Source organism: Numida meleagris, chromosome 10 (assembly GCF_002078875.1).
Source record: "Numida meleagris isolate 19003 breed g44 Domestic line chromosome 10, NumMel1.0, whole genome shotgun sequence".
In the NCBI taxonomy this organism is placed as follows: domain Eukaryota; kingdom Metazoa; phylum Chordata; class Aves; order Galliformes; family Numididae; genus Numida; species Numida meleagris.
In genome coordinates this window covers 11,100,458-11,172,546 of record NC_034418.1, presented here as the reverse complement: position 1 = coordinate 11,172,546, position 72,089 = coordinate 11,100,458, and the positions used below count along the sequence as shown (strand labels likewise).

Below are 72,089 nucleotides of genomic sequence, written 5' to 3'. Positions count from 1 at the left end.
AACACTATTGTGTTTTTTCCGAATAATATGCCCTGTTATATGTAAGGCACTTATTTAAGTATTTTCATTTTTCTTCAGCCTCCAGAAAATAAAATCCGAAAAGTATTCTTCTCCTTAACAGTTCTCTTTGGTGTTTTATATTACACATAAAGTCTGAATTTCTTCTACAATTATTCAGATAATTTATCTAAAAAATGTAAAACAGATAATTTCCCAGCTATGAAAATACCAGTATTCTGCTTCAATACGTGCTGTTATTTCCTTACCTACAAAAAAGCAAATTAAATCATTATCTGCCTGTTACAAAGACTTCAACTTCCTAAAAAGCTGAGATAAGTAAAATTGCCATTCTCAAAGGTCTACTTTAAAGCAACCAAGTTACATTTTATATTTAAAGGTGAAGTTTCTTCTTTCACCTTAAGGGCTTTACATTCTCATCTTGATGCATTAATTAAAAGCACATTTATGGTGAATTTTTAATTATCTCCCTAATAAATGGCATCACAAGGAATAAAATGGTCTCTTCACAAGTCTCTCCCGCCTCCCCCGTGTCTTGGAAGCAGCACTAATTCCACAGCAAAATAAGAACGCAGATTGCTGGGAGGATTGTGAATGCTGATGGGCAGAGACCAGATGGCTGTCTTACACTCTCTCTAGATCAAGGCGTGCTGCAAAATTCTGCATCCAGAACTGGCCACACAAAAAGAGGAGACTGCTACATTTCCTTCCTGTCACTGAAACTCGGAGGGAAAGGAGCATTCTTGTGAAGTCAGTTTCTATGTTCTTCTTAAGGACAGCTCATGCTCCTTTGTAACAGAAACTGGAGATGCTTCCACTCTGCAGCACTGCTGCCATTTATGTGTACAGCATACAAAGCAAATCCTCACCAGGGAAGCATGGGTCTGTGTGTGCGTGACAGCAGCAATGTGCACGGCCTGTGCAGGGAAGCAACAACTCAGCACCTCCCGAGCTGGAACGAGCAGCATTAGCAGCACCACAGGGGCTATGGCTACTAAATACATGGCCATCAGGGTAAGCACCATGACAGCTCTGAAATACCAGCCAAGATCAACTTGCCTCATCTCAAGCAAAAAAAAAAAGAATAATTAATATGCAAAAAAGTCATACTGCCAAACAAGAAGAGAAAAGGTGTGCTATTGTACGATTTAACTTAGGCATTCAGATAGTGAACGTACATGACTCTACTTGTCAAATGTCAAATGATGACAGCACACACAACATGGGAAATGGGACTTTACTATCCAAACAGTAGATATTGTAGACTTTTTACTCACATTTCTTTATGCATACACAAAAAATGCAGAAGATGCCCTCTAATCTTAAGATTTGATTCTTGGATCACTTTTTAAGATCTGCTACACAAGACACTCCAGGCTCCGTCACACAAAGTTTATTAGACCCATGTTTATGAAACTCCAAGCGCTAGAATCCCCTCTGCACCAAGCTGTAGTCCACCCCTGGAAGAGGTGGCAAATGAAGCCCTCTGGGAGAGGAGGCTGACTGCTCAGCTTTTCATCACCCACCTATCCCACTGATGATCAGATCAACCCAATACTTCATACTTCTACCTAGCTTTTACTGTATTAAATGAGGAGAGATAAGTATTACTAATTCACTCATAGCTGCAGCTCCAGATCCCTTTTTTTTAAAAAAAAAAAAAAAGCTTGAAGCCAATTGGTATCATGCAGCTAAAATCCTGTTCACTGTTTGCAAAACAGACTGCGCCCCATAGCCTCAATGCCTTTGGCTTGGTGCCAGTCCCTTTAAATACAGAAAAATATCGGAATACATTACTGCTACGTGGAATGCTTCATTGATTAACAGAGAACTTATGACTATTTCTTTTAACCACAGCCTAGTTCTTCTAATCAATTTTCTCCACTTTTAGTTAATAAAGTTACTTCAACTATGCAAAATAACAAGCAGCAGCAGCGTTTTTGAATACTTTCCAAATCCAAGGTCAAACTCTAACATTAACTGACAACTAGACATTAGCTTTTTTGTGAAATTGAGCTTCTTGTGTCTATAGTCAAGCTGTGGACAATTGAGAACTGCTGTCTCCCAACTTGTACTCAGAGGTGTCTGATGACCAAATTGATGAGTAGGTGTGTAAATAATTATTTTAACATACTCAGTGATAAGCATCATGGTAGTATTTTCCTAAAATGGAATGTTTGCTATTAATTATGGTATTTCCAAACCACCTTCTCTCAGCTGCAAAGACTTCAGAAGTTTTGAAAGACTTCTGCACTCACTAGTTCAAAAGCTATTATTTGTTCAAGGTGTTAAACAGCAAAAAGTCAATAGTATACATTATGTATTGTCATTACACGCTGGCATGATTCCCCTGCATAAAAGATTAGTCTACATTTCCAACATGTTGATTTCCTAATAAAGCATATTAATTTGTCTATGACAGTTATTGCCTTAAACCACCACAAATGAAGGTGGAAATAAAGTATTTTATTTTGAATGTTTTCATTTATATGCTCATCTGTTGATGTACAGACATTATTTTCATCCAAGTTATGCTGCGCATGAATCAGATTCACTTGCTTGTAAACTCTTAGCAGCTTGTAATTAAATAGCTTATTTTATATGCAATGCAGAGTAGAGATTTACTGCATGTGCACTGCCCTGGCATGTGTGCAACCTCCCTTGCAGACCTGCACAGTATAGGCACTACAGACCTCTATTTTTATATTTAATGTTCACAGTCATGTAGCCTACAGAAGGAGACCAGGCAGAAACTCAGGCATCTGACTGACCTAGGTCTACTGAAGGACACTCCACTTAGGTCTGAGAGTCCTCAACACATAAAAAAGACACAAAAAGTCAAGCAGTCTTTTTTTTTTTTTTGGTCCTGCCTGGCCATGGTTAACTTACAGCCGCTCACAGGAGCAGTGTGCGCCAGCAGCACGAGTAACCAGACCAGGGAACCATGCAGGGCAGCTGCTGGCTGAGTCAGTACCACCATAAAACATCCCCATCATAAATTGTGGCCCTAAATTGCAAGAACTCCCCCACAGCACTGAAGCCAGCGCAAAGCCCTTCAGTGTGAGCACTCACCAGCAGAATTTCTATCCTCTCTAACGCATGCTTTATTACCCCTCAGAGCAGGCAGTGCACCAACTGCTGCAGAGCAGAGACTGAGTCCTCAGAGCTGCACTCTGCTCCCAGCTCCTGCAGTAACACAGTGCCAGAGCACAGGTCCTCGTTTTCACATTCCTATCTCATTTGTGTCACAGGTCCAAACTGGAATGAGACTATTATCATGGCAGGTAGTGGAGGGAGGTCCCAGACGCACATGGCTAACTGAAGCACTCACTGCCAAAGGAAGCCATTGGTTGCCACAGAGCCGTAGCACGAGGCATTGCAGCACACCTTTCAGCAGGGCAGAGTGGTGTGAAAGCAGGGCACGAGTGACTTCATACAGACTGAGCTTCCATTTACAAGGCAGTACACAGTAATAAGGATACATTTAAATATGTTTTTAAAAGACACTGATCTCAAAGAAGTTAAAATTTAGCTCTTAAGCATTGACATTACCAATCTGATGAGAATCGCATCAGAAATCGTGTAACTAATAATCTCTTGCACTCATCACTTGCCTTTCCTGCAGCTGTATGAAGATGGTTGGCCTGTGTCAGCCCAGAGCTGCTGCTCCGTCCTGGCCTCCGTCAGCAGCCCGGCTGCACATGCTCCGCACCACAAGAAGCCCATGCTCTGTGCTTCCAACCTATCTAAAATATTTAATGAATATTTGAAATGGGTACCAATGGTTAGTTTGCCTCCTGGAAAACAAGGGGGAAAACATATGGGTAGTATGCAGCTTGTTTTGCAAAACAATAACAGAGCATCTGGTAACTTCTCCGGGAAAAGAAATGAAAGCTGAGGGATATTTTACAGAACTTGGAAGCACACATGGAATGGTGCGCTGTTATCCAGCATGTGTCTAAACACACACAGTCTCCTAGCACAGCTTGAGGAAAGCTATTTGCTATACTCATTGTAAATCTCTGGCAGGCACACACGCAGCCGTTTAGTGTGAGCAGCACGGGATCCAGGCCCCCGCTCCTCTGGCACTGCACAGGAGCCTGTGATGAGCTGCAGGCAGACACACCTTCCTTGGGCACCAGCCGTCAGGGAGCAAACATCTCAGCTGTTAGGGGCAACAGGCCTCGCCTACAATTTGGACTCTTTTTCCCCCAACATTTAAAAAAAACCTACCTGTGTTCACTGTTTATCATCAAGTCTAATTCTCTATCTTGCTGCAGGGAATAAGCAAATTCAAACTGTATGACTGAAACCTAAGGCACCAAAACAAGTTATCCAGATATCCCTTTAACTGTATTAGTGCACTACTTCTACCCCTTTATAAAAGTGCCAGACTTAACAGGCACTGCACATTGCACACTGCATACTGCTCATGCACACACACCAACAGTATGGTGAGCCACACCATCAGCTGGTACAACAGACCTAGGATTTGCCTTAGGACTGTTAGAAAGGAATACTAATTAGAGAACTGTAAGACAATTCATATCTCAGTTGTTATAAAATACTATAAAAAGGATGGATGCTGATAGAGGGAAGGGCATGCAACTAGAACACAGTCAGCAAGGACATGATCAAAGCCAGGACAAATAGACTGCAAATACCGTATAATGTGCAAACACCTCTAAGGTATGCATAAGAATCTGTGAAGCATCCTCACAGCAGGAGGCTGAAAGCACATTTGGCGCGGCCTAATTTGCCAACATATCACAGCCAACTAATAAAAGCATTTCTCAAAGACAAGCAAGTTCTGCCGGGCTGGCCTAGCACCATGTAGTAAAATTAAAAAGCTGTTCTTCATACAGCACACAGCATCCATCCAAATCTCTGTTACACTTTCAGCCGTGCATGTAATACATTGCTAGGGCACTCCTGTCTTTCGCAGAAGCCACCAGCACAAGGGCAGCCATGGGAAGGCAGCCAGCCCCACACCAGCAAGGGCAGCTCTGGCTGCAGCCTGGAGGCCGGCGTGCACCCAGCACAGGAGGGGTCAAGGTGGGCTCGCTGCCCCACCTCCCTTCCTGTTTGTGCAAAGGAAACACGTTCCCCTGAGATGCAGCTCATTTCCCAGAACCATGCAAGAACGCCTACTCCCTGCATGTCCCAACACAAGAGCCAAAGAGCCCCTGCTGGCTAAGGAGGACATGGTACCTGCTCCAGCTGCACTTACAGCCTCCCCCAAACTTGGCTCAGCTCTACACTCACCACTGCATACGGAACCTTGGGCTCCCGAATATCCAAGTTCTTCTGAAAGTGAAAACAAAGGGGAAGGGAGCACTGACAAAAAACTCTGCCTCATTCCAAACCAGTCTTCTGTACAAGCATGTGAAGCACCTTAGCTTGCCGATTTCCAAGGAAGAATTAATTATTAATAACTTAATGCAATGAGAGCTGCTGTCTTCATTCTCCTCACAGCTGTCAGGGAGGCACAGATGCACCACCACCTTCTGTAATTGGAATCTTTATTTTACAAACAGTGCAATAGACTCTGCTTTATCTCCTTTGATCCCTGTGTAATACAAACAAGGCTCACTAATCAAGGCTCCTTCCCCTTTGTTCGCCCTTCAAATGCTGCAGAGAGCCTCTTCTTGCTGGATATTGTCATTATGTACATTGCACAGTGAAAACGTGTGTGATACAGCAGACACTGCAGACGGTTTTTGTCCTCACTTTAAGGTATCTCCATGGTGCCAACTGGCAGCGCACACCGGCTTGGCCAGGTGCTGTTCTGCTGAAGATACCGTTATGTACCAATGATTAACAAATCTATCAACAGATTTCCTTTATGGTTCTTGGTGTTACCAAATTTAAATACACTGCAGAAGAATAATAGTGCCTGGATGGTATACAAAAACATATCTAGCTGGCAGACCTGAAGCACAAATAAAGCGAAGCAGCTCAGCTAAACCACAGCATGGATGGAAGCACAAGCAAATCCTAACCCTGTGGAAAGTCCTTCAGGCAAAGCCAGAAGCAGTGATTATTGCTGGGGCTGCAGAACCCCAGCCTCAGTTGGTAATTTGTCACTTTCTAACCATCTGGGGCATTTGCCACAGGGCTGAATTTTCTGTGAGCATTTCAGCCACAACATTTCTGCCATTTCTGAGAAGGGCCCCTGAGGAAGAACAACCTACTGTTGCCAAGGTTAACTGTAAATTTTTACAAGCTTTTCTTCCTTAAGAGCAGAAGTATCCCTGTGCTGTAGAGCAAGGAAATAAAATATAATAAAAAGCTTTAGTTTTCATGATAACCTGCCTGTTTTCCACCAAGCTTCATAGGTGAAGTTTCCAGCCAATGAACATATATTTCCTTCAATAGCGTTTAGCTAAAACACTTCAAGGAAAGAGTTTTTCTTTCATGCCTTTTTTGCCTCTTTAGTCTAGATAGTCCTAGGAAGCATGAAAGATAAAGCTTAGAATTAGTGAAGATAAACATCAAATAATCAGGGACAGGAGGAAAGAGCAAGAGGTAGAGGTAGCTGGGACTGGCTAGAGGAAAAAAAATCAAAGAAAAATAGGAAAAGGGATGAAAAGTCAAGCAAGAAGTTTGGACTACAAGCAGTACAAAAAGAAATGCAGAAGAATAGATGAGGAAACAATATACCAAGGAAAAAAACACTCTCTTGACGAAAAGCAGCGTCAATGAGAAGTCAGAAAGACGGGAAAATAAAGACAGATTGGTTGAAGAGACAGGATATTGGTGTGGATGACATGAGGAGTCAAGACAGTTATTGAACAGTCAGAGGCTCTGTATCAAGGTTTGCTGGTGAGCAGAGTACCCGCAGTAGGGAAATCAGTGCTACCTGGCAGTGATTTGGATTTGGCAGGCAAGGAACAAAGGTTATGCTTGAACACAGCCCACCCAGAGAATGGGCTTTTTTTGAAAGGGCAGGAAAAAACCACAGAGTCTCAGATAAGTAAGTGGTAGAACGTATGTCCAAAGAACACATCCTCAGCATAGCCTTCAGCATTGCATGGATATAGAGATCTTCATTATTTTAGGAATGGTGAAAAACTATTTAGGCATAATTAGAAAGCTAATTAAAACAGTTATTACATTACACTGTTAATTTAGCTTGTGCAATCTGCTGGTAACCAGCAACCCAAGATTAGAGCAGCTTTAGATGGTCTTTTTTTCCTCAGAGTGCGAGCAACTCTCAGCTGAGGCCAGAACGGATGGCTCCGCTGTAGTAAACTGTGGCCACTTTTTTCCACTAGTGAGCATTGAAACAGGATTTCTCTTTTCTTACATGGGAAATCTGTAAAGAAGGTCAAATATTACCTGCACCCCAACCTTACTTTTCTCTTAGAGCCCCAGGGAAGGGAGAGGCCCTGCAGGGCACCATGGCCAGGCCTACCCCACTGCCCAGTCCTGGCTAAGCCTCTGGTGCCTGCAGGGCTCTCTGCCCTCTCTTCTCTTGAGGGAGAGAGAAACTTGGTAGCAAGGAGATGAGGAGAGTTTGGAGCAGATTCTGCATTCCCTACCTAAATCCCAAGGGCTCAAAAGCTTTCAGCTGCATCCTATTCACATCTTCTCCTTGTCAGACATCCCTTGATGAGAACAGAACCTGACAGGAGGAGAGGAAGAAGGAAATTACATAAGCAAAACAAAAGTGTAATTAAATTCCCTCTGCAGATTAGCTGATCAGGTCTAGGCTGTTACTTTACTTCATTCTGTCACATTCTGGACTCTTTTTTAAGGGACTCACAGCTAAGTGAAATTAAGAGGGCAGCTTAATGTTTCTTTTTTCCAGGGAATGCCAGATGTCTGGTCTCTCCTCTCACTCCTGCTGTTTTATGCTGTTCCTACTAACGTGAGCACTGACTGGATGAAGCAGAAAGCTTATTTTTTCACGGTACTGAAATAAAACCACCAAAACCACAGCTGAATTATGCAGGAAGAAAGCATGCTTCCAAGTGCTAGCCTCCGTGGGTACAGCCCTGAGCTGCCTTAGCCATTGCTTGCAGCAGTAACAAAATGCCACTTGACTGACACTGTTAGCGTTTCTAAGGCATCTCATCAATCACAGCCTAAGCCTTTCCCAGTGAGCAACTTAGGAAAATAAGGCCATTCCTCCTGCTTGTCCGGCTCTGATGATTTTCAGTGGCTCCATTATTCCAAGTTACTGATGGAAGCTTTGTTACTCCGCTTGCACAACTTTGAGGTACAAATGACTTTCAATCCAGCACACAGACTGAGCCCTTTTCCCATTCACCTTTCTAATTCGAAAAAGGCTTGAGGCAAATTTGAAAAAAATGGTTGATGCTTCTTTCTTTCAAAATAAAGCATTTTATGTTAAATAATAATAAAAAAAAGCACACAGGATGTTTTAAGTTTTTGACACTGCCCAGAGAGGAAAGAACATGAGGTCCTAATAAGAACACTAGGTATTATTATATTAAATTCCTATAGTTTTGTTTCAAGGCTATGCAGAAAAACACAAAGATATGCCTTACAGTAGGGAAACAAGATAATTCTGGGTATTTTATCTGCAAATAGATTATCATTCTGATATGCTTAGGGGGCTAAAAGAGACCATGACAAACTGCTAAAGCCAAATATTCTTATTTACATTGTGTCTCTTGTAACTGTGATGTAAATGAAACAAACTAGAGCAATGATTGAGTGCTATTGACTCCACGTTATACTGGTTACAGCGTAACAGTTCATAAGGAGGTCAGTACATTGCACACCATCACTTCTGTATCAGCCTCTACACTAGCAAATTACATGAAGAAGTATCATTGCATTTCAATCTGAGCATCAGCACCTCTATTGTACAGTAGGATTTGCTACTGATGTGTTAGACATGCCTACATGGTACCTTCAGTTCTGAATAGGCCAGAAACTGATTTTTAAAGAGGCAAAGTTCATTTAAGAAAAAAAAGTTTAGGTAAACCAGATCTTCTAAGAAACAAAATACAAATCACTAAATGTAACACTGTAATGCAATGGAAAGTGCTGCAATGATAGTAGAGCAGCAAGGTCCTAGGCCCTGCAGCAAGTGAGGACTTGAGCAAACACAACAGCCATCGGCACAAAAACAAAGGAAAGAATCTGCTTGCTTTCAGAAGGCCTCAGGTACACAGGGATCTGCAGTGAGAGTCCCTCACCTCCACTGCCAACCCTTAAATGAGGTCTGGGAAGGGGTTGATCCTGGCTCCACCCCTTCTGGTTACTCAGGTGCATTGCATGCACTGAGCTCCCCTGGGTTGGCCCTGCCTTCCCATCAGGTGCTCAACCAGTGCTTCAAGCCATGACTTAGCATTTCTGCACACTGAACCACAACAGACCTCTGCATCTTAAGTCCAACGAGAAGGCTTCTACACAAATATATTTTTGCTTGAAAACTTATTTGCAGCATGTGCAACTTGAGACATTACAAGGCTACTACGAAAAGAGATGAAAGAATAGTTTGAACTGGTAATCTCATTGGTTAAATGGAAATTTCACCTTCCTTCTCAGATACTTAGAGTAGCTAGCCATGAAATTATGGCAGGCAATCTGTCTAAAAATTCCTCAAGCAGAAGTCCAGTTTATTATAAAAATTATGTCTAATTTGCTTCTCAGTATTCTGATCAGCTGAGAGCCACATCTAATTTTTGAGGTGCAAAATAAGGGAAAGAGGAAGTTTTAAAGTTAGGAATAGCAAGCATGAACTTTCAAGGAGACTGGAGGGAAAAGGAAGTGAATCTTTCAACTCAGAAATGCAAAGTAGGCAGCATACTCTCAGTATTTAAATCAGCAAAGACTATAGCACAGTGAAATCAGGCTTCTTGCATTGTCAGTTTTACTTCTCAACTTTTAACTTGACAAGATTTTTTTTAAGCTACCAGGAGAATGTCAGTGAGTTTAAAAAAAAGCAACAACAACCACATTCCATAATAGAGCTATCTCTGAAATTCAGATGTGAATCGATTTAGTGCATTAGATAGATTTCCATGCATTTAAATTCATTACTTAGAATACCAGCAAATGTGTTCATACAAAATTAGCATTTGCCTACATTCACTCATCAGAATTTAAGTGACCTTTATTAGGAGCTACCAGTGCTTTCCTGGGGTTGAGGAAATGATTTATATAAAGGATCCTCAAAGGGGGAACAACAGTTCCAACTCCTGATTCCTCAGCCTACTTTAAAATCTCATCAAAAGACAACTTCTAAGGGATCAGTTCCTCATCCCTGAAGTATGTTCGAGACTGCAAGCAGTCACACTGCCTTACACCAGTGATGGACTATATGGGAACGTGGCTCTCATCAGTTCAATATAACAGTAGGTTTGGTTCAATTTCATGACCATAAAATGGCCTCTAATTATAGTAGACACAGAGTTGATTGGTCTTATCTTGGAAGGCACTGAATATGCAATAGAATGGCTTTACAAATACTGCAGTATCCTTAATGATACAGATTTTGAGAGAGTATTGTAACATATACTTTGGAGAGGATTTTGTACATGCAGTTAGACAGATGGCTGGCTGGCTGCCTATCTGTATACTTTATTAACTGTAGGAGTTACTAATGATCATATTTCCAGCCAGTTTTACCCGGAGCTTCTAGCTTTTATTCTCGTGCAGTGGCTTAGTCCGTGCGCTCTCCCCTAGCCTTGAACAGCCAGGCTCCCCATGCAGCCAGTCCGTGCTGTCCTATTGAACACAGCCATGTGAGGCACGCAGAAAGCTGTGCAGAAGCTGGCTGTGCACCTCGCCCTCTGTGCCTGCAGAGCCCAGCCACAGTTACAGGGGGCAGCTGTCCAAAGTCTGTCTTCCAGGCTTGGGTGTTATTTAAACAGCAATCATTCCAGGAAAAAAAATACGAAGCATTAAAGCATTGCCGCACTATTTAAGAAGGTCTAAGTAATGAAATGGAACAAGATGGTCTTTAAGGCCCCTTCTAACCCAAACCATTTTATGTTTCTATGAAGTAGGATTGCTAAATGAGTTAAGGCTCGCAGTAAAACTTGTCACTTCAAGGAACCCACTGCTCTGCAGTTCCTGAGTATTTGGCCTTAGGGCTCACACAGCTGAACTACTTAATGAGCCCATACTCACATCAGAAAGAAACAAATGTCTGCTCTGGTTAGCATGTACTTAAACAGCCCATGCAACTCTAGTGAGGCAGAGAAACATCAGAGAATGCAGAAGCAGCCTGTAGAAACCAGAAGAATGTGCTGAAAATTCAAACGGAGAAGCTGTTGGGATAGCGGTTTTTGAAGAAAGACTTGGAGGCTTATAGGATTGGGGATTTTTTGTGGTTTGTTTCTGTTTTACCTTTATATGTCTGTCTAAAAGCAATGTTATACTTGCACTCTGATGTAAAACAAAATACTTCCTTGGAGAGCCTGACTAACAGCAGTGTACTTCTGTAAGATACAATTCACAGACTGAAGACCAAATCATAGCACAATGTTATTCCTTCCATCAAATCTAGACAATAATTTCACTGTAAATAGAAGCTGCAAAGGATATACAGCTTATATGATCCAAACAACTGTAATATGTACAGAAGGAAGGGAAAAACATTATCCAGATTATTAAAGTGGCAGCCTGCTGTAATGTGCCTATATAGTATAACTTGTAGAAATATTCATTTATCTATTTGCCTAATACAATGTCCAACAAGTGAAAATTATACTTTGCACCATCTTATTCACAACAGAGAAGGTTAATGCAGGACAACGTTTTAAAGGTCACTTTCATTCCTGGAAATAATTAAGTGTAGCACTTACAGAATCCTTTTGAGGGGATTTGCCAGAGTGCTTTTAAATAACTCCACAGGTAACTGCATTAAAATAAGTCCTCAGGCAGTGAAGATCTAACAAAACACAGAACAAAACAGCAGACCCCCTTTGAGCAAGGGCAGCACTTTCTTGTCCCAGGTTTTTCAAGTTCTCAAACCAGCAGTGTCCATTGCACACCATTTTGTTTTTTGGCTTGTGTAAAGCACAATAAGAAAATTTAGTTTTCTTCTACTTATAAAGTGCTTAATACCAGATTTTCTCATTGGAACAAACCTTTAATGGGCTGGAAATAGAATACAGCCTGCACTGTCCTCTCACCAAAATCTCTCAGCATCACCAGCATGGCTGGAGCCATCACAAAACTACAATGGGAAGCTAAGGAGATGACAACAGGTATTAAACTGAAATCACAACAGTGCCCGCAATCCTGCAGGCAGCTGTTGTGCTGGACCCAGAAACTGTCTCAGCATGCAAGAGAGGTTACGTTGGCTCAGGGTACTGTCATGATCCACAAGACAGCAATGGAGAAATGGGGTTTGCAGCCACAGTGAGGAAACCCAAGAAAACTTCATGATTACTGACATCTACGACAGAACAACATTTCCTGCCATGGCTTGGGTTGTGGCATTCTTATTAGGTGGGGCACTTTTAAGAAATTATTCTTAATAACTACTAGCTCAGTGTTGTCCTCTTTCGAGGATAAAAAATAAGGAAGAAACAAGATATACAAAGCTGATGATAATGAGATATATGCACAGAAAAGAGAAGTACTCCATATTTTAATCAGCAGTTATAGTTTATATGGCAGCATCATGGTATGGTCATACCAACTGTAGGAGTGCGGTAGTAGCAAGCATTTTTCCCCTGATTGACATAATAAAGGTAGCAATGGGATGTATCAAAATTATTTGGTGCAGAGACTCCCACTTTGTGCATCTTGGTGGTCTTTGTTCATGCTGACAGCTACAGAGACACTGCTTTGCTTGAACCACACTGGGTAATTTCTCAAAGCAGTGACAAACTGATAAACACAGCCTCACCTTGCCAAGGTCTTCCCCACAACGTTATGCCAGGCTCAGGCTGCACCACCAAGGCAAAGCAGCTCATACTGGGGCTTGCTGGGCAGCAGCGCAGGACAGCTACCAACAACAAACCTGGCTTCCTGCAGCAACCACAGGCTTTGTTCAACTCTGTAGACTTTACCGTTTTGACAATACATAAGTTTCCAGACTGAATAATAATTAGTGTCCTGTAACAGTGCCGTTTATTTCTGCGTGGTTACTGCTTGCAACCACTTCATTTGTTTCTGTACAGAAGTAATGAAAACCTGAATGGAAAAACCAAGGGATGGGAGCTCCCACAGCATTCTTTACCCATCCATACAGTGAGAGCTGACAATAGCAGTGCTACCCACCAGAGAATCCTCATGCCCACCCCTCTGACTGGGGGCAGCAGGCAGTCCCCAGCATGGGAAACAAGATGCTGAGGAAGGAAAAGCTTCTTCTCCCACACAAATCGCTGCAGCACAAACATCTGACATTTTTCTGCTGAACTCTGCTGTCATTTTCATGGCTGTATTTTTTACCCTTAGACATGTTACATGCATAATAGAGAATGCATAAATGAATGCACAATCATTACAAATATTTATATGCATCCTGCTAGTGAGAGATCAGACCATAATTCATGTGTGGCAAAGCCACAAAATTAAGAAGGTCTTCTTACCACTGCCATTTATAACTCGATGGGAATCATTACATTTTTATTTCTCATGTTACACGAGGCAATTTATGATTGCCTGTATATCACATCATGTTTTAAAGGTGATGATAATATAAAAGCAGCCTGACCTCAAAATGGAATAACTGATTCAAGCAAAATGCTATTTCACAAAAAGTATATTTGGTTTCTTAGAGTAATAAGTAACTATATGCGATACTTTATATATTTCAGTTCTGACATTAATTTTGGAAAATCATTTTCATCAAAATAATCTCTTCCTTAACTCAATTTGCTTAATTTTCATTTTAGCTGAAGAGGTGTGGTTTTTTGGTGTGTTTTTTAAATTAATTTATTTATTTAATCACAACCAAACGTTCAATTTCAGCCTATTTCAGAAGCTCTAAAGTAGCACATTCTCTAAACTTTTTCACTGTGGTCATTCCCAAGCCATTCTGTGATCCCAGCCAAATGGAGTTCAAGACTGTTGCAGTCTAACCAGCTCCTAATTGTGCTGTGAGGCGTAAGTATTCGGTGCACTCAGCCACACTCAGAGTTACTATGATGACATCAGTAAAAGAGGCCAGGATTTCATGTCAGATAGTTGTAACGTTTAGCCATGCAGGATTGGATCTGATAAAGTCATGCATACTATATTCTACTGAGAAATGAAGTAGCATTTTTCTTAGCAACTATCCTATGTCCTCTACAGAAGCTGCAAAAGCAACCAGATATTCCATTAGGGACATCATGGCACTCCCAAATACAATGCACAATTTGGATGTTCCTTTATTACTATTAGTATTGATGATGTTACTAAGGATAAGAGTTCTATGACATCTGTTCATACCTTTGCAAACCTACCACGTTTTAAGTTTCAGATTCTCAAGTTTGCAATATTAAGGAAAGGAAAATCATATTCTGGTTACTTACTTTTTTTATGTCTGTGAATTCTGTTCTCTGTTGAAGAGCTGCCTTTCTATGGACATAAGTATTTCAGAACAGATTTTAAAAATTGACATAAAGCTAAATTTATTGACATTTATTGACATAAAGTTAAACTTTATGCTTCTTGACCTCTGTAAGAGCTCAGTTTCACCTGCAGTTGAGGTGTTTATATTGGCATAATGAGTTATGCAAGTATAGCTGAAGTCAAATTACACTTAATAAGCTAGACTGTAATCTAAAAAGAAGATGAAATAATGGCTATAATATTTAATGTGCCACTTAACTGTCACATTAATAGTAAATTTATCAGTAAAGATGATGGAGCTGCAATGATTTAGCAGTTGCAGTCCAGACCACTCGGGCTTTATAAGGAATAGACACAAACAGCATGGTGGGAATGATGCATACTTTTTCTCATACAGGAAGTTAGTCTCTTGAACTTCCTGAATCATCCCAGCTGAGACTGCTTACGAGGCTATCCAGAGTCAGTCAGTGCTACAGAAAGAGGATCTTGCTGTTTTCCAGGCATATCTTTATGGAGTTTTATGCAACACCAGAGCGATCCACTGGTGGGTGCCTGAAAACAGACAGCTCTTCTTCATCACCAGACAGGAATTCCTTCCCGTACTCACCTGCGCTAGCAGAAAGGAACCACTTCCAGCCAGACCTGTCCCTGAACCAACCCATGATGTCTCATCTGTGTGCCAGAGATCAGAGGGGACACAATGCAGGACCAAGGCAAAAAAAAAAAAAAAAAAAAAAAGCCAAGAAATGAAAATTCAAAAAAATCAAGCTATAAATGAAGAATAGCAAAATACTTGAACATTTGGGTCAGAAGAAATCTGTTAATTTCTTATCCCTTTAGAAAACAATCTTGATTCTCAAGCTTACCCATGCTTTGTTTACCAAGTTTTGTTTGTGGGCAGCTTAAGAAGAATCTTCTTTTGTTGTCAGCATTTGAGGTATAATTAAGAGTTGCGTGATATCTGAAGCAAAGAAATATTACTTTGAGCCTTTTGAAGCAGTTCTGCAACAACAGCCATATGCCGGATGCATTCAGTTTTTAAATTTCTTTGCTAACGAAGGATAATCTACAAATACTAAACCTTGTAATTCATTTCTTTTTTCCATGATGTGATTAAGAGACCAGTCCCAGTACAAATTGGAATAAATTATATCCATGTGCCTCCCTGAATGTGAAGCACTTTTCACTGCTGCAACAGAAAGATATAACTTCCATAAAGGAATGATGGACTGCTAAGCAAAGCAGATAAGGAAGAAATTTTCATCAATTCTTCAAAAATTTCAAAAGATGGAAAGACACCAGTTTAAGTGCTTTGATTCTGTAAACATTTTGCCATTTCACATAGATGTCTCTGGTAGTAGAAGTGGGAGAAAATGCTGTAATTACTTGCTTTTCAGTTATGCATTTCAGGCCTTCTCAATCTATCGAGAGACTATTTTCAGTTTTTTCAGATCATCCTGACTACACTGTTCTTTATACTGAAGGAATAGCTTCTTTTCATATCAAGCAAGCTTAATGTTGGACAAAGGTGCAAATTCATCTCCTGCAGTCTAATGCTTGAACTTTGACTGAACTCTTCACTCATCAAGGAAAACTGCAGTTGTCCAAACAGCCTCCTCCTTAAGTAGAGACAACAGCTTGAGTTCCACCACTCATTGAAATGGCTGCCAATATAGGTTTAGCAGATGCTACACAGCCCACATACTTGAAACCGTTTTTCCTTGGGCACTGAGTATTGCCCAAGGCACTGAACATTGCTCTTCAGACACATGCTAGAACCAGTGGAAAGCTCCACGGTCCATTACAAACATCCTGAGCTATCTGATCATTGAGATTAGAAAGCCTCTGTGAATGATACACAAAAACATGCTGGTTTACAATTAGCTGCTCTAGGCTGTATGCTGTATAAATTTGTGCTTGGTGCGCTCTGTGAAAAGCTTTCTCAACAGAAGCTGAAAGTCATGCTTCTATCTTTAGTACCGACCTCCCCCAGAATTAAGTGGTACAGCTGCAGATAACCATCCACTAGGTAATCTTAAATATTATGTTCTCAAGGTTAAAAAAATGTGGTTAAGATTACTCTGGCTTTCAGCTCACATTCTTGCATCCTTCCTGAACTCCAGCTTCCCAGGAGATTCTGCCCAGTGATTGATACAATGTGTTTTTCCTCTCATTCTCAGAAGTTGATTAATTCACCACATTAGGTGGGGTGCATTCTTTAAGCACTGAAATGAGAGCTGATCAGCACAAAGCAGCAGGAAAGGAACACAAAACTGGTGACAACAGACCTGGTCTAGCTGCAAGCCATGGGAAGTGCACAGAACCCTCCCCTACCAGGCAGGGGAGCTGGTACTGAGCAGCTCAGTGCAGCCCCCTCTCAGTTTGTAAGTCTCAACTCGTGTTCTGCTAATTAGGAAACATTAACAATTATTAATATTAACTTGGAATATATGTAAATCAAAATTTTCCCTCATTTTGAGGCCTACTCAGGAAGACATCAAGAAAGAAGGCTGCTCAGCATATTGTCTAGATTAATATTGTCTACATAATGAGCCTGACTTTATAGACAAAAATTATTCCAAGTATTTTCCACGTAGCATTTTAAAAGACAGTGACTTTTATCTTCTCCATTTATATTTTCCCCTACACTCATCCTCTCAACTCACCCATATAAATGCCAAAGAAGATCTTTTAGAAAATACAGTCCAGCTTTCACTACAACTGAAGTCTTACATTTCATTATATGTCTCATCATTTACTTTCTACATTATAAATGGAATTAGGATGTAATTAACACACATCAAATAATAAAAACACTCATAAGATTACTGCAAAACATTCCTTTTAAAATCATAGAGATTAGTAACAGTGTAGAAGGTTTGCCTTTGTACAGTACAGATACTCACACTTACGAGAAAGTTCTCAGCTGTGGCAGATTTGACTTTTTTAAGTACGGCTATTAAATTTGGACAGGTAGCAAAGCAGAAGGAATGGAATTTCATCTACAGTGGTTGTTCTTATTGGTACTAATGATTTTTTTTTTTTTAAATCCAGAAGAAAGACAGACAGATGTCACTGCCACTGAAGAGCACCAGGATGTTTACCTGCTGAAGCTGTATTTACATGCAAGGTGATTATCATATCTTGGGTCACTACGGGAGAGAATCTCAGATGTAGGCAAGGTAATACAACCCTTGCCTAGTGTAGAAAGTGAATGCATATAGCAAAGGGAGCACATTTTATTTTTACGAGACTCTTCTTTTTCCTTCCTATAAGGTCTCCTATTTCTAAAAGCAATTAGCATTAAAACTCTATTCCAACGGAGAAAAACATTTTTCTCATTTACTTTATATTCTGTTTTGTTTCCTTGATAGCCACTTCCTAAAGTGTAAAAACAAACTAACTAAAAAACAATTCATATACGGAAAACCCTAATTTAAAGGTACAAGTTTGCCATTTTACAGAGGCATACTACTTATTTCAGCAAAAGTCCAAGTACAATGTACTTCCTGCCCCAAGCTTTGTCACACTATTTAAATCCATTGCACAGATGGGTGAAAACAAACTGGAATTACAGTATTCAGAATGAAAAGGGGAAAGTTCCTATTCTCACACATAATTACATCCAAAGCGCATTTGACAGCATTAACAGGAGTGCTGCAGTCACTAAATGACACAGAAATCCAACAAATTTAATCATGGAAGACTTGCTTAATAGGAAATAAGAATGGATAGGAGAGATGTAGCAGCCAAAGTAGATGATCCTCATCTACACACCTAGCTCAGCAGCAGCTCCATCTTCCGTTGTACCTACTCCCTGCTAGGGCTGAATCTTCTCCTCACTCTGAAGCCCACAGCTTTGAGGTAACCCTGTGACTTACCTCTAAAATAATCTTTCTGCTTAAGATGAGTTCTTCAGGAATAGATTGGAGTATGCTGCTTCATCTACATGTTCTTCAGACCTACAATTCTGTTCATCCTGCTATGCATGCCAAGCAATTGTTTGGATTGTGTTACTACTCTTCTAAAACTAGAGCTCCTACCTTGGGCTCTTGGCTGTACCTTCTAAGTGCTCCATCCCTGGAGGCGTTCAAGGCCAGGTGAGATGGGGCACTGGGCAACCTGAGCTAGTGGTTGGCAATTCTGCCCATGGCAGGGGTTAGAAAAAGATAACCTTTAAGGTTCCTTCCAACCCAAGCCATTCCGTGGTTCTACGATTCTATGAATACAGGTAGCATACTAACACACTTCCCTGCTGATGGGCACACCATCTGCAGGAGCAGGAAAGTCACTGCCCTCCAGCAATAAGCAGAATGAAGTGAAGACTGTTCCATCACTGAATTCTTCTGGTTATCAACACCTTAAGATTTACGCTGCAAACTACATTTTTTCATACTTATTAACAGAGGTATGTGGTACAACCATCTCATTTTCACTATGCTAGTTGGTTTCTTGCTCTGTAAAACCAAATCAAAACCTGGAATTTCTCATTTTCCTGATTTGTGATGTGCTAAGCCCTTACTGAACAGTTAAATTCCATGACTACAGTTGCTCTTCATTTTCTTCTCCATCTCCACTTTCAAAGTAAAGCACAGCATTTTTTCAAACATGACCCAAGACACCTGAACAGGTCAATCACTGTTACAGAAGTAAATCTACAGTTTCAGCTATTCGAGTTATTGTGAAAAGCAGGAGTTTAAAAAGCAGCCACAGTAGAAGCCCTTTGTATTGACACCTGTATAACTGGCAGAGATCTGTTCCAGCAGTGTAAACTGACTCATAAAAAATTCTTATTTTGTTACAGGTTTTCATGTAGTACATTAAATATCTCATCCTGCCCATCAGTGCAGCTCCACTGTCAAATCATGGACTGAAGCACCCATCACTTCAGTCCTATTTTGACCCATGTCTTAAAGGAGATCTCCTTTATGTAATGACAGCAGTAATGCTTATTTTTTTCCCTTCTGGCTAAGATAGGACAGAAAATCTTTGCTGTGATGGTCAGAGAGTGTTTACATGAAACAAACATGCTGGATCACAGACGAGTTTGGCTGTTCCCGTGCTGGCGAAGCTTCCTGTGTGGGGCTGCCTCCCAGAGCCGAGCTTCTTGCCCCAGGGTCATCTGACACCTTAGAAGCCACCAAAGAGAAGCCACCAGCAGCCAGAGCACCTTCAGGTTTGTTGGCTCACTGCATTTCAGTGCAATTTGTATGGGTGGCTTCTCATTTCTGAAGACCTCCATTTTAAAAATGGGCTCAGATGTGGTGTTACATTTCGGAGCACTTCTGAGCTCATTTCCTGCGTGGCTGCCCGGCAGTGACAGCGCTTGGCTGGCTGGAAATGGCACGTACCTCATCCAGGCTCCACGGGAGCAACCTCTGCCGCTCTGAAGGAAGCACATGACAGCATTGCTCATTGTGCTGCTGCGCACCTGCAGGCTCTGGCCAAGCTCAGGAGCGGAAACAACAAAATTCTTTAAGAAAGCCAGTTCCTTTGTCATCTGAAGCCAGGCAGGAAGCACTGGAAGTGTCACAAGAAAGTTTCCCTAATGAGATCTCAACCCAGTTTTGCAGAAGCCAAACAAGGCTTTGAAGAATAAATGCACTAACATCTGGCTCTTGCAATCAAACACTGTAACAGGGCAAGTTCTCACCTTCCTGGAGGTTTCTGTGCCCCAGCCCAGGAGCACCAAGCAGCCACTGAACTCTCCCCACCCGAAGGTGCTGCTAGCCATCCCTAACACAAATGGCACTGGTCACCAGACATTCCACTTCAAAGTCACTTGAAAGATATTTGAAAGTATTGCATTGAGTGTGCACATAAAAGGTGTTTTCTGAAAACCAAGCATTTTAAAATTATGCTTTCTTTTCTAAACAAATGTTTAAAGTTAAATAAGCATAATTTTCTGCTGCATTAAACCAGTGACAAGTCAAAATAGCTGCAAATCTACCTGCAGTAATTCATTAGCATTTATCATTCCTGTTGTTTACTGTAAATATATCTCTACACAACAAGTTGATTTAGCAGTATGTTTTCAGGAATGCTCTCAGGCAGATAGATCCTAGTATCAGTGCTCACGCACAAACTTTACAAATTGCAAAATCATCCATTTTCTGTTTCTCTGAATTTCCAAAATTAATGTAAATCCTGATAAGTCCAAGCATGGATTTAAATCTCTTAAATTTTCCATTTTGCTCTTAAATATACATGTCCTTTCATTTGAGATTCTGTTTAGATGTTATAGCCAGCTCTTACTCTTTTTAATCTCTGTTAAAGTGCACAGGGATGGGCATGGCCCAACCATTTGTACATTCAGGATGAAATATCAGCAAAAGAAAATTGTCCAGGGCAGATATATTTCAGCATGAATCATTAATCCCCAAAGCTCGAGCTTCTTCATTATTCATTATGCATTTCTCATCCTGCATTATTCCCTCAGTTAGCAGAGCTGCAGTGAGATACGTACAGAGCACAAGTGCTAGCACATGGCTGGGGTCCCACCCCACGCCTCCGTACCAGCAGACCGAGCAATCCACAGATAACCTGAAGGCTGAAAATGCATTTTTCACTGCACTGCAATGACAGCCACGGAAATTTGGTGTTTTATAGACCAGGCCCTTCAGCTCTGTGACTTGTTTCCCTAGACTGTTTGCAGGGCACCTCATTCCGCCAAAAGCACTCAAGCCTAAACCCTTGGATTTCCAACAGATTTGTGCTCCCTTCCTAGTTGGAAGCTAGGAAGTTATTTAGGCTGTTATAAATATATTCTCTCGGTTAAGAATTAAATGTTATTTTATCCGTTCCAGCAGAAGACTGAGGTGATACATTTTACGTCTCACTGCAGTGGCTAAATTCAAGCTGGTGCAAATAGAGCTCCTTCAGTGCAGAGAGCAGCATCGTAGCCCAGAATGGCCTCCAGTGTTTAACTAAAGGGAAATACTGGCTGCTGATGCCACCACACGGATGGATCTGTTTCAACAGGATGAGGGAAAAAATCCATACTGACTGATTTCCAAGCCATTAGGAGTTCTTACACATCCACTCAGTGGCTAAAAGAGGCACAGCGCAGACTGCAGAACAGGAACAATACATAGGGGATCGCCAGTGATACACTTAAACCATCTGCATTTGCACAGCGTTTGGCAGCAATGCCAAAAATAAGGCAGCCTAGGTCTGGGGGTGTAATAAAGGGAGTGCATATAAATGAGTAAAAGTCACTGAACCAATTTACAAGGCATTAGTGCATTGGCTCCCAACTTAAACCCCTGAGCAAGAATTCTTTCAGAGCAGCTCCCTCCACCCTCCTTTTGGCTCACGCTCAGCCCGGCGGCAGATTCATGAGCAGCTTGTACACAAACCACATGGAGCTGCTTCCCTTCTTCCAAGTGCTGTTTGAACACAGCACATCCCAAGCCTGAAAACCCTTGCCCTTGGGAAGTGGGTGTGAGCCAGTGGAGACGTGGGTCCATCTGATATGTGCTGCAGGGGGCCGAGATGTCTCGCAGGCAGGCTGTGCTGCAGCAGGACCTTGACTCCACACCTCACACCTCTCCATCCCAGCACCTTGCCTGCAGGCTGCCGCAGCCCCTCTCCCTCCCAGGAACGCATATGGCAGGGAGAGCCAGCCCCGGAGTGATCTGCCACAGCACTGTGTGTGTCTGTGTGGATGCAGGAGATGCTAACATCAGAGGCGTGACTTCATGCCCGGAGAACAGATCATAGGAAAGCCAGAAGATCAGTGGAACGAGATGAAAGGAAAATCCAGAGACTCCAAGGAGAATCAAGGAAAGAGTTTAAGATATGGGTCATCTCGTGTCCTGTAGACACACAGTGTAGCTTCCCTTCCAGGAACTCATGAGTTCACAAAGAATCATCTGGAAGTGAGCAAAGCACCATGTGACATGCTCCATCTCTGGCAAGGTTACACGTGGGTATAGTGAGCCAAGAATGACACTGAGGCATAGTGGCACCCCAAAGGCATTCTGAAAGCAACTCCAAGCCTTGCAGCTATCCTCCTTAGAATGCTGCTATTTTCACCCCAGTACTTTAAAATCTTCCCTTCCAGATCAAACTCCTGCACTTGATTACCCTCATATGTCCCAGCATTACAGACCTATTTGTGAGATGTAGCTTGTGGGATGACATCTCTCCAAATTCCGGAATTGCTCTTTGGCACATAGCTTGCAGATCAAGTACTAATCTGACTTTCTATCTCCTCCAAGGGTGTCACAGAACAATGAAAGGCAGAAAAGTTTAAGTCTTTTTGAAAGGAAAATCAGCATTTTTTCAACCTTTTTTTAAATGTATTTGAAACCTTTTGGTCTCGAGTTTCCCAGCAGACACTCAGCCCCAGAGCTTGCAACACAGCTGGCACCACCAGGCCAGAAGCTGGGATCCACGTCCCTCCACCACCCCACACCAAAAGCAGCAGCTTACAGGGAAGCGTTCCAGCGGGCAGCATTTGACCATTACTGGGGAGAATACCACAGATCACAGTGTCAGGATGGGCAGATCAGTTACATAAATAATGCAGGAAGGAAGAGAAGAGGCCATATCCCTCTCCAGCTCCCTTTTCCTGATACGCTGCATCCTTTCCTGAGAGAGGAATCACAGCACGCAGCCAGCCATGAGCAGCACGTGCAGGAACACCTAAAGGGGCTGAAGCAAAGAGCCCTGCACGCAGCTTCCCCCAGTCCAGCAGCCCCCCAGCACTGCCTCTCCATCCCACTTTGCAGCTCTGCCATGGGCATTCACTTCGTTCATTCGCACTGCAGACTTCACAGAAATGAAGAAGGACGTTACCCCTTCGACGCCAGAGCAGGCATAACAGAGAGAAGCTTCGACCCCAGACACGAGCTTCCTATCTGCATTACCAGTCAGAGACAAAAGCTTCTATAAACAATCACAGTGATAATGAATGCAAGGTAGCTATTTTTATCGGTTTTGTTTAGGTGGGAAAAGTTTGTGTATTTTTTGTTTGATTGTTTTAAAAGAACATTTCTAATAAAAGCAGGAATGTTCTTTGGCCTAAAAAGTTTTACTGAAACCAAGATCATCAGAACCACGCCTGGGAAGCTTCTGACTGGCGTCACACCTCTGCATCAGCCCTGCTGCTGAAACCCAACTCTCCCACCAAGGTCAGTGGGCCTCAGCTGGCCTGCAGGCTCCTTGCTAAATCCCTGTGGATTGTGTTTGCAATGAACAATCAGAGGGATTTATTGTTCCTTTCTTCAGTTTGATGGGAAGGCAGTTTCATTTTACAGCTCCTGCCCAGAGTGCTACTAAGACTCTTCGTAAAATTTGGATGCATTTTTTTCCATCTTTATTTTCCTTGTGTTTCCAAGGAAGAAAACAAGACAGTTAGGGATCATTCCCCACCAAACATTGTAAATTGAAGTCCTGCTGTTTTTAGCCTTGCTGTAGCCACGAGCCCCTTGTTTGATGAGAGATTTGCCTGATTGAGGAGTGCGGGATTTGACCTTCCAGGATAGATCTGCCTTAATGAAATGCATATGGTACAGCCACAGCGGCACTCTGGAAAGCATTACAGAGAAGTGCTATTGCGTGTCCCCAGCAAACATCCAATTCCACCAGCTTGAGCTAAGATTCCTCAGCAGCTTTTTAAAATGCACCTTGCAAAAAAAATAAAATGAAATTGAGAGCTACATTCTTTTGTTTTAACAAATCTGACAAAAGGAAGCTGAGTCAGACTCACTGCAGGATGCAGACCTCGATCAGTGACAAAGGGACAATGGTTCCCAGTGGAAATGACTGAGAGCACTGCACTGGTCTGATTAAAGGCCCCAGAAATAATAACCAACTTTCTGCAGAGATTAAGCTTTCCATGTGGAGCAGTAATTGTTATTTTTTAAACTTTAAGCAGCGTTACTTTCAGAGAGGCTCCAGACAGCTGTTAGATACGATTGCATATTTCAAATGGGAGGGGATTTTACAATTATTATCTAAGCTGTTCGAAATTAGCATTTAAGGTTTATTTTTGTAGCTGAAGGAAAGAGCGTGCTCTCTCGCAGTTGTTAGCTGGCCAGAAAATACTGACACAAGTCTTATTATTGTGACTAAACTTCAAGTCTTGGCAGTCCTTTGCACAGTGCTTGCACAGTACCTGCAACACGCTGCTTCTGGGAAGATGGACTATGAAATCTAACCTTCATCAGCTCTTACAAACATCATCAGTTACACCTGTGTCAATAGCTCTCTTTGGTTTTGAAGACAACTTACTAAGGGTTTATTTCTCATGTGCATTTTCACTGTAACTAGAAGTACTGGCAAGGAAAAAAAAAATGCATGCTTACTCAGTGAAAGACATGGGCTATTCTAACAAGCTGGCTGGAATTTTTGCTGCCTATGAAAGCAAAGAACTTGTTCCTACAGCTACAGTTCCCACTCGTTGAGAACTTCACAGCCCATTAATCACACTGGGCAGCAAACAAGCACTACAGGGAAAAACTGAAACAAGATGTAACCAAAAGCTCCTATCATAAAAGTCATACTGCTTTGCTGGCTACAGAGAAAATAATGAAATCTGAGCTTTAGATCACCTGAACAATCTCCTCAGCAACATATAAAATGTAATTCAGAAAAAAAGGTGCAAACTTTAATCTCACATTTATTATCAATTCCATTAATTTATACAAACCTTCTCCCAGGTATCTGTGTATAGTGAGAACAGTCACATTTACCAGATTTAGCATAGAAAAATTTGGGCTCTGCTTCTGCTCATTATAACACATTACTCCTTACAGCAGTTACAAGATGACAATTACTAGTTTAGATTCACAGAAAAGTCAAATTCAAACTATGCACAAGCACCTTCAAAGCAAACTTGAGATTTACCCCAGCCAATAAAGGAAAGACTATTTTAAACACTGATAGCACGAGTAGTCTGGAAGGCTGTTCAGACACCAGCAAGGAAGTAACCATGTAAACGTTCTTAGGAAGAGAAGCTGATCTGAGCCACGCACAGCTAACGCAGGTGCCACAGACTCAAAAAACAGCAGCTAATAGACATCCGTGGGAAAACCTCTGGGAAAAAAAAGTGAGTGAGCCATGAGGAATAGCTGGAGTCAGAAAACTCGGACAGCCGTGCTGAATAGACCAAGGTAAAAGACTTGGTGTCATGTGGAACAAGAACTTGACAGCAGCAAAGTTGTGAAATGCAAGTACATAATTAGCACTTCTTTTGCTCATGCCACCAGCTCTGTCCCTAAAATGAGTCACACTGAGTAGTAGGAAATTCCTACGTGCTAAGGATGCTCTTCATTTTTTACCTTTCATTTCCAGAAGTTTTGCTATTGGGTAAGATTTCATACATAAAATGAGGCATCCAGAGGGCAAGTACACTTGTTGGTGTTGCCTGATCACACGCAGGATGTTTCCCATTAGCAAAACTTGGTACAAATTACTGATATTTTGTTTAAAACATTATCACATTGTTTGCAAAAGCAGACAACCATCAAGGGTTTCTTTCCAAACTCTTATCATTTGGCACTGATGATAAAAAGTCTGGAACCCCAAAGTCTACAGGAAAACTGGCTTGGTAGCATTTTGAGTCAGCAGCTTTGAAAATCTGATGGAATTCACTACTTAGAAAGTGTGATAGTGAAAATATCTGGGATTAAGTAGAGGAAATGAGGTGCTGTGAACCATTAGGAGCTCTGTTTCTATTGAGAGGGATACAATTTCAAATTCAATAAAATTTCAGTGCACATTTTCTCATAGCCAGAAAGAAACTCTAAATAATCAGTTCAGTAGATATTAAATCTGTAAAACAGAATATGAAAGGTTTAGAGATTTTAATAAGGTTTTTTAAATTTAAATGAAATTATCTTCCTAATAGCCTATAGAATGGTTTTCAGTTATTCTGCTGAGCTCTGACACGGAGCATGCTGAAAACGCCTTTAGAAACATTCTCTTGTCTTTCCTTGAGCTTTCCAGTAGAGATCAAACAAGTCACCTAAAACAAAGCTTATTTAGTAGGCATCAAAACAGGCCTTGGAAAACTAGGCCTGATGCCTCAGGGCAGGCACAGAAAACCTAGGGCTATTCTCGTTCCTTTCTTTGGGTAACAGACATGAAGGGCTCTCTTATCCTCATCCTTTGTTTAGATTAGCTAAATAGCATGCTTACTCTCAGGTCCACAGATATGAACATCAAAGGCAATGCAACGGTCATAAACACAGTTGAAGTCATTTGCAAAAGTAAATCATATCTGGGACTGCTGTCTGCTGTGGGTACCACTTTATCACTGAGCTACATCCTGACCTGATAGCTGCAGTTCCCTGGAAAACTCTTTATCAGCATCCTCCCTGCTCTTCTCTCAGCAATGAAATGGGAACAGCTTATTTTCTTGGAAGGGATCTTAATTCTCATTGGTCTCCCTAAGTAAGACTTTGAAAAATGCCTCCTCATTAATCGCTTAACTTTCTGAATAACAAATGTATCGAAATTTTTACATCATCCATCTCTGCTGCTGTACATCATAAAAATGTGAAATAATACAACCACCTTCAGCCTTCAAGAAAGGCAGAAAACCAATCCCATCACCTGTGCTGAGTTGTGATGACAAATAGGAGTAAGAGAATATTTAGCAATGGATCATAATTATTTAAAGTCCTACTTAAGATATGCTGAACATTTGCCTACTTTTATTAAAACTGTTCTTTAAAAAACTGGGTTTTGAGCTAATTTTCACATTTCTCAGATTTCTTTCTGCATTATTTAGTAAAAACAAATTTCTCTTTCATTTGTACTGTTCAATATCAGAGCTACACCTTCACCTTTGATTTATAAGATGCACATGGGGGTCAGCCAACAACAGGTGCAAGAGGAGGAGTCATCCCAGTCCTACAGAAGGTTTGGGCACTCAGGCTAGGCTGTAAGAAAGCCCACAGGTTGGCCTCACTGAACAATCTCCTGATGCAAGGTTCAGGCAGGTGACAATATTAGAAGCACCAACTTCTGCACAGCCAGCCTCAGTAACATCGCACCCCGGAACACCTCAGTAACAACCCACCCTGCTGGCTGACATGAGTGGCTTAGAGGCATAATGCTGAATCTAATCAAAATGCTTCAAACATGTTCTTGTTCTGGAAGCCCCATCCACACTGTCTTCCATCTGGGGTCATAACTTTACCTGTGAAAAATACTGTTAAATTCCATTTAACATCCAGACATCTCAGCCATATGAGGGCTTCAGCTTTCCAGATTGCAAGTATAAAAACCCTTACAGACACCTCTCCAAACTGCTTTGAAATACCCTGTTTATGCAAAACAGTCATAGCCTGTGCTGATCAAATATCAGACACTATTTAAAGTATCATTTTTTATAATCTCTCAAACTCTTTATAAAATGACACCAAATAACCAACTTTTGTCCCAACTTTTGCCTTTCTCTCAGAGCTGATTTCCTTTTATTCAGCTGCCCCATTAGAGGCAGTAACAAGTCACCAGAGCAATAATAAGGCTAAGTTTATCTTGTTTCCTCCACTCCCTTTTCTCACTGTATTACTAAGACTTGGAACAATAACAGGATGCCGGGATGCAGGATGGGAAAAGGCGGATTCCAGCTGGAAAACCTTGGAGATTGGATTGCTGAACACTCCCAGTATTGCTTAACGAAAAGTGAAGTGGATTTTTCTGTTTGTTCTTCTTTTTCTATGTACTGCTTAATGTTTTGGGACACCGCTGAATTTAGTGTGCCTCATTTGGGAACAAACTGAAGCTCTACCAACTCTGACACAGGTAAGGAATAAATGGTATTTGCCGTCCTTCAGCTGTGAAGGTAATTGCAATAATTTTTTATCTGCACCAAAAATGTCTTCTACTGCTTTAAATAATTTAAGATATACCAGTGGTTAGGCTATGAATTTTATACATATCTACAGCATCCTTTAGGCCTAATATTGATAGGGGTTAAACGAAAGTAAGGGCAGACAACTGCAGAGCTGTTCACAGTGTACACTGGAAGAGGAAAATCTCTAGATGTAACAGAAGAGACGTTAAGATTTTGTGTAGTTCTGCTTGCAATATTTAGATTATGTTGCCAATGTTCATTCACAACAGAAAAAAGACTGAAATGATATTGCAAATGCCACCTGTAAGTCCTTTATGAAACAATTCCACTTGCAATGTGGAGGTTACAGGCTTAGTACAGCTTGTAGTGAGATAGTGAACGCTATGCCATGGTCAGTGTCCTCCAGCAAAGGGAGGGCTGTCCTTGGTGTTTGAAAAGGTGCTCTGGCTTTAAGTGACGAACCCAAAGGAGACAGGAAGCCTCCTCACATACCTGCCATCCCTGGCTTATTGTATTTGCTGAGGTTGCTGATGGTTGGAGGGAGAGTTTAAGTAAACACTTCAATGCCTTGGTCTTCAAAGTCCCAACTCTGGGCTATCAGCTTTTACAGCTCCTGTTCTAGAACACCAACAATTCTTACTTGAGAAGTTTCTTGATCTCAGAGGTCCAAAACAAACCATTTTTTTTTTTCTGACAAGGTACTTTACAAACAGTGGCTTGGTGCAAAAAGTTGGTTGAAAAGGCTTATCTTTTCCTAAAGACAGTGCAGCAAGCCCCCGAGCCAACAAGCGTGCTGTACAGCTTGCAAAGATGAAGCATTTATGCATAAGAGATGAATTGATACCTCTTTTTGCAGAAGAATTTTATTCTGCAGCAGTGGAACTGCCAGTGCACACAGTACCTTCCTGTCCTGATTGTCATGCTGTAATAAAGAAAAAAAGAAGGAAAGAAATGCAAGGAAAAAAGATATGGGAGAAGATTAATTTCTGTGAGAAAATCTGTTCTATTCTCAGCTACTGAAAACACTGAAAGTTGGTTGCTACTGCAGTTAACAAAGGTGTAGTTAATCAGTGTGCTCCTGCCCCCACTGATTACAAATCATCATATCAGCATTTGTAAAAGCGTGCAGTAATATAAATGTTCATGCAGGAAAAAGTACAGGACAAAAGCAGGGTTGCTCCAATGATTTACAAAAGCTTCTCATCTCCAGTTAATTTGTGCCTTGTAACAACACCCAGTGTACCAGAAACATACAGCAGAAATGGTGACTTGTAATTTATCTCAGATATCTCAAGGAGTTACTTTCTGTCCTTAAATAGAGTGACCATCAGGAGAAAAAGACACCGTTTTAATTTAGCATATGAAAGCCTCAGAATAGCACAGTGCACTGCAGAGCTGCATGTGAAGTTACAGCAATGCAACAAATGAAATGGAAAGCAAAAGATAAACTCAGTTAACAGATCGTTCCTTTTTTATTCACAAAACTGGGGTTATTTTTCAGAGTGGCACAGCCACACCATGCTAACTACTTCCCAACAGTCTACTCTATAACATAAGATCATAAAACTGTTACTTAGACATTATAAAGCAAATGCTAACATTGAAAGTGTGTCGTGGGACAGCTGTGTATCTTTCAGAACCTGCAGCTTGCACAGAGCTGGGCTCAGGGCTACCAAGAGAGCTCAGGTGGAGAAGGTTCCACCGAAAGAGTTAACAGGTTTGTTGCCGAAAGAAAACAGGTTTGTTTCACATCCTGCCTCTGCTGGATGAAACAGCTGAAAACAGGATATAGGTAAAAATCCCTGGTTTAAAGGCTCCCCTGGTTTATAGCTGTTAAGGAACAAAGGATTGCACTGTGCATCCACAAGTCAATATTTAAATTAATTTTTCAAATGAAAAATAGACAATCTTTTCAAAAAATCTTTTTCTTCTGGTCAGGTTACATTTCTGCAGAAGTACAGGCTTGCAATATGCTAGCTAATACTTTATATTTTCTAAAAAAGCGGAGGTTCACAGAACAGAGGTAACCGATTATTTCTAGCAGCTGAGCTGGCTGTAAGGAATCTCCACGGTTGTATGTGTTCATAATTCCGGATCTGACCCAGGTTCTAGAATTTTAATTCAGAGGTTCAAATGTTAGTGCCAAGAAGAAAATGGGATTCCTCTGCCTGTGAGAAATGTGTTGAAAATGCTGAAAATGAAAATGTTTCAGCGTGTTTTTTTAAAACAAATGTCTTTCTTCTTGCTGTCTTTGGGGCTTTACAAATCAAAAATCCCAGCCAGTGTAGCCTTTCTACTTTAGACCAAATCAGAGAGTGACTATTTGTGTGAACTGGAGACTCGCTAGAACAGAGAGACAGCCAACTCACAGTCAGTAAGGTGAAAGTTGTGGGCAGGTAGATGGGCACTCTGGCAGACTTATCTCCAGACAAGAATTGCGTGTGAGACAGACAGCTGAACCATCCTATACAAGATTAGGAGCTGCATGTGAAAGAGTTATCAAGCAGCGTCCATGAAAGGATGGAGAGTTCATCCTGAGAAATGGCTGATTTTTCAGAAGAAGGACAGGCACAGTCACCTGGTACACACTGCAGAAATCGTAGACACCTTTCCAAAGGATGAGTGGAAGGGAAGTATTCTTCTGCTCCAGCATTGCTATCTGAAATGCCAGGAGTTACAGAGCACCACCATAGCCAGAGGCAGGCCAAAAGCAGAAACTTTTTAAATTCAGCAGGTTTTTTATTTTTTGTTTCAAAATACAGAAAGGCCAATGCTCCTGTCCCAGTCTAGTTGTCATCAAAACCCTCCTGTTCCTGTGGGATCTTGCAACCATACTGTGTCAAAGCCTAAGGAGAAAAGGCCCTCTGTTTCTGTAACACACTATTTTAGGAAGCCCACTATCGGCCTTCACAAATCAGCAGCAATCCACCCAGCTCTGCCCTCTCTGCAGGCACCCCCTGCCGTGCTCCCTGCACCTCCTTTGCTCCCATGCCCACCCACACCATCTGGCACCACCTCCTGACTCCTCATGACACTCACAGGGTGCAAAGTGGATTATCTGCTGCAGGCACAGACCCCTGTCCTTCCTGCGTAGGACAGTATAAAGGGAAATCCCACTTTGACGTTATGCCTGGAGGATACAGCCAAATTCCTTCTTTGTCCACATTTCTGAGCAATGCCTTGGCAGGAGCAGTCTTTCCCTTTCCTTTTATGATGGTATCTGTTATGAATTTGTGTTCTGGAAATCCTCTCCAGGAGTTCAAACTGTACCTTGAAACACGCTGCTTGAGGAGACTAAGGGCCTAATGCTGGTGGCGTGCAAATGGCAGGAAATCCTGCCATTGATGGGAAACGTTCCTGCGCTGAGTTCAGCTTTATAGTCAGAGCCTCCACAGGCACAGAGCCCTAGGTTAGCTTCCCCCTTCCCTTTGTAGGACCTCTAGTTCTGCACCTGAATTCAGAGATTTGCAGTATCTTACTGGATTTTATTGTCACTATCTTTCAGATAAATACAAAATGTCTGAATGAGAACTAGTTTGGTCATGTTAGGGCTACACTATGTATATACTATACTACTAATACACTGCTACCATACACTATATATACACCATACTACTAATAAGATATTGGATTTTTTTTCACCACCTTATCTATGAATCCATATCAAAATAGTGCATGGTGCCTGTTTATTCAGTTCTGTTAGTGCTTTCATTAAAACATAAGCAAATATTGCTACACTATGCATATCGTAGTATCATCTAAATTACCAATGCCCTCCAGTGTGTAAGAAACATATCCAAGCGGAAATTGAGAAGCAAAGCATAAAGCAGAGGGTAAATTCCTTTTAGAAAGACAGCAATGGCAACAAACAGACTTGCTTTGCACACCAGATTTCCAGTGCCAGCAGCAGCACTGGTAAGTTTAGGATTACTATAGCTGCATCGTCCAGCAATTGTACTTGGAGATGACTCAAGATTCTAACAGGCAGAAAGTGATACACTTGTCTTTGGAATATATTGCTCCACTTTCCTTCTGTGAAATAGAGAGCTTTATTACCTGCCTTATATGGACTGATTTTCAGCTTCATTAAATGAACATTCCAATAAACAGCTACTAACTAAGGAGAGTAAAAATTTCCACCTTGGCTTAGGAAGTACCTCCAGCTGTACTTCAGATTCAGGCAGCAGAGCCACGAAGTGCAGCTCTGCTGAGAATGGGAGCTTCCCAAGCAGCCAGGCTGCCCAGCACCAGCACTGCAGGTGTTCCCGTGCCAAGCCCCAGCAGGGCAGCAGTGCCAGGCTCCATCTCGGGGCTCACTGCCACCACCTGTGAACAGAACTCTCCCTAGTTCACTCTGATGAAAGCCCTCAGCTCTCACTTTTAACGCTTCCACAAAGACTTTTACAATGTGTAAACAACAGCACTGCCTGCACGTACCATAGTTGTAGCCTGCTTCAAGCTCCAAGGTCTGCTTAGGTGGGCATTTCCTCATTGCCTCTAGACTGGGCTTCCAAAATTCATTAGATTAATGACCTGCTTAAGCCAGTGCACAGAAAATTGAGCAAAACTGCATTAAGTCACTGTCATCTCCACATGGAAACAAACAGAGAGCAGTCTAGCTCTAAAAAATGTCATTAAAACGTAGGACAGCCTTCCTTAATTTTTTAAACTTCCCTACATCTGTGGAATGAATTTCCTAGCTTTGCTTTTTCAGCACTGTAAGCTGGAAATTTGCTTCCCTAGTTTTGATTTGAAGCTGAGATTTCCCTGACTCTGAGAGCTAAACTGTAAGTAAAAACATTGAAAGGCTCATTGTAAATTCATAAGGGCAGTAATAACATCATTTGTATCATCTCACAACACATGGGGATTTTAACAATGGAAATGTTCCAGGAAAAGACTGTAACTGTAGGGGTTGGCAGAAAAGGTCTTGAAGTTAATTAAGCCTGGTCTGGAAGTCTACTTGAATAAGGGCAGGAAACAGAGAAGAATGAACTGACATTTGAATTAGACATTTAAAAAGGGAGAAAAATACTGAATACTAATAACCAAACAAAACAGATCCAGACACACCCTGTTGTTTTAGCCTTTTGCTCAGCCAGAAAATAAGAGATTTATGTGTGTGTTTGTGCTTTCTTTATCTGCCACAAAATTAATTTTCAGAAGAAATATCAACGCATCGAGTTACTGAGTAGAATAATCTGGTCAAAGGAATCAGCACACACATACAGCTAACATGTTTTCTCTGCTTCAGATTACTGCTAGCACGATAAGTATCAGTTACAGAGACCTGCACATGATGCTCACGTTAGAGACAGATACTTTCGCTCCTGAGCTTTTGTTGAGAAAGACGTAAGGAACAAAATTTTATCTTCTGCAAACACAGCTACATTGTACTTTAAATATATATGTTTTTACATATGCAGTTCCTCAAACCATGGGGACTTTTCCTTAATCAAAACAACTCAGTCAGAGCTCTGTGCCAGGAAGCCTCTCTGATATGAATGTTTTACTTGGAAACAAAAGGGAAGTAGAAAAGGCTCTATAATGTCTTATTCTCAGAGTCATCTTATTTTGTTCTAGCTTGGACAAACTCCTAAGCATTCAGTGACAGCTCCAGCTAATCTCTGTGTACAGCTGAGCTGACCAGGGGCAGAATCAAAGCAGATTGATTCTGAAATGTGCACACAATTTATTGTAGCAAACAAAGCCTCTGGTTGGAGATGCTTGAGGAATGTTTTTAGCAATCACAAACACCTCCAATACATCAGAACTGTTCCATTTCTGCAAGGGGATGAGCGTAGTAATTATTGGAAGGTTCTCCTGCCCCTTCACACCCAAGCTCCTGCTCCCAAAATCAGACAATGCAGTCTAAGGGAGCTGCTGCCAACACCCACATCTCTGCCTCTCCTACCAGAGCCACCGCAGCTTGGGGTACACAATCATTAACTGGCTGCAACAAAGCAAGAAGGGGAAGCATCCACAGCCACTTCAGGTAGTGTCAACAAGACTGATTGAGACTCCATCCTGCAGCATCAGTGAGACCCTTCTCAAGAGACAAGTACACCAAACAGCAAGATCATCATTGAAACTATGTACTTTCTAGATGTGTGGAAGAGAACAGGTTATTTGCCTTTCTATAATATTGGTACTTCATCACCACTTTCAACATTTGTCCATATCAGTAATTATCTGAATGGGAAATGTATTCCTCTTAATTTTCTATTTTGGACAAATAATTTCTTGGTGGAAAAAATGCTTGCTCTTCCATACTCTGCACACAGGGTTTATTCCACTCATCTTATTAGCTCATTCCAAAACAGAAGGGATATGTTTAATGCAAAGTAAAACCCTCAAAATAGATCAGATTTCAACAGCATTTGGCAACTGTCATCAAAAGACATGTCCAAGAACAAATCTTCTGTCATTTAATTGTTAGCTTCACTCCTGCAACATCTGGGGAGCAAAGAAATCATATTACTCATAGATCCTACGAGCTTGCAGGTGTAAGGAAATGGAACACTTCAAATGAACAAAGCACAGAGATCTATGTGACGTGTGGCATGATTACATGAGGTGGTAATATTCTGTACCAAAAAACGCAAACTCCACTTAGGAGCTTGAACATGCTCACTAGATCAGGAATACTTCTCCCTAGGTGTCATTTGACCCTCATAGCTGTGATCCCAAGGCTCAGGAGCTGTACAGAGATATAGGAGAGTTGCGTATGGCCTTAAACTCAATGTTCTCCATGCTGTCAACTTCAAAGAGAAAGCCAATATCTTCTGTTTATGATACTATATTTATTTGTTATAGAAGTGTCACAAACTGGTTTAATAATTTCCTTGTAAATCGCAAACAAGCTTCAAAAGATTACTGTACTTACTTCACTTACTGCATATTTAAAACACTCTAATTCAATTTGGGGTCACTTCAGTGAAAGCATCTGTAATAAAGCATTATATGACTACAGTACCATGCCCATCGTAAGAACTGTTAAGCAGCACCAAACAGAAGCATTTCAGTGATCCAAGTACCATCTCAGTTTCAAATTTTCTGTTCTCAAGTCTCTCTACAGCCTCCATGATGACAAATAACATTATTGTGAAAAATGAGTAGAGACACTGATTCTGCACCTGGCATGATACATGATCTGCATGCTGACAGTGTGAAATGAGGAAGATAAGCTCACCTAATGATTCAGTGTGGTGTAACAGACCTTTATGAGTATTTGTCTCCCGGGAGGGGTGAAGGCCAACATTTTCACTAAGGCTGCTGGATTACTTTCTAGACATACCTGGATGCTTTTATAAAAGGAGAACAGTCATCCATTAAAGCAACAATTACACTGCAAAAGTGATCTGGATAGAATAGCAGAAACCAGTCAGTGCCCATTTTGCTCATTTTAATGCTATTGTAGTATCTTTTTGCGTCCATCACAAATGTCATCCTCACCACAGCAAACAGCTTTTCCTAAATAATGCACCTAAATGATGCACCACTGTCATGTCAACAGAAACAACTCAAGAATTATTAATTTACTACAAAAATAACGCTTTCTCAAAGTCCATGAAGAGACCAGCCCACAAACAAAAACATGTATTTAATTTGCTTCTCAGTTATCAGCTTTGCAAGTAAGAAACGCAGATAAAAAACATATTACCACAGATCAACAGAAAAATGATTTACTTCAAGACTGGAATAGGAATCACAGCATGTGCACTTGCATCACAGAAGTAGTCCTTCTTGGGTTGATAACTTTACTATGTAAGACTTCTGACATACCCCATTAAAAAAAAATAATAACCTACCCCTGGCCAATGTGCAACTTGCAGAATTTCATATATACTGCACAGATATACAGAAATACAGTCACATGTTTTAATAGATCATGTACAGCATTCACTTCCACAAGCAGAAACATTTCAGATCCCTGGGGGTATCTAAAATGACACTATCCACAAAGGCTGTCATTCCCTGAAGAACACAGAACAACCAGGCACAAACCATCAGCCCAGGGGACAGACTCTGGAGCAGGGTCTGTTGTGATAAGACAGGGGAAATGGTTTTATATAAAACAGGGGAGATTTAGATCAGATATAAGAAAAATGTTTTTTGTGATAAGAGTAGTGAAGAACTCGCACAGGTTGCCTGGAGAGGTGGTGGGTGCCCCATCCCTGGAGACATTCACAGTCAGACTGGACCAGGCTCTGAGCACCTGATGGAGCTGCAGGTGTCCCTGTTCATTGCAGGGGAGTTGGACTAGAGATGGCCTTTAAGGGTCCCTTCCAACTCAAATGATTCTATCATTCTATGATCTCTTCCAAACTGTTCCAGAAAAGGGTACTGTTTTCTAGAAGCCAAAATCAGAGCTGATTCACAGTGTATGTGTGGAATGTAGATAGATAAATCAAGATCTAAGCCAAACAAGTGTCTGTCTGTGAATAGGAAATCAAGTCCAAACCTACACTAGCAACACACAGTCAATAGTTTTACAACTAATCTATTCTTTCTCAGGTGGGAGTATACAAGAATGTAGACAGCACTCTCCAAACCACAAACAAGTTTTTGTATGTTTTTCAAAAATATGCTAGAAACTGAGAGAAATGAACAGAAATGCCCTCCTGCTCTTGTGGGCCTTGATGCCTGAGCATTCCACAGGCTTGACTCTGAGCTCTCTCAAAAAAATCACTATCTGTGAAGGATTTCTGTGAGTTTGTGATTCTGTCTTGCTAACAGGCTGTATATGTTACTGACAGTTACAGATCCCTGTAACAGGTAGTTCTGTAAGGAACACTATTTGAGTTGAAGTAGTACCTCCAACAAAATTGTTTCTTTTTGTCCTGGATGTTATGCCTGTATACAAGGGGTCAGATTTAGAGCAATGCAAGCAATTTTTGAAGCTCCCATCCTAAAGCTTTGAGATTTCAATTAAAAAAAAAATCATCTCTGGGCTCAGAAACTGCACTAATTACGGCCCAAGTATCTCAAGGAGATAACTTGTAAAGATTCCCTTAAGATTTGCTGTTCTTTGTTGATACTGAAGACAAAAAGCACTTAACCTCAGTATCTGCTATCAGTTGTTTGTCCACAGTGACAATTCCTCCCTCGTTACAGTCAAGAACCACTTGCAAAACCAAATGAGTTGCAACCCCACTCAGGAGCAGGTCTTTGCCCCTTCAGTACAGTTGCTGGGCTGTGACCAGCTGGCAGAGACAGGCATGAACTCTTCCAAAAGACTCATCTGTGCCTAAAGAAAAGTCTAATCAAGACAGACGAGCATGAAACACAGTGTTTCCTGCCTGCTGTAATGGGTGACTGTATCCATAACACTGCACTGTTGTCCACAGATCACAAGCAGAGCCTCCTCCAGGCTATTCTCCCACTCACGCTGACAGTCTTGGTTTTGTTAATCTACCTAGCTAACTTTTTCAGGCACGTCACTGATGTAAAACAGACTCCAGTGAAGTCAGGAGAATTTACAGATGCAAGATCAGATGTTCACCTGACACATCTTGCTTCTCCTTCAGGTTTGTGATGAGGTGACTACTAGCAAACAAAATGCAAATCTATGTACTCAACAAAGGATCAAAGGAGATCATTGTGACCTCTTATAACTTTCTTCTGCAACATTTCTCAAAACTTTACAGGAAATGTCCTCTTCAACCATGCATTTGATATTTTCAGTTCATAGCCTCCCTCAGTGCTTCCCACAGCTCTTAAACCCCAAAGTCAGCAGGTCGCTTGCTGAAATGCAAGCAAAGCAGTCAGGAAGCTCTGGGACAGCATTAGTGTAGGTTTCATTCTTGCTTTTCACCATCCTTAGTGCATGGATATTCACTCATCAGGGTGAAGGTATCTTTGTTTCTTAAAATATACACATACGTATTTTTTTAAAGGCCAAACCATTGCTTGCCTGCCCCATTTTTATCCAGTTCCATGCCAGAAACAACAGAAAGATTGGGAGCCCTGTCTTGCTGCCTGCTGTCAGTCTGGTGTCCTTTGCCTGCTGCTGTCCATTCAGGAGCATTGTATTGGGCCACCTAATCAAAAGAAATGGATCTTCAACATGCACACCATATTTATGGTATTTATAGTCCCTTAAAACAATAATAAACAATAAATAAACAATTTTTTTCATTTCTGAAAGAGGTATCTGTCCGGGCCGAGGACTCCATCCAACCATCAGATGCAGCTGTATTTTCTGCCATCTAAGAGAGAATTTTTTGGTGGGCTGAAAAGACAGGGAAAAAATCATTGATATGTTTTCCCCAGAGTTACCAGAAACTTAGAGCTCAAATCAAAAAGAACGTACAGGACCAAAAATTTCTTTTTATTCAGAAAAAATATGAGGAGACAAACCGGGAACCATAATCAGACACAGAATGATCTCCTCAGGTCCACTGAGGAGCTCCAATACCAAGAACTGAGCTGCATCCAGTGCACACAGCAGTGCTCTCACAATATGGAGTGATGTGGGGTTTTTTTGAAGTTGCACTTTTAGTTAAAATACTGCTGAAGCAGCTGTTCATTCAAAGGTACTATCACAAGTATAAAATGCCATTTAATAATCAGCTTTCAGGCAGGCATTTACACTCCGGATTGTTTAGTCATCAAAGTGGCTATTCACTCAAAGGTACTATCATGCATATAAAAAGTCATTTTATAATCAGTTTTCAGGTAGGCATTTGTGCTCCCGGCTGTTTAGTCATCAGTGGAAGCCACTTCTCAGGTGTATAAAGCCGACATAAGGACAATCAACACCATAATACTAGGCAGCCAGGCACCAGGCACATTTAAATCAGCTCAATAAGCTGGAAACCAAAAAGCAGCACAATGTTCTCAGGAAAGACCCATTTTAGAATGAATTATTGCACATTGTTGAGAGTATGTGACAAGACAGCTTTAATCAGGAATATGAGAAACACAGAGGAATCATTTATAAAAAGAAAGAGCAACAAGAAACGCTTGCTCCACGTTAAATGTTGTGCAATTTTCCAATGTGTCACTGAAGGTCGAAGATCTGGTTCCCATTCTCACTGAACTCACTGTGTGCCCTCAACTATTCTCACACTGTAAACTCATGGGAGCAAAGGAGGACTGCATTTTTGTAATTTAGAAGCCAATCAGAACGTGCAGTGCAGGTAACAATTCTATCTGTGTGATTACTTTGCTGCCTTGTCTCTCCGGGTTTGTCAGAGCAGGTTAGAGCAATGTTGTCTAATTAGGAGATCAAAAAAATTGGGAGAAAAAAATCCAAGACTGCTGTTAGTGCTGACCTCAGTCCATCGACAGGAGATGGCAAAGAAATTTAAGTCCTTTGTGCTTCAAAGGTACCTTTTGAAAGGGATACAGCTTTTCATCTAGCAGCAGTACTTTTCACAGAGATCTGAGAAGGCTTTATCAATTCATGTTAGCACAGCCATTTGAGATCCCTGAAATGTAGCAGTAAGTACTGCTTGGGCTACTTTCTTCTAATCATGTTTTGTCTGCCTACCAAACATGCTCCTTCTGCAAAGCAAGCTAAGCATGCGCAAAGCTACAGGCATTGCAAAGAAAAAGATAATTTATCCTCCTGGCATTTGGTGCTTACCTTTCTATTTCTCACTGCTTACTGTATTCACACATTTACCTTTGGTCTTAAACACTGTATAAATGAGAAAGTAACAGTAAAACTGGATTCTGTACAGCAGAGTTGTTTTTCCTAGTTGACACGGAGTCAGTCTGCCCTCATTAAATTTGATGTGACTTCATTAGGCATAGGAAGTGTCCAGATCTTGAATCAAAGTAAAATTGTTTCACCTGAACAACATCTAAGTTTGAAGAGTTGTCTACTCTGCATTGTTGGGTGCAATCCAGTGCAAATTCAACAGAATTTTTCACACAGAGCTACCTAGGGAGGGGGCAGCAGAAAGGACAGGGAAAGGCTTGACAGTACTTGTGACAATACAGACCCCTGTGGGACCAGACGCAGAGGAACAACACCTAAAATCCCCACAACATTCACCTGAACAGGAGATGGAGGCTGGGGCTGCACCCCCAGCCAGAGCAACTGCAGCTGAGCCAAACGCTCTCCTTCAAGCTCAGCATTAATTACAACTGACTGAATGCAGAACTGCAGACACTTAGTGTTGCATACATTTACACTGCTGCAGGTGGGACAGCTGGGATTTGACTGACAACCAGCAAGCAGCAAAATTTCCAGTACTGCGGAACAGAATATAACCTATCTTGTATTATTCACTTATTCATTTTATTATTTTTTTCCACCCTGATGAAACTCTCAATTTTGTGAGGGATTTTTCATTTTCATTTACATTGTTCAGATTCCAACCAAGATACTATAAGCAAAAATAATCATTAAGTTTCCACCTCGATAATCGATATTCATTTAGTTTCCAGCTTTTCTAACAATCAGGTATGCAAATTATGTGAACAATATAGACAAAAACATTTAAAGAGGTATTACAGGGGATCAAGAGGTGCCCATTTCTTCTCTGGTGTATAGTAGTGACTTCTAAGCAAATTCCTTTTTTAGGATATTCCTTATCACTACTTCTACTTTGCCTGGAATCCACTTCAAATGCCACTAAACAGAAACTCTCTAAGATTAGTACAAAACCTTAATCTGATCATCACATCAGTTTAGCTACAGATGTCTGCATATTTATCAAAGTCTTCATGTAGAAACTTGGTTTAACTTCTACTTAACATGCAAGCATAGAAGATTTGTTACTAATTAACCTAACCTCACATAAGCATAAGTAGATAATTTTAGAGCAAGAATTAAGCCAAGTAAGAGGGAAATAAAAAGAAAAAAAAACATTCATTCGAATATTCCATCAAATGTATGTTCATTGAATGGACACTATTTTTGCTGCTCATCACACTTGTTTGATTACTTACTAAAATAACTTGTAAAATGCAAACTTTTAATCAATACAGTATTGTCTGCATCTTCACCTGATTTTTTTTTAATAATTACTCCCAATCTGCAAGAAGAAACTATATGAATCACGTGTCTTATAAATCAGTTTGAATACGAAAATTTCTCAGTTAAATGTCTGTAGTACCCTGCAGACTAAGAGTTATTTGCTGAAATAACTCAACACATAAAATGAATAATGTTGGTGGAAAAAACCATCATTTGCTGAAAGAAAATTTAAGAGCATAGCGAGAAGCTTAACTATTTGAATATGCCATTCCCCTGCTAACTTTAAGGAACATTTACAGTCCTTGGTTAAATTAAAAAAAAAAAAAGTTTGAATGATTGGTCAGAGTGTGGCAGGGCCCTGCTTCCAAAGTGTCTGTACATGCTGCCAAAGAAAGGCATTCTGAAATACTGTGATGAACTAAGCCACAGGTCTGAGAGCAATAGAGACTTCCCGCTGCCGAATGGAGAACTCACACAGTATCACAGAGGGACAGACTGCCCTATGGAGTCCTGCACATCAAATACCCCTCAGAAGGACAGCGCACAGTGCTCAGCATGCAGTGTTACTTCTACTGAAATAAGAAATTCTGAGAGGTGCCACAGATGAAGCAGAAGCCATGCTGTGCAAGAGGCTCTTTGTCTCAGCCTGACACGAGGAGGGCAGATAGGGCAGCTCCAACCTCCACCAAGCTGCTCATAAAGGAACCTTTACCTCACCATGGAGGCTAGACAAGTATTAACAGGCAATCCACTAATAAGGGATTAAAGGAAGGGAAGCCACCTCAAAACCTGATAACGTGAAGACAGGTCTGCCAAGTGGAAGGGTTGGCTCAAGCTTCAGCTGTAACATGCATCCATTTAAAAGACCAAGTTTAGTGCAAAGAGGTATTATTAAAAATATGCCCAACGGACATCTCAGTCTTCTCACAAGTGCTTTCTGTCAAGCTTGCAAACAAGGCCTGAACTGTGAAACAAGAAGAGAGCGGCCACCTACTTCAAGGGAGAGTTTGCAGAATGGATCTTCAGGAACAGCCACACCATCAGTGCTGCCCCTAAGCTCCTAGACCCATCCCAGTACCATCAATACAGATTCAAGCATTCAGCGCCCAATGAGCAGTGCCCCTGCCCACACTGGTGTTACCGGTGACATCCTTGGCACAGGCTAGCAGCACCCTGAGGGGTCAGGCCTGGGGCGCGGCAGGCCCCGAACTGCACGTGACTGAAAACAGGGCCATTGCTAGGAAAGAGGGATAGAGTTAACAGGAAGTTACAGCAGAGCTCTTTACAAAGAAGATCCATTTTGAGATCAGTATGCTTTAATCGAGACTTGACATTTGAGCTGAAAATGCTCTCTGCAGAAGGTCTGTAAATATATCAGCTGCAGTGAAACGAATGACAGCTCAAGTGGGCAGTGTTGTCCTCAGTTTCCCCAGCTAACCTCATCACAGCAGCAATCCATGAGATCCCACAGGACCTCAGCAATGAGAGGAAATGGCAGCTGAAACACTACCATCTGTTTTTACTGAAGTACAGACTGTACTAGCTAACTTTAGCCAAATGGTTTTCCTTTGGTTACCATGTTTTGTAACTTTATGAATGAAAGACAGAGCACAGCAGCATCAAACTCAGTGTCTGATAGTTCCAGTTGTAGAATATTTGGGGTATACAAATAAAACAATGCAAAACAACTAAATCTTACCCATTTTTCTAAAAAAAAATAAAGCCGAAGCAAATACAAAGAATAGAAAGAAGCAGCCAATTCAAAAACTTTTGTATAAATCCGTAAAACTGTACAAACCACAGCTCAGCTATTAAATAGCAGCTTCAAAGGCAGCCTATTCAGTCATTTCCTACACATTCATAAAAGAAGGAACATTCTGCAGGTCATGCACAACTGTAAAGAGACCAAAGTACAGGAAAGCAAAATTTCATGGTAAATAAAATCTCCTTACTGATAATGATGCTGCACCACAGGATAACATTGATTACCTAATTACCAAAGTGTAATTTTGAAAATCCCAACAAATCATGCCCAAAATATTAATTTAATCTCATATGTAGCAGCATGCGTGATTTCAACTTCTTTATCATAATTAACTTTTACTTTTGATGTATGTACTGACAGCTCCTAAAAGCTAATGGAAAGTCATTTATGTGTAATTTAATGTCTGATTATTGGAGTGATTATTGGAAGTTCACTGACAGTGCTTTACTTTGCAAAAGGAAAATTTAGTGGAAAAATGAATCAGTTTTTCTACATGAAATGAACTCAATCTGATTTAAAAAAATCAGGCCTAAAGTCTGCTAATATTAATGTATGATGTAAAAAAAGAGTTTTGCCTGAAAGTAATTTTATGAATGACCTTTTTGCATGTGGTAAAATCTAAGAATAAGGGATAAATGAGCTTTGTATGTGCCTTCACGCATTTTAAGAGACAAGGAATTGATTCAATAAACAAGCTCTCTGAGCAAGATAATTTGCTATATTGTACTTCGAATTGATTGGAAATTTCATATGAATCATTTTTTCCATCAACAAAAAAAAAGTGTTTCATTTTAAATCAATAGTTTCTATATGAAGATATTGACTACAGCATATTTTGTGTCAGGTCAAGTCAAAACATTGCATTTCAGTTTGTCAAACTCTAACGTTTCATTTCAAGTTGAGTTAACATAAACTTTGATCTGGCTCAGCCTTGGCATTGCTTCCCAGGGCAGCTCTCTCCCACGAGCTATGAGCGGTAGCCGAACTAAATTTTCTGAAATGCACCAAGAGTCATCTTTGCTACTGAATGTTCTCTTCAGATGAACTATGGTAGCTCAAGAGGATGCTGAGTTTTATCATAGCTTTCAAAACTTGCATTTTTTATTTATTAACATTTTAAAGTGCTTTTTTCAGCTGCCGTATCATCTGGTTGAAACTGTTTTGTGTTGTGAAAGGTTTTGTGCCTGATATTTCAATTGTTTATTCTAAGGCAGATGTAAAGAAAAACAGAAAATAACCAAACTTTCCTCTAGAAGGAAATTCAATTTGCACTTCTATGCATGCTTTCGCTGATCAATCTGATTCTGTTGTTATTTACACGGTTCTCATGCTTTGTATTACTTCCTAGGCTCAGAAGAAGATGAAGAAGCTTATTCTGCTTTTCTCATTGTTATTGGCTCCAGCATTCTCTTATAAAGAAAATCAGAAAACAAAACAAAACTTTTCTTCAAACAATACCAGTCATAAACGACTTAAGAGACACTGGATATGGAACCGAATGCATATCAGAGAAGAGATTGATTCACCATTACCACATCACGTTGGCAAGGTAAACAGCAGTCTCTTAGCAATGAATAATTGGAAATGCAGACAACAAATGAGTATCCTGAGAAATATTACTTGTTTGCAGCTTAGCAGAATTAACAGGGAAAAAACAGAAAATAGAAATGGGATTAATGTACTAACATTACAATCCTAAAATGGGTTCAGAGTGAATCAAGAACAGCATCAAAGGAATTATAATTCTTTTGAAGAATAGAGATAAGTTTTAGAGAACGGCAAGCATGGAGCATCTGCAGTGAAGAAACAATTGCATTGCATGCAGGTGCACAGTTAGGAAGAAGGTCTGGCAGCTGATGTATGTCAGTGTTTTTCTGGTAGCTCTTTCAGAAACCTGAGAGATCAGCTAATAAAAACACATGTATTAAAGAACAGATAGCTTACATCCCTCAGCATGGACACAAAAGTAAAGTGCTGTTTAGGAGTACTGTTACACAATCAAAAAATTTGTTTCACAAAGTGAAGGAAAACAATTTTTGAAAGTAATAACAAGCATTGACCTGACCGCAAACTCATTTTCTTCAGGGCAGTGCTCATAAAATCCTGTGATTAACTGCACATCACCCAGACAAAGTTCTCCCAGTCTAGTCTTTCAAATTGAACTACTTTGACACTTCTCAGATAAATGCAGTTCTACATTTTCCTCCCATGTACAACAATCAGCATCTGTCAAGGCTGTTATGGTAAAGTGAAACAGACCTTTCTGGATCAGTGCTGCTCACTGGCAGAAAGCACACGAGAGAGAGAAAAGAGGCCACCGGGTACTGAGCTACCACAGGATATCTGTTTCATTTCAGACCAATTCAGCAGCAGATTGAGTAGAACGCTTTTATTCCTGGTGCTGTCCTAAATAAGAGTAATTCACTTTGTACTGTGCTCTGTGGTCTTTCAAAAGTGGAATGCGTCTGATTACTTTTGCAATGTCTGTGTTCAGTGCATTGCATTTGCAGGACTGAACACTTGATAAAACCTTTTAAAAGGCCACAGCATCAGCATGGCCGAACTGAGTGACAGCTGCAGGAATATGCTGATACGCCTGGATTTTATCTTTGATGACCTTGGAGGCTTCCTTTTGTACGTTCACCCTCAGATTTAGCAAAGGCAATCTTGGAAGTCTGTACCTTTTACACCAAATAAGTAAGTAAAAATTAAGAGAGGAGGCACAGGCTATACTATCCTTGAGACAAGGGTGAGATTCTTTCTCCTGTTACATCCCCAGAGTTGCAAGCTGTTCTTCAGCAGCACCAGCAGTTAGAAACATGATTAAGTGTGTGAAACGAGGAAAGAGAATTTTAATAGTGCATTTCAAAATAGAAAACATAAATGAAAGAATGTTCGACAGTAAATGACAGCTACAGGATAAATCAAATCCTGAATACCAAACAGCTGCAATTTATGATAACGTCAGTAACAAAAGACTAGAAAATCAAATTGTTGGTCAAACCCAACAATTATTGATAAATAGCTTGCTGAAACAAGAATGCTGATACAGTGCACAGAAAATTGTGGTTTAAACTTCCTAGCAGTGTTCTTAGAGGAGTGTAGATAGGGAAGAATCATCAGATTATCTCCAGATTAAAAAAAATAATATGCAAAACCATTTGGGATTGTATTAAATTACATATAAAAACAGACTCACGTTTATTCCTTTTACCCCATCCCTTTTTTTCATATAACACAATCTTAAATTTGAAACTCTGTGGAGTGAAAATTTAATCTCATTGTCATAACCATGAGTCTAAAGACTGACTATGAAGAAATTGCATGTGACTAAACACAAGAAAGCTGTCAGCTATGGCAGGAATTCTGCTAAATGGCAAACAGTGGAGAAAAATGCTAAATAATGTCTGTCAGTAGCTGTGAATACAGATTTGATTCTGTAATTCTGTGAAATCCAAGCAAAATTCTACTTGGAATTCTGTTACATTCCAAAGATTATTTGCAAACAAGTGTAGCTCAAACAACGTAGTGGCACCTATATTTCTGACACAATGAGGCTGACAATTTTTATCTGTAACTGCATGAACAATTTATATCTCCAGGAAATGTGAGGTATAACCTTAGAATATAACCTTCCTGATATAGAAGCAAGCAGGTTTCAGTCTGGATGCAAGTTGCATCCTATAACTCTGGATGGCTGTTGCTGCAGTGCTGGTTTGTCCAGTAATATGCCAGCTGTCATCAAAACTCCCAATGGTTTCGAACTGAGTCTGAGTAAGAGGTCATATTTGTGCGTATCTTCTCGTAGAAACTGTTTTGCATTCAGATGCCACAGCTCACTTTTATCTCTTTGAATTATACTTTCTAGCTCACATCGAGTGTAGGGAACAAGAATGCTACATATATTATTGAAGGTGAATCTGCCAACACCATCTTTAGAGTGCAAGGTTATGATGGTGACATTTACGCATTTGAGAGGCTGGACAGAGAAAAGAAAGCAGAGTATGAGCTGACAGCGCACATCATTGACAGAAGAAACAACCAATCACTGGAACCACCATCTAAATTTATTATCAAGGTTTATGATATTAATGACAATGCTCCCGTTTTTGTACAAAGGGTATTCAATGGATCCGTCCCAGAAATGTCACGATTAGGTAAGGTTCTTCCACCACTCATTTTCCATCTTTTCCTTGGCTAAAAAGCAAAATTTATACTAAATGTGCTGTTTGATAATCCTTTTCTAGGAACCTCAGTTACCAAAGTGACAGCTGAAGATGCTGATGACCCAACAGTTGGAGGTCATGCCACAGTTACCTACCAAATCATTAAAGGAAATGAATATTTCACAGTTGATGACTCTGGTAGGTCAGATATGCAAGTGTCAAATGTTGACCTTACGCTTTTAAGAAAACACAATTTTAAGCCATTTTCTTTCTGAACAAGGGAGATACTAAGTCAAAACTTTAGTTTCAACTTTGATTTAGAAAGATTTTTCATTCACACTACCACAGTGTCACTGTCTACGTCTGAAAATGAACCAATAAAGTCAGGATACTAGGTACCACGAGGTAAATGACAAGATGAAAAGTCAGGTTGTTCCTACTGATTAAGAGACCAACTAGGAGCCAGTACAAGTCTATGTTTTCAATCTAGCATGGACATCTTTCCTTTGACCAAACAAAAAAAAAGGAATACATTAAGAAACAGCATTCCTAAAGAACAACTGACAAAAATTCTTAAAAAGCAAAGCGCAGGTGGTGATTACAACCCAAGAAAATTCCCTACAGCTTTGAACACTTGGCATAGGAAGGATGGATTATCCACTTCTCAAGTCAGCACTGAGACCGGGAGTAGGACAGTACATACAAACAATGCATTTTATTAGGCTGACTTTGAAAGTTAGTTTCCAGTTTCTATTCAATAACTCAACCCTTTGCTTTACTAAACTTTTTTTTGTTTAAAGTTTGCCCAGATACAGAAATAAGCTCAGCATCTCTTTTAAGCTGGTTCTCTGGAGCAACTAAAGCAGATAAGGAGGTGGTCAGACATACACTCCAGGTACTGTAGAGACCAAGCTTAGACATTATTAGATGGTTTCTAAGCAGGAAAGATAAGTTTAAAGAAATGTACTGCACAAAATCTCCCAAATATTTCACCATGTAGAAAGATTTCTAATAGTTTTAGCCTTAGAAAAATACCACTGTAAAACTGCTACTTAAAGCTGAATGTGTGGCATAACGTAAAAACTTGCTTTGAAAATTAAGAGATGTTGGACACGTTACAAAATCTAATCATATTCAATATTATTTTTTAAAGGTGTGATTTCCACAGCCAGAGCTGATTTAGACAGAGAGAATCAATCAACATATGAAATTATTGTTAAAGCAAAAGATGCTCTAGGACTTACTGGGGAGTCAAGCACAGCTACAGTCATTATCACTTTAACAGACATCAATGACAACTTCCCAGTATTCAAACACCGTAAGTATACTGCCAGTAAAGTATCATTTGGAAACCAAGAATTGACATGAATAAAAGAAATTTACATTAGACATCATGATTCAATTTTTCTTTAAAGTGAACAAATGAAGCTTACATATTCAGAAGGCTTTCTGCATTTCAGCACTATCTTCATTTCCTGGTGGGAGCATATCTAGAGCAGAAAGTAAAGACCAGTATTGACTTTGGTAACTTCATAAAGAAATTTGACAATTTTAAGAAATTATACTTAACAAAAAAAATGCTGTCTGTAGAGATTAATAACACTGAATACCCAATTATTCTCTGTATGTCTGTCTATAAACTAAGAACAATTTTTAAGTAAGTTCTAACTTCTATGTGTACCATCATTATGACTTGTTTGTTGATTTTTTTTTAACAGCATCATTTCACTTTAAAGTTCCTGAAAACGTTTCAGTAGGAGGAGAAGTTGGCCGAGTCAAAGTTGAAGACATTGATGAACCACAACACAGACATACAAAATACAGTTTTGTCAGAGGAGACTACAGGGACACCTTTGAAATTGTAGCAAATCCATTCACCAATGAAGGGATCATTAGACCAAAGAAGGTACTTTTCCCAGTAACAAAGAAAGATATGATTTTGTTTTTCCATGTTTAACAAGTGTTTGATTCAGTGTGAGACTGGCAGCAGGAAAAAATGGGAATGCATGGAAGTCACAGCACAAAATGTATTCAACCTGAAAACCTCATTCTGTAAGCCCTGTGAGGAGAGCAGGTGATTTACCAGCCCATTTCACTTGCCAAAACTGGGAAAATTTGCAATTACTGCAGACTGCAATGGGCACGATGCCAGATGTGCAAGTTTCATGCTTCAGGCTCCCCCCACATTCCAGATATTTGGATGTTTCAAAGAGTCCATGAATGCAAAAGCTGAGTTGAATGAGTCCAATAATCTTTCTCATCTGCAGCCAAAAGAAACTAGAGCAGAAATGTGAACACGCACACCTGACCCCTCTTCTAGAAGTGCTCTTTGCCATCTAGCATTGCTCCCACCTGAGCCACAGCCTCCTTCCCTGTCTCACCTCTGAATGTTGAAAGCCTCCCCATTATTTCCTGGTTACTCTTACTTAAGAGGACCCAGGCTCTCCCAAGCTCCTATTATGGTTTGCTCTTAGTTTTCCAGTTCTCAAACCTACTTAATTTGTACCAAGGAACATTCTTGCACTATGCAGAGCACTTCCAAGCCAAAAGTTCATTGATTTCATTGATTTATGGTGAAAAAAAAAGGATGGAGGACTATAAATTACTTCGAGTAATACTCAGATTGACATGAATGTGTTGTTTTTTTTTAACTTCCAAGCATCTCTATGTAGCTATTAGTACTAGAAATACTATTAAGAAGGGAAAGTTCTACAGAGAAAAGCAACAAATATCCTGAGACTTGTAAAGCCTTCAGCAGTGGTCATGCTGTGTGCCAGCAGCTTTCCTTCACCAAACACAAGCCCACCCTGACCTCAGGGCCTGAGGCATGTGATGCTATCAGCCTGTGCCAAGGAGCAGCAGCAGCAGCAGCAGCAGCAGCAGCAGCAGCAGAGATCTCATAGACACACTGCCTGAGACAGAGACAGCCCAGCCTTTACCAGGTAGTGGGCAAAGTTTGACCCAGTATCTTGCAACATGCTTTCAGGCACAAGTGTATGTCAGAGTTTTAAATATGCAGTCAGGTGAGATACAATTTCAACTGATAAATAAGCACCATCATTTCCATGCACAATGTCTACTCAAACAAAAATACAGTCATCATGATTAACTACGGTGTAGTTAATCACAGTGTGTTTATAATCTTGGGTTATAGAGAACAGGGATCCAAGCTTTGGGAGAAGTGATAGCAGGGTCATTTCTTACCTCCCTTGCTCCTGGCCTTCCTTCCATTGTGGGATTCTATCTACAATCAGTTATGGTGAAAGCAAGGAAGCAAACATTTTTTATCAGTAGATTCACAAGCTATGGAGTCTGCCCTGAATGAAAGGACAGAAGAATATAGCCCTTGACCCCAGAGAAAAGGGAGCTAAACAATTTTTGGTATCTATAGAATCATAAAAGAAAATTAAGCCAAGAAATCGTTGCAGAACTTTGAACACTGAATGAATCTGTTCAAAACCTGAGGTTGCTCCAGCCACTCCATTTATGAAAGAGAAGTAGAGCTTGGATATGCTTCCCCCAGAGTCTAGTGAAAGTGTGGCTCACTAGTACGTCCCAATAAAAATTATAGCTCAGAGCTTTAATTTGCATAGTTAGCTAATGCAAATTTTACCTAGACATCACCAAAGAATATCTGTGTTTGTCTTTCTTCTAGCCCCTTGACTTCGAGAAAGTAGCAGAGTACAGGTTTGACATTGAAGCAACAGATCATACCGTTAACCTTCTCTACTACAAACCTGGTGGCTCCAAGAGCATTTCAACAATTACCATTGAAGTTACTGATGTAGATGAGCCTCCTGTCTTCACCAAACTACCATATGAATTTAAAGTACGGGAGAATGATCCTGAAATAAAAACACTTGGCTCTGTTTGGGCACACGACCCTGACGCAGCTCGACGGAAAATCAGGTAACACAACACCAGATTTAGTGGTTCTATTTTTAAGTAGAGAATTTGCTAATGATTCCAAGAATTTGACAAAGTATTGAGACACTGGCCCTACTGTTCAGACATTTGCAAGCAAAGGAAAAATCCAATCTGACTTTTCAGCTGCTACAGCTATGGATATATGCAACAACCAACAAATACGAACACGTTACTTTTACCTATGTAATTTAGACATAAACTCACTAATAAAACATTTGTACATTTATGGAAAATACATAATCTTGGATATCTGTACATGGTTATAATAACTTACTGTTAAAATTTTCATTGTAACAACTTTCCTGACTATGTGCTTTGTAAGGAAAAGAAAACAGATTTCTTAAACAGTGAAAGCCAATAATCCAGGAACCTTGCAGATGGCTACCTCACGCTCTCACAGCTTGCATAAATTTAGGGAAATATTCTGAGGCTCCCTGGTCGTGATATCAATGCAATTTTTTATAAAACTACTGTCTGGCCTTTTCCTGTGAAGAACTGAAGTGGAACACAATATCGTAACTCCTGCATTGATGCATCTCTTTTTAAATAAAACAGATTTGTTCGACGAAAAGCTAGTCCTAATGGAGACTATATTAGAGTATCTGATTCTGGAATTATTCAGCTTCCTAAGCCCCTAGACAGAGAATTCAGCTCCTCATACAACATCACTGTGGCAGCCCACGAAATCCTGGAGGATGGTAAGTGCTATCATTTCTTTACTTGAAAGAAATCAGTGTGTGACTTTACAGACGGACTGCGCCTTATCAGGAAGGAAAGCCACAACCTGACAGCTTCTTTCCACTAAGCTACAAATGAAATGGATGCTTGCAGGGTTTGCACAGCAATCTTATAAATCAGATGAGTACCTACAAATAGATCAAACGCTTTTAAGACTTGGCCCCTTGCTATTACAAAAATGCTTTCAGCTTGTCAAAAGGAATGACAGGGGCATGAGGAGTGGAAGAAGCCTGGGGAACAGGCAGGAACCTGTGTTTGGAGCAGAAGTATCCCAGCCAGTTTTCCCACTCACACAAAGCTACAAAATGTGCTCACCAAGCTCCCCAGACATTTATGCATGGCTCCACTGGGTTTAGGAAGAGGGGTGGGCTGGACCAGTTCCCAGTTGGACTGGAAGGGGCCGGACTCTTCTGCAGCATGAAGGATACTGAATAGTATTGGGTGCTCCATGCCTGTGGCCTTAGGGCCGGTGAACAAGGCTGGACACTGCAGCCAAAGAGAATGAAGAATGTGGGAGCCATAAAGAATTGTCATCTTCTTCTTCATGGTTGCTCCATGGTTTAGCCCAGTATGAGAGTTTTGAGAAAAATATCTGAGTCTGTCAAAGGAAAAGCTTAAATGAGTGAAGGAGCTAGGAGTTCCTTGTATTTGGCACACGGGAGTCACAGAGGTGGGCGTTCCCATGGAAAGGGCTTTACAGCACCTAGACTCCAGTCAGAGTGTTGCTGTTGCTGTCATTTCAGGCCGTCTTTCTGACAGAGAATCACACGCACAAGTTCACGTCATAGTCATCGATGAAAATGATAATGCTCCAGAACTCGTTTATCCTGAGGAACCCAGAGTGTGCGAAAATGCTGCACCAGGGAAGGTGAGGCAGGAGGAAGGTTCTTCCCTTAAGTACATATGGGCTGGCCACACAGTTCCCCTCCCTATGGGCTTTTAAGTATGCATATTATGTATGCTTTTAAACATGTACAGTATGTACTCTGGGCATTATCAATTAGACTGCAAAGTAAAGCAACCTTGCAGAGCAGAAGTTGCTAATTCCATTTTATCACATGAATGTTTATACTTGACAGAGAGAACAAAACCATTTCCAAACACTAAGAGAAACACTGCTAAGTGTGACATTACTATAGTATTTACCGATGAGAGCATCTGCATGTACTACTAGCAATAATATTTGTGGGTTTAGATGTTTGACCTCAGATGCAAGTAAATACTTGCATAGCCTCTATATATATTGTTATATTAATTAAGAGATTTTTTCACAGACTGGAATCTGATGAAATCTATTACAACACACAAGGTATTATTTCACCTTTAATTTAATTTTTAAATTACCTTTGGGACATAATCGTACACAGCTTTTATATTTTATACATCTAATGTATCTCAGGTTGAGGTTTTCAAAGAGTCGTGTCATTGAGGAGTGGCAGTCTCAGTGGCATTCAGCGAATGAGCCCCATTTTTTAATTAAGTTAAACACTTGAGAGAATATTTAGGTAACTAAATAAATAAATATTTAGGTAACTAGAATATTTAGGTAACTAAATGAACATTCAATACGCATATATTTGAGCATAAGACTTTTTCTTGCTTTAATGACACAACATTTCATCTTTTGTTTCCCACCTCTGAATGAAAGGGAAAAACAACTCATTTTGAAGAGCTATGTAGAAATTACTTGAAAGAACTGGAAGAGAAACATCACAAGATATTTTTGCTCTGCCCTTTGTTGAAGGGTTATACAGGATACACAGCTCAGCACTAACTTATATACTGCAAGCATTTTTATCACTCAGTGTATACTGGAATTTATGACCTCTCCCATCTTATCTTTATAGGTAATCATCAGAATTTCAGCTACTGACAAGGACGAAATATCACCTAGAGGTTTCTTCAGATACTCCCTGACCACAGAAGATAGCAACTTCTCCTTGGTTGAGAACTATGGTAGTGTATCCCTTAAATGCATTTTCTCAGACAGCCAAAGTGAGACAGCAGCACAAGGGGGAGAAAGGCTGCAGCAGTGGCCTACAATTGGGCCACGAGAGCTAAGCAGATATTTTGAAAGGCTTAACCTACTGAAAAAAAATGTTGCCACCCACGTTTCACTGGGTTCCCTAACGGTTTGCTCTATCAAAGGCAAAGGTGTTTCAAATGACTGATAATCTATTAAAAAAATCAGGTAGAGATTATCACTTAATTAGCTATTGTTACTTCTTCCAGATAACACAGCTAATATCACTGTCAAGTATGGACAGTTTAATCGTGAACTTGCCAAAATCCACTACCTGCCTGTCATCATCTCAGACAACGGAGATCCTGAGCTCAGCAGCACAAACACACTTGTTATCAGTGTCTGCAAGTGTAACGAAAAAGGCGACTTCACTTTCTGTGAGGAAAGATCTAAACAAGTTGGAATTAGTATACAAGCGCTGGTGGCAATTTTTATCTGTATCATCACGATCATTGGTAAGTTACTGGACTTCAGTAATGTTCTTCAGTATGTGGGGATTTATTTATTTATTTATTCCTTAACTGAGGTCCAAAAAAGCTTTGTGGCTATGAAATGGTCATGAAGGCAGAAAAACTCTACCTATTTGATTCATCCCACTTGCTCTATTTGGCCTGTTAGTGTAGTTCCAACTATAAGCATGCTCATTCTATTGGAAAGGCTGGCTCACTGGAAAGGTCACTGCACGTATGCATAATACACTTGATATAGTGTTACTAGGCTCACATGCAGCTAGAAGGAGGAAAATTGTGCTGAGGCAATAACAACAGGATTCCTGTTTCCAAAGGCTGAACTACTCTGGAAACCCTTTAAGCAGTACAGTGAACATATACACATAAATCTGTAAATGAGCAAGACAGTACCCATTTGTTTTATTTGGAACCTATCGCAGAATGGGCAACGTTCTTGTACTGCTTGAGAAGAGGTCTCCTTTGCAGCTAGCACACAAGCAGCATTTGATCCCTGGCACTAAATGTGCATGTACCACCTCGAGGCAGCCATGGATAGAACCCGTCAGTGCACTTGCAACACTATGCATTTGCACCTGTGATGCCAGCTCAAAAGTCAGTTGTGAAATTCTTGCAGAGAAAGAACTGCTTTGAGAACATACAAATCCTACAAACTAGCAGTATTGTAAGCTTTTTTTTTTTTTTAATATCTAAAAAAAACTGGAAAAAGCCCTACGTTGGCCTGAAATGTATGTCTGTTATGTAACATGTCTAAAATGTAATTTGCTTTACTTTGTTACTTTTCTATTTACAATTGCTCATATATGGTTCCTTAGCAGTGATCGCATTGCTAATTCTTCTAAGGAAGAGACACAAGAAGGATTTGAGCGGTCTCAGGAGGAATGTGGCAGAGATCCATGAGCAGCTTGTCACTTACGACGAAGAAGGGGGTGGTGAAATGGACACCACCAGCTACGATGTGTCTGTGCTCAACTCCGTGCGCAAGAATGGTGTAAAGCCAGAAGTGGTGCCCTCTTCATATACAGAGGTCCAAAAGCCTCCTAGAAATATAACTTCTGGTGCTGGAGAAATGGAAATGATGATTGAGGTTAAGAAGGATGAAGCTGACAATGACCGGGATCTGCTGCCATATGACACGCTTCACATTTATGGCTACGAAGGTGCCGAGTCCATTGCAGAATCTCTCAGTTCTTTGGAATCAGGCTCCTCAGACTCAGATATTGATTATGACTTTCTAAATGACTGGGGACCGAGGTTTAAAATGTTAGCTGAGCTGTACGGATCAGAACCAAATGAAGATTTTGTGTATTAAGTTCACATTAGCCATAAATTTTCTCCCTCCCACTACAGATAGGTATCAAGAACCTGCCAATGGGCACGGAAGAATTCACTGCTCTTCACTCAGGCAGCACTAGGATTTCAAACAGACACGAGAAAATCCAATAGCAGTAGGGATAAAAAGAAAGATACAAATAAAGTACTGGATTCCCCAGCACTGCTCTCCTTGCCAACATTCTGTTCTTTCCCCAAAATTGCAGCCTGGGGACCCAGAGTCTCCTAGGACATGACTCCTCTCCCTGTCTCGATAGATCCTTCTCCTTAAAGAGTGGTATTGTCTCTGGTTTCTCCTTCATCCCTCTCGTCGTGTGCTGCTTTCATCAGCATGCGCTCGGGATGACCCACTGGAACGCAGAGGTTTGTGGCAGTGAGAAAGAATGTTTTTTATAACCTCCTGCATCTCCAGCCTGCCTGGCCTGACAGTAACATCTTTATTGATACTCCACGCTTATGCTTACCCAGCAGAGGAAAGAAGGAACATATGGTTTATCACTTAATATTAGAAACAATTCCATCACTTTCAAAAAGAGGCAAGATTTTTCCTTCTTTCCAATCTATTAATTATTCTAGCTTTATAGTCTTTGACTACATACATGAGTTACTGCAGATAAAATTAGACAGGATTTTTAGAGGCATAGTCTGGTTACATCTCTCATTTTTAACAGCCTGATGATGATTTCAGGCACCTTTCTGGAGTGCTAGAATTTCCTCTAGCTAGAAGCAAAATTGTTTTTTCTTTCTGTAAATAGGACCTCAGTGTTTTTCAATGGAACATATCCTGCAGGGCAGGAAATGTGGACATCAGGGGAATGTTAAGACTCCAGTACTGTAAATCTTCCTGGATAGCAGCATAGGTCTCTCTGGATCTCTAAAAAGGTTGAGTAAGTTTTTTATTCAACATTATTAAAGGAAATGTACTATTTCAGGGACAAACAAAGGATGGGCCTCATTACTGTGAAACTGTTTTGATTTTTTCTAAGCAGGTACTGTAAAACGGGTATTTTCCACCTAGGAAAATATTGTAGAGTTCCAAACCAGGATACTACACACCTACACATTTGTCTGCATAAGAGAACCACAAATGTAAGTAAGGTTTTGGAGCTGCAACTATTCTGCCCATGGTAAGCACGTGTTCAGCTTCATGCCTGATGAACAGCCGCACAATGAGCAGAATGGAATTTCCCATGCCTGACGTTACCCAGCCAAGGGCGCCTCGTTGAAGTGGGTCTCTCAGGACAATGGCCTGTCTCTGGCTTCTGTCAATGCAGATTCCTGTTATCTCCAGCAGGAACAGAGCCCTAGTACACTGACACTCAGTTTTGCAGAATCTGTGCTATAGCTGTATGTATTAGTTTAGATTATTTGATTATTTAAATTTGGTAGCTAACCACATAATACTAAATCTTTTTTTTTTTCCTTCCTAAGACAATGTAGTGGAACCTCATTAATTTCCTTTTCATTTGTTCATGTCCTCTCCCTTCCCCACAATACTTCCGTGGCAGAAGACAGCAATGCACAATAACACAGTCTCTTATCAGTCCACATGACTATAAAAAGTTGTCTACTACAATACTTGCTAAACACAAATGCGTACTATCATCAATGATTCAAATCAGTAAAATTTTCAAATATGGACGAAGGGAAATCTAAGTAGAATCCAGCCCATCAACCACATCACCTTTGGATCAGATCCCCTATAAAAGAAGTAAATTTGGGGATGACGGCCTTGGTTTTATTTGTAAATGTGTGTGTCCATTTTCTGCTGTTTTCCTTAATCCAGCCAACAGTGTATGTTATTGAGGTTTCACGTGTTAGTATTATTATAAAGAATTCTAACTAATAATACTTACCATTTAGGGTTTTCATCAGTAATTAACGTATTGGCAATCAACAGGTAAAGTTAGTTATGAAACTATTTAGTGCAGTACATAAAGTACTTTGGTAAGCATCACCCAGATAGTATTATCTCTAATCGCTGTTTTCAAGCTTGTTTTATAAAGCTATTTTAAGGAATACTGGGAATACTGTATCAATTTCCATTGTATAAAGATGTTTGCACTGGATATTTTCTTTTTATGTTGCTGTACTGTATGTTTTATTCCTTTCTTTGACTACATAAAAGCCATTCTCAAGTTTGGATTTTTGGTGCATTCGTGAGTTTCGCAGAGAAGACTGTGCTGTGTGCTACAGTGACCTCAACTATTCTCACCACTTCCTTTCTCTGCCGGTGATCCCTGCCCCAATATATTTCCAAGATTATTCTAGTGCTTTACAAAATCCATCGATTTTCCCCAGATATGGCACTTATAAACTACAAAGCTTGGAAAAAAGTTCAATTCCTTCTCTGCTAGTTGCCATGAGGAAACTCCAGATCAAACATGCTTTAGCACAAGTAGTATTAAAAACACAATAGATGTGCTAATTATGTTACAATGAAATGCATTTTTTCAAAGAAGGAATTTGATTAAACAGCTACTTGCAAGTTGTAGCAGAAATTTTCATAAAGGTTTTCATTATTAATTTAATTAATATGCATTTTAAACTCTTATCCCTAAAAATGTATCTTAAATTATTATTTTATTACATTCCCACTGAGAATTTCATGCCATTTAATAAAGTTTTTTACTCCCACCCCATCAGAAATGTATATGAAATAATGACTTGTGACTGGGATCCTTGACATGTACCAAAGCAGCAATGAAAAGCAGCCTGAATGCTAACACCAGGCACGTGGCCACGCTGCCCAGCGAGACAGCAATTTCCACTGTTTGGAGGAAAAATTGTTGTATCAAGTGCTACCTGATTACAGTCCAACATTACTGATGCAGGCAGTAAAAACAAAACAACAAAAAGTGAAAATAGTTTCATTATAAAAGGAAAAGGGAAAAAAAAAGAATTGTTTTGGAGTTCTTGTTTCCTTTCCTCAGTGAGTGGACCCCTCCCTTCCCTTCTTTCAGCAGCAAGGGCTCCACCGAGCTGCGCTCAGACCTCAGGCATGGCCAGCACCATTGGCTGTGCCTCATGGGGCCAACAAGTCACACTGAGCAGTGCTGGCTTTTGCAGCGTAAGAGTATAAATCCATCTAAATATATTTGTTTTAAATGGTGTCACTCCTGACACTCCTGTGCAGATGTCCCGTACATGGGAGGTGCTCACAGCAGCAGTAAACATGCAGATACACCATCCCATTTGGCCAGGAGTAATATACTGATTTCCATTCTATCTCAGGTGGGGCTAGGACAGAAGAGTAGTTGTCAATTTTTCTCTCCTACTTTGTCTTCCTAGTTTTCTTATATTTCAAATGTGGGGAGTAAAACATAAACTCTTGCGGGTGTACCTTGTCATGCTCTTCGGAGCAGAAGAATTCACCAAGAGGAACCTGTGTCACGCAGGAGACGTCAGCGCCACTGCACGTCACCCAGCTTCACTGGGAGCAGCATTTCCTTCTCCCCTCTCCTCAGCAAGGGCTCTCCCATCTGCTTTCCCACCAGAATTTACTCATTCTCATTAACCCCTTCACCAACGCCACAAGCAATCACAAACTTCACCCTTTCCTCACTACAAACGAACCCCACTCGCAAGCCAGGGCTCTGCACGAGGCAGCCCCAACGGGCAAAACGAAGCGGACGGCGTCCAGCAGGCACACGCAGCACGACGAGGGCTGACAGCCGGGCGGGCTGCTCCGGCAGCCGCAGAGCGCGAACCGCGCCCCGTAGCGCCGCGGGGTGGCGCCCGGCCCCAGCGCTGCTGCACGGGCGGCCCCGCTCCCCGCGCCGGGCCCTTCTGCGCTGCTCTCTTACGGCTGCTCACGGAGCGTTTTATGCAAGATCGGTAAGGTTACTAATTCCAGAGGGTTAAATCGATCAGCTTCGAGCTTTAACGCTGACTTCACAGAACTCCATGACCTTCCCATAAGCCAGAAAAGCGACGAAGCCTGAGTTCTAAAGGGGAAAGCAGTGATCTCACTGAGGCAGGAGTTCTGAAGGGCACAGAGGGCAAGGAAATAGCTCGAGGGAGAGGATGTGAGCTCCAGATGTCTCCTGCAGGAAGGCGCTGTCCTCCCTGGCAGCCCCGCTCGGGGCACGCTGCGTCCCGCCCAGCTGTCCTGTGGCACTGTGACCTGCGCGTCCTTGCTGCTGGACGGGACCTGTCCCCGCTGCTGTGGAACCTCTTCCTTTGCCTGCAACTGCTTATCAGGATTTTCTCAAGCATTTCCAAATCGTTTTTATAATCAATGATTCTTACAAAACAGTTGGGTTTTCCTGCGAACAAGTGTATTGCTGTATGAACACTTCAGTCATGATTTGCCTATCAGAAACATGCAGCAAAGCTTTCCAAGGAGCCACACAAACAAATCAAAGAAAAAAGACACCAGAAGCTCCCAGTGACAACCTAGGACATATGCACAGAAGCTACTCCATGCAGGACGCCCCAACCACTCGAGTTTTGAGTGGCTGACAGCTTCCTAAATTTGGAGTATTTTGCCTCCCCAAACACAGCAGGCAAGCAGACACGCTTGCTTTGCCCTCCTAGCAGTGCAGCACTTAAGAACAACATGAGCTCTGCAATTGCAGCCAGGTACGGACCCAGAGCAGCAAGAACAGAGCAGCCTTTGTGTGCAGTGCAGCCCAATGGGGTCAGAGACACAATATGTCTGTGGCTGGTGCTGCAGCCAACCTGCACATAACATCAAGGGAGCAGAAGCAGGAGGCAAGGTGAGCAGGGATCCACTGGGACAGCAGCCTGTGCCAAGGCAGCACCGAGCAACAGCCCCCACAAAGAGAGCAAAGGACAAGGCACAGCGCAGCCGGAAACACCGGGCAGCAGAGCTGCATCTCCTGGCACAACATCGCTGTCTCATTACAGTGATTTGCCAGTGTCCACTCATTACCTCCCATACAGGCTCGGGTCTGGCTCTCAGCTGGCATGGACCTGGCACAACTTATTGAGCTGGAGCATCACTTTGAGTAAACAACGAGCATTGAATCCTTACTGAAGAGCTGTAACGAGTGTTAGAACACAGACGTCTTCTTTTTTTTAGTGAAAAAGAATTAGCTAGAAAAATTAAGTGATCTTCTTCAGTTCAGTAAAGCAACAGTGAACACCTTCCTATATTAAGGAATCAACCTGAATCAGAATTGGTCCTCCTAGATTTTGTCACAATGTCTACATTTGTTTGGATGTCGATGCAAGCACTTGGCAAGCAGGCATGGCATGCTGCAGGCACAGCTGTGGATAACCCATCTGCTGCCACACGCATCCCTCTGAAAGAACTGGGAGCACATGTGGCCACCACAGGAAGGATACCTGGCAGAACACACAGTGGTCACCAAAGAAACCCGGGTAGAGCTGAGGGCATAGATACGCACTCACGGAGTATTTTTGGAAAAGCAGGACTCTGGGCTTATACCCGAGCTGTGACACAGGCTTCAGTTTTCATCTCAGACAGATCAGGAAGGCCTGGACCTTTGTTTTTGAACATTAAGTGTTCAAAGCAGTGTTCTGATAGGTTGTCTGGCCACTGTCCTCCCTTCCATGTGCCCAGGCAACCAGGCATACACACCTCCCTGCATCACTGCAAGGGGCACTTAATACACCCAAAATTATCTGAGTAAGCAACATTCTCTGATGCTTACACATTTTAAGGATGAAAGCTTTAATACTTTTCATTATTTTCCAGCGACTTCCAGGCACAATAAATGTTTGCAGAAGATCCCAAGAGATCTATACTTGAAACACACACCCATACACGTGCCTGGCTCTGCATGATGTATAGCATCATTCCCACTGCAATTAACAGAGAACTTGTAGCACAAGGCACAAGTGGCACCTGCACTTCATAGGTCGTGGTGAGCAAGTGATGAGTACACAGAGAACGTGAGGGACAGATAGCTACATACACTTGGAAACTAAAATTACAATGTTAGGCATTTAAAATAAGTGCAATAGCCACACAGAGTATTTATTACATGAAGAAGCACTGTTGAGAAACACAGCATAGATTTTGTTTTTCTGAGATGCTAAATGTACAACCAACATGCCTCACACGGCTCCGTATGGGGATTATGCTACATGGGACTTATATAAAGCTCACATTTAGTCTGGGGACTCAAGTTTCAGTGCCTTTTCATTCCTTTAATTCTGCCTCTCAGAAATGTGTTTATTTAAGCAATTCATATTACTTACACCAGACTTTTGTTGCAGCTGCCCAAATTATCCTATTTTAGACCACAACAAATAATGAAAACTCAGCTTTTGCTTGCACAGCTATGAGATTCCTTTCTTTAACTACTGCCCGTCTCACATTTTCAACCACCAGGTTCAGACACCCTCTGGTTCAAATCCTTCACAGCACAGAAGAGGGTTCATGAAAAGCACTCACCTCTAGTCAATACTCCTTTGACCACAGAAAGCTCATCCCAGGATAGTTCTGGAAACCGTAAGAAGCAGCCAATCAGTTGAACAAGCTTTCATTTCGATGACAGCAGCTGTTTGGGCTAATGGCCAAGGGATGAGCCTCAGAAGCATCAGCACACAGAATTTAAGCTTAGGAGCTGACACACTTTAGTTGGGGCTGACTGTACTCCATTTAGGTAGAGAATTAAAAATAACTTGCACAACCAAGACCTTACACAACCTGTGTTGATGCAGTGCCTTTTATTTTGATGCTTCTCAAAGGTGTCTAGAATTACAGCCCTAAAAAAGGTCCATTTCTGGCTGTCTCTGACATGAGAGGAGCTGGAGCTGCATGAGCTGGAAAGGAGAATCACTATGGAATACTCCTAAAGCACAGCAACACGGGCACTGCTACAGGGCACTCATCTCAAGCACAGTTTGCTTGCAGCCAGCAGTATTAAACAGATTACGTCTCCAAACCTCCCTTTTGGCCTTCAATAACTATGCTAGGAAAGGAGAAGCCTTTGTTGTTCTGTCTTCAGAAGCTAGAGTCTTCCTGAGGCTTCCTCAGTTTCTGAAAATGACATGGACAAAGCGCCTGAGGCACTGCTAACTACCCTGAGTGAGCAGAAATGGAAGTCACTGAGTCTCTTCTCCCCACTGTGATAAACCAGCCATCTTCCCTAAGTCCCTTACCAGATGGAGTACTGGGAGTGGAAGAGCCAAAATTCTGCCCCCTAGCTGTGCTAACACACTCAGTGGCTACTGGACGCTCTTAATGCTGATTTCCTAACACCATGATGGGCACGATCCCCTCAAAGCAGTGGAACTGCAACAGAAACCAGGTACCTGCAACTGCCAGCCCACCATGATGTGTGCTGCACAGCCACCCAGCGGCAAAGAGACAAGGCTCTCCCTGAGCACACATGCTGTGATCTCACCACAGCTCAGCTGCCTGCATCCCACAGCTGGGCTGTCTGCACAGCATCAGCATTGCCCAGAGGACCCCAACACTTATCCTGCCCTAAGCACCTCTGATGAGCCTGGATTCACATGATAATCTTTGGATAAAAGTTAAATCAATCACAGCGCAGTATATTGTGAGCACCAAATAAAGATGTGAAGGCAGGGTTATAGGACCCTGAAGATGCGTTTAGCAGAGAAATGCTAGTAGAAGCTTAATTACAGTGGCACTGCTGTCTGCTGCTCTGCTGGGCAAGCTATTGAAGCCCTTTCAATAATGTTTTGCTGTAATGGGACCAGCTCAAGTTGCAATAGCAGGTTTGCTACACAGAAGACATTACAGCATTTGATCCTATTCTTTCCAATGCACTTATTTTAATAGTTTTTTTTCCTGCTGCACCACCCATCAGTTGTCCTTATCTCCAGAGAGCGCAATTGCCTTTTTTTTCCCACTTGCAACTAGTTGTGATTTTCAGATTCAGCTTAGAGGAGTTTCACTCAACCTAAAATCAGCCTTTTTCACATATCTCATTTTTTGAGGGTTTTTATCAAATGCTGAGCATATGATTGCACTATAGCCAAGTAACCTTTTCTGCTAGGAATTTACCTCACCCAGAAGCCTGAAAGAATGAAATACCTTCCAGATACTTCCACAGAAGTAGGTGAAGGAAGAACTACGAGTCAAATTGTTTGGGTCATCTAGAATAAGAGTTTTCCAAACCCTCACATCAGATAGTGGGAGGCTAGAAAAGAATTGGAGGCCTCACCTCTTAGGACAGAGTTTGGACTTGCTCAGCTTCATGTTTCTTGGTGTCCTCACCATCCTACAAACAGGGATGATTCCTTACATCCTCCCTACCACATCTTCTCCCTCACCCCACCCTTTCCAAACAAGACCCCAGATCCACTTTCTTGTCACACTTTTACTCATTCAAATAATTCTCTCATACACTTCCCCATCTATTTACAAATAATACCACAAGGTTCCTATTAGAATTCATTAAATCTCAGCCGCCTTTCTCTTCTACAATTCTATTTCACATCACCCAATTCAAGGGAGACAAGGCAACAAACCCCACAGGGAAATTAGTCTGTATAAAATTAAAAAATACCAGTCACACGGTACCTACTGTAAAAGAACAGGGCACCATGGCACAAATTTGTTCTGCAAAGAGCAGATCCGTTCAGTTTCAATGAGCTTCAAAGTTCAGACTGACTCATCTTCAATGGCATGATCTAAGCCAATTTGTGTACAAATGTTATTATCAATTCTCTGCCATTTACCCTCAGCCTCTAATACCATGTTTAAATATTGAGTCATTTTGCTTAATCCCATCTCTAACATCCCTGGGATTCTGATTTTCTTATGAGTAATCCTGCTTTTCAAGTAACTGTCTAATGATATGCCAAAAATTGGTAAATTATTTGCTCATCTCATTGTTTATTTTTTAATAAGACATTCTAAAACACAGTATATGACTGTAAGCCTTTATTTCTCAAAGGAATAAATAAGGTCAGCTCCCTTAACATCTACTTAACCTAGCAAAATACAGTACAAATACATTATTCACATGACAACTTTCTGTTGTCCTGGGTCTTGTGTTAATAACATTCTTTTACTTGCACTAGTAATTAATTCCATTCAAAGTCAGGAGGATAATTTTGATAAAATGATCACTTTGATAAGAATTTGTGAATGAATTAACCTGCCTTGGCTGTCTTTACATGATGAAGCTTGAAATATTAAACGTCAGACACACAAGTATAACTTTACTGTAACTGATGTAAGCTGCTAAACTCACATGCAAACTCATATACATAACAGAGACAACCTGCCCAGTTTCTCTGGGTTTCCCTATTTCTTGTGCCCGTTCCTCCATGGAGATTACCAGACCTTCTAAGGAAGCGCTGTGCATTTCCCAGGCCCATGTTCATGTACAGCCATACTGCCTACGAGCTGCTCCAGGGCAGACAGACTCTGTAAATAAATCTCTTTACAGCAGCACTAATCCCTTTCTGTCAATAAAAGGAGAGCTCCTCTTTACTTGCCTGCATCTTGGAGCTGCTGCCCCACAGGCTTACATCTGTAGTCATGTAAATGCAGCTGCATGTTGGATACTAGTTGGCTCCAACATCTCCATCACTCCTCACAGGAGCACAGCTGCATTCGAGAGGTAACTGAAGGGAAATGAAGGAGTGAGCATGTACAAAACACCCTATGCGGGTGGGACGCATTTTCATTTTGTTGTCAGTTCACACTGTCAGAAACAAAATGATTTTGAAAGTAATAGAAAATCAGTGTAATAACACTGTCCTCAGCATGGCTTTGAGATCCATTTAGGGGAGCCCCACCGGTAAAGTACATATATAATTACAGCCAAAGCTGTATTTAGCTTCAGACTAAACGCCATCATGAGGCAGTGTATTAAATAATGCATTTCCCCAGTGCTTTTTACTGAATATGTGATCATTTTCTATATTATTGTTTGGATAAGAAATTCTAGCAGCTTCACAGCTAATATGCAAACACAACTGAAAATTTCAGTGGAGCAGAAAGCGTCTGCACCCTAGGGAAGCGATCACTGATACATAAGAATCTCACCATATTTCTGCTGCACCCTCTTTCACCCGGGATGTGAACTAAGCCCCAAGGAAGCAGAAGCATCCAAGGGACCAAGGACCCTGGTGCTGCACCAGCACTGCAGCACCCCAGCATTACAACCTGGCGAGGTTTCCTCTGGGCTCTGGGCAGGAGCCATTCTGTGGCCCACAGTACGCTTATTTCTCAGGTGGATGCACAGCAGCGAGCAAGCAAAACTCCCTGCTCACTGCACAACTGTTGTCACTGCAGGCATTGTTAGCTAATGGTATACAAAACATAAACGAGGGCTTCCCATCTTTTTACAACGTGCACCAAATCCCTTCTTTCCTTCCTTGTCAGAGGCAGTCCCCATATACACACTCAGTTTGATTTGTTCAGTTTGACTTAAATGTCAAGTTTCATCACTAAATTTTTTACCAGTATTTTCCATGCCAGATGCACATGTGTGTCAGCTGGCACTGCCTTTCAAATTGACAAAATAACAGTAAATCAGGAGAAGACTGCAGTCACAGCGGTGATACCAGCTGTTTTCTGGACAGCCATTGCTGAGATATCATGGTCAATTTAATGGGACATTTCACAGCAGGGTGGAGACGTTCTCCCATTTTGAAGTGTGGTCATAGTCAGGAAGAAGGCTAGAAAGATTGACATTGCTATATCCGTATTTATTCTTGCTCTGTTACTAATGGTTGTTGCATTTACAAGGCAATAAATGCATTTTCCTTGCCAGGACAGCAAATATACGGAGAAGTTTAAAACCTGAGTTCTCTTTCCTTCTTAAGCCCTGTGGATTTGTAAGCAGCCTTCCTGGTGGTACAACATGCTATAATGAACTCTACAGTGGTTACCTCAAAGTCCTGTAGCACAGTACAAATCATTACATATATATATTTATAAATATATAAACATTTTCAGTGCTATTTTTACATCGTAGATGCAGATGTGTTCAATAGTTTAGCAGCTTATTTATTTTTGGTCTTAAGTCTTAACTTTTGCACAAAACAAAGTATGTTACCTTCATTTTATCCAGAGACATCACACAAACGAATGTGTTACACAGAAACGTCTAAGCCTACCATTGTGTAAATAACTCATTCCGAACACAGGAGGTGATAACAGCAGAGAACCGGCTGTTACCTCCCGAGCAGTTCACTCAGCACACAGAGGCAGTTGCAGCTCCCATGCAGCAGATGGCACAGCAAGCAGCGCACCGCTGCCTGACACACTACTGCCATGGCTTTTCCTCCAACGCTGCCAAAAAATGCTACATGCTAAACATAAAGCAAGAGTTTAAACCCGAGTTCTGCATTATCCTTAGTGAGTCTGGATACAGAGAAATAACGGGCAGACACTATGTAGACAAATGTAGACAATGTAGCTGAACTTCGGGAACCTAACGGGCAGAAGGCAGCAGTTCCCCATCACAATAAAAGAAATTACTGGAGAGTATTGATGCTTGGGTTGGAATTTGCATGCTGCTTCATGTGCATGCTTTATTCATTCACCAAAGGTGGTTTCTGATAAGAACTCGCTATCATTGGAATAAAGCGGTCCCTACAATACGGACCTACTCCAAGTAACAAAGAACACATCATGCACCGGAATAAAAAAAACCTAATTTTCAAGTTAACAATCAAAAAGAGCACAAAAAACTCACGAAGGCCCAAGTGCCCATTGCTTTCTTTGGTCTCCATTTGGCTGTCAGCACATTTTCAGGTAACCATGAAGCAAATTTGGATGTGTAACAAAGCGGTGTGGCTCTGTGCAACTTGTACTGAAATAGTGAGCAGCAGAGACACAACTCAGGGCGTGTTTGCACTACTTCATCTTTCCTATTGGGCTTTTGAGAAAAGTCAATTGTCCTTTTAAGTGCTAAGGAACACAGGCCTGTCCTTTCCTTCGTGATTACAAAGCACTAACTCAAGCAGCCTGTGCCTTCCTCCTCCTCCCATTCCCTTCTGTTTCTGCGCTGAAAGGTAACCACAATAGAGCTCCAAATAGAGGCCAGTTATCCTGGCTTTTGCCCACCTACACCTTAGAGCAGTCACTCACAGCTTCTTTATAATGTTATGCTCACTTCTGAGGATGTCTTGTTTTATCAAAAGGATACACAAAGGCTGACCAGACCTTGCTGCCGCGGATCTCTTAATGGAGCTCTCACTCAGCAGTCCCTCTGGTGCTGCAGCAACCCAGTTCAGCTCATTTCTTTCTGGCACCGTGCTTTTACTAGTCTGTGCCACACTGTTGTTTGCTCTTTCCACTGCATTAAGCACCAACCCAAAGCTGTCAGAGACAAAGTTATATCTGCTCCTAAACCCCTGCACAATCCCCTTGAATAGTATAACCCTCAGGGTCCATTTCTTCTTTGCTTTGCTCTGTTCCTTTTGTCCCCGAGCCTCACATTTCTCTACAATAAATTGCACTAGCACGAGATGCCCCAGCTGCCCACCTCCCCAAACCATTCATCACCGTGCTTCTGCTTCCTAGAAAATGAACTGGTTTTGAGGTTTTAAATTAATTGCCAGTTTGCTCATCCTACCACTGATTTATTTCCACAGGCTAGACCTATTAAACAAGTAAATATGTTGCATGCTTATTTTAACTGCTAATAGTTAATTAAAAAAAAAAAAACACGTCTTACTTTGTAAGTGGTGCCAATCGGCCAGACCACTAGAGAAACACACCTGGAGGGTGCTGGAGGAATTTTTTTGAACTGTTTTTTTATGGAGTCTGGCTGCATCTGGATCACTCTCTGTACGAGTTGGTTCCTCTCACAGCAATTCTTCTGGCAGAGCCTCACTGCTGCAGAAGGCACAACAAGACCGCGCAGCCAGCACTACTACCAGGGCCTTACCTCAGCCCCTTTCCTGCACGCACAGTGAAACCCAGCGCAAGTTTTACAAGGTTTCCAAGAGCTCGAGGGTATATTCCTAAGCATCTGATCCCCAGTCTTCATCTCTTCCTTTCTTCCTTCCTGTTCTGAGAAAGGTTCAAGGTGCCATGAAGAACTTTGCACTGTACCATATTTATAAGTATTCTACCACCACTCAGGGATCCTACAGATTCAGAAAGACTTCATACATAGAATAGAAATAAAATCTAGAAATGCTGGTTTGCGCATTCATTGGTACGATGAAAGACAATGAGTTATAAAGTTTCCTCTTCACCAAGGTGCGCTAAATATTTCTTGCTTGTACACAACAGTTTCAGAAAGATAAGATCAACTCCAAATACATATTTCATTTGCTGCCATAATGGTTGTTTCTCTTTTGTTCTTGTTTCGGCTTTAGGTTAACAAATGCCCGGCTGGATTCATACGCCTGCCTATGGAAGGAATCCTGGAGACTTCTTCCCATGAGCTCCCTATCAAATACTTTAAAAAAAAATTACTGATAGTAAAGACATATTTTATTTCAGGGTCGGCCTTTATACAATAAGAAATAAATCACAGAAGCCCTACCTTCCACAAGGTTACACTGACCAACAAGCTTTGCAGCAGCAACAAAACCAGCTTTGGCGGGCAGTTTCCCTTCGTTTCACTTCCCCCCTTCCCTGCAGCGGGCACGCAGCTGGGGGCTGTGCACACAGGGAGCTGTGCCTGGGCAGGGTGCGGTACCCTGACACACACACACCCGGCCTTGGGACGGCCCTGCTGTGCTGTGAGACTCCAGCACTGAGCAGGACACAAATGTTAGAGAGAGCCCACGGCGTGCAAACATCCTGCAGCATTCTGACAGGAAGATCGCTGTCAGGGCTGGTGGCAGCGGTGGTACCTAATTCCAAGTGCTCTGTATGACATAACTCAGTATTTCTTTGTATATCTTTGGGTATGTTTATATTTATGTATCTCCAGGGATACATGTTGTGATTTGTTCGTAATCCACCACGTCTTCCATTCCAAAAATACAATTAGAATTTGTGATAAATCTAGGTGAGGACTAGTGGAAATAAACACTGACAGTCTGCATTCACCGTCAGATGCTTTGAGGTCCTGGAAAGGTCAATAAAAATAAATTGCATAATTAACTGTAAATTGAATTAAAGAGTCATAGAATGAGAGGGAAAAGTACACTGAGATCAAATTTTCCCATTTGCATCCTTAAACATTAACTCAGTTGGCATCAGTAAGACTGAGAAAAAAAGACAGATAGGGAAAATGATATAGACTTTTCTATAACAATCCTGGACCTAACTATTTCCTGGTGTGTGCACAGAGGCATTAAAAATATACATGTGCAGATGGTAAAGACAGCATAATTCACCATCCTCCTTACAAGTTTGCAAGCGGGTGAATAAATAAGAAATTGAACCTGCCCCCATTCCAGTGCCTAAGAGCACCTTTCGTTTCATAGGAAAAGACAGTTGGTAGCTCTAAAAATTAGAAAAATAGCCTCTGAGAATTTGGGCACGACATAAAATTCCCACAAAATACCTTCTTCACATAGCAACTATAGAAGCAGAACGAAGAGCCTCGCCACTCCAGATCTCATTTCCTTACAGGGCACATAAGAGGGGACGACTTCTGCCTTTGGGTCTCAGTGCTTCTCTAAAATATTTTTAATTTATATGTTTCATCTGTATTAATAATTTAAAATGATTTTTCCTCTTAACAGATTTTATGCCTAAAGAATTAAATCACTTGATTCAAACCCCTATAAAATTTATTTAATATAAATATACCTGTCCTATAGCTGAAAAATGTTACATATTTAAAATTCCATCCTTTCCATTAAGGCAGCTTTGGGTACAGAAGAATTTCCTTTTGTTAGTAATTCTGCAGTCCAAACTCAGAAAATCCTTAGCATCTTGCTGGGAATTATTTTGGTTTAATCATATTCAAATCCATAGCTTGAAAACTGCCAACCTGAAAACTATTCTCGCCCTGAGATTTCTTAGAAATGTGAATTAGCAAATATTAAATGAGCAATTGAATTTGAAAATCTAACCACCCCTCCTCACCCAGCAGGAATCTCATTCTCTACAGATCTTAAAAACATAACTGAGCTCACTGCTTGCCATTACCCCTGCTTGAAATACACCAGAAAGATGGCAAAAAACACTGACAATAAGAAAAGTAAAACGGGGGCACTGATGCAAGAAATCCAGAAGTATCCCATGCAGTGACCTGAACAAAGGCGAGGATACAGCACTGTGCTAATATCCAGGCCATGATATGCACGTAATATCTCAAGACCCTTCCATTAAAAATAAAATGAAATCCATGCCCGCGAGGTTAACCCGACTGACTGCACTCGTGCAAGTGGATCCATAGGCAGCGAAACAATTTCATGCATGTGGCAAACAGGAGTTACCCCAAACCTGAAATCAACAAACCTGCTCCTCTCCCACTTCAGTTCAGGGGTAGGTGTCCTATTTCGAGCCCAACAAATGTCACACGGGGCTCACATCAAACAATACACAGTGCAACATCATCATATACCATACACATTGCTTATAGCCATTATACTGACAATTCAAAGGACCTTTACTGCCAGAAATCAGCTCACTGTGTAACAGTACGAACAGACAATTTTAATGAGATGCAGGGAAAACCCCTCAACCAGCGCAGTTATCACTGGGATAGGGCCCAGAGGGTGACAGCCTCCCACCTGGGAGATGCCGTAGCCCGGCAGGCCGGGGCTCTGCACACCCCCCCTCATGGGGCTGCTGTCAGCAGAGGACGAGCCAGGTCCCTCCAGGAGCCCCTTTCAGCCGTCACTACTGCACAGTACCCTGAGACCAGTGGGAAAGGCCCTTCCATGGCACGGTGCAAGTAAGGCCAGAAAAAAACAAGGACTGAACAAATTTATGCCACGCATACCAAATTTGTACTGCTACTCTCTTTTTTAAAAGAAAATTATGTAAAAATCTCTGAAAACACATTTTCAAACAAAATGTTGCTGTTTTTCACAAAAATTAATTTGAAAGTAAAAATTAGGCATTCAGATCCTCCATGCCAAAATGAGGCATTTTTTATAGTTATAATATTTTTAGAAGTGGAATGACAATGCATTGGCTTTTTTTTAAACAGTAATTTGAAAAGTTTTCCATTAGAAGATTCTTTTTATGGTCATTACATTTCAGAGCAGAGAAAGCTGTGAGAGCAGGAGGTGCTTCCCACCAAACCCCATCTCGAGGCATTTTATCGCACAATAATTGTGAAATCCAATGGACATCTACTTCATAACCACCTTTTCCACTTAAAAAAAAAAAGATGAACAGTATCCCCTAAAGCCTCATTACTAACACATACAAATTTTCAGTTAAAAAGAGATCTCATTTACAATAAGAAATGTAAAACTTATTTTAGCATACAAAACCAGGCTGCGCCAGCATGCTGGTGTGGGTGGCACCACGGCCACTGCTCGCAGGCACCAGCCCCACACCAGGCTTCTGCTGCCCGAGCTGCAGGCGCAGGGGGCGAGAGGCAGAGCTGCACTCTGGCA

At 41.2% G+C, this 72,089-nt stretch overlaps 1 protein-coding gene across 3 annotated transcripts; it reads left to right on the top strand.

The window, feature by feature from the left end:
• Positions 28,061-57,821, top strand: CDH5 (cadherin 5). Of its 3 annotated transcripts, none has more exons than XM_021408488.1 (12): positions 28,061-28,272; positions 44,372-44,572; positions 46,892-47,180; positions 47,271-47,387; positions 48,343-48,507; positions 48,908-49,095; positions 50,845-51,098; positions 51,672-51,814; positions 52,598-52,722; positions 53,702-53,810; positions 54,087-54,332; positions 55,163-57,821. In XM_021408488.1, exons 2-12 carry the CDS (start codon positions 44,384-44,386, stop codon positions 55,654-55,656), a joined length of 2,319 nt encoding a protein of 772 aa, XP_021264163.1. In that variant the 5' UTR covers positions 28,061-28,272; positions 44,372-44,383; the 3' UTR covers positions 55,657-57,821. The 3 variants fall into 3 exon arrangements, with proteins under 3 accessions (XP_021264163.1, XP_021264161.1, XP_021264162.1); XM_021408486.1 differs by having other exon boundaries at positions 28,062-28,272; positions 55,160-57,821; XM_021408487.1 differs by lacking the exon at positions 28,061-28,272 and adding an exon at positions 39,376-39,468 and having other exon boundaries at positions 55,160-57,821.

What these genes read in the sequence shown, in the direction of transcription:
- CDH5 (XM_021408486.1), top strand. Translation starts at nt 44,384, where the DNA reads ATGAAGAAGCTTATTCTGCTTTTCTCATTGTTATTGGCTCCAGCATTC. An exon ending in TACCACATCACGTTGGCAAG is followed by an intron (nt 44,573 to 46,891) that starts GTAAACAGCAGT and finishes TATACTTTCTAG; the next exon opens with CTCACATCGAGTGTAGGGAA. An exon ending in CTTCCCAGTATTCAAACACC is followed by an intron (nt 48,508 to 48,907) that starts GTAAGTATACTG and finishes TTTTTTTAACAG; the next exon opens with CATCATTTCACTTTAAAGTT.